The sequence below is a fragment of the Cnephaeus nilssonii genome, assembly GCF_951640355.1.
Source record: "Cnephaeus nilssonii genome assembly, chromosome: 12".
Lineage (NCBI taxonomy): Eukaryota > Metazoa > Chordata > Mammalia > Chiroptera > Vespertilionidae > Cnephaeus > Cnephaeus nilssonii.
In genome coordinates this window covers 1,304,760-1,365,707 of record NC_137083.1, presented here as the reverse complement: position 1 = coordinate 1,365,707, position 60,948 = coordinate 1,304,760, and the positions used below count along the sequence as shown (strand labels likewise).

The following is a 60,948-nucleotide window of genomic DNA, read 5'->3' as shown; positions in this document are numbered from 1 at the left end:
AATTAAAATACATCTAAACAACAGATGTGTAAGGAAGAGGCCAAGGGAGTAAAATTACTATGACTTTCACACTGTCTGTAAAAATGATGGAAGCCTCCACATTAGACTTGATGGGGCACCGTGGGTACTGCAGTGATCTATAGGTGCTATTTCTGTGTCTAGAATTCTAAATTAGCAGTTATTTTCCTTCTTTACGTTGAAAATATCCAACTGTCTCCAGAATTTCGTGGTTCCTTTGGATACCATACCATTACAATTGTTTGTTTGTGAACGGAATCTGTGCTTGTCTGCTGCTGCTGGTGGGGTTTTTATTGCCCTTGTTTCACGGTAGTGCTGCTACTCTGGAACTCTTCACTGCACATGGTTCATCAGCTTCAGAGGACTACCAGCCATTACCCGTTCAGTGTTGCTTCTGCTCCATTCCCTCCCTCCTCACCTTCTGTAGCTTTAAAAGCTCACCACATTCTTTACCCTCTTGTGCTTCCTTATGCATTTTCTGCATATGCTTCTTGTTGGTGCTCTGTCTTCAAGTTCACCATTTTCTCTTAAACTATGTCTAATATGTTATTAAACTCATTCAACTGAATCTTTAATCTTAGTTATTATATTGTTCAGTTCCAAATTCTTATTTGGTTCTTTTCCATTTGATTGGCCTGTTAGGTTTCTAAGACACTGATGAGATTTGCATTTTTATCCTGTACCTCCTTGAGCACAGCATTGCTATCTTGCATGGAGTCTGATTATGCCACTCTTTGGAGACCCTATAACTCTGTCCCTGTTGTTCTTGGTTTCTGCCCTTTGTGTTCAGCTTGTCTCATAGGCCTGGGTGCCTCCTCAGCTTTGATAATATGCTTTATCTTTGAAATTTTGGGTAATCATAATTTAGGGCCAAAGCTGTGGTCATTCTGAGGAGAAGTGGAATCCACTGAATGGAGTGCTGGGGTTCCTGTGTCCATTCAGACTTCAGGCATAGACTCAAGAGTTCATTTGCCTTAACTCCCCTCCAGTCAGTCAAGGGAACCCCTCTTTTACTGTTTGCTTCAGCTGGATGGAACAATGATGCAAGTTGTCCAGCTCACCCTGCTCCTTGGTCTAGGGGACAATTTAAATTCATGATTAGGAGACAAAGTGATGTCAGTGAATATGAAACATGTATGTTATGTGTCCATCCAGCAGGAGTGCTTCAGGTGAACAGAAACAGTGCCCATTAGTTACCTGACACCTGCATTTCCCAAGCGACAGAGCATGGAGGTGACAACAGCAATAAGGTGCACGACGGGAACATTATATTCTGTGAATCGCACTGGGTCTCCTAAGGATAGACATATGCCTCTGCAATGAAACAGAATGTGGGCAGGACCCCAGCAGAAATCAGCCCCATTATTTCATGACCTGTTCATGGGTACAGCATTCTGAGGTGTGAAGGAGGATCAGCCCCCAACAATGTCACGTGATGGGGTCAGAACGGAAAAGGTGCACAGGGTGGACGGTGGACAGCACAGCGTTTCAATCTGTATCTATAGAAAACATCGGTGAGCTCTGACAGGGGGATAGAAATAATTGCATAGAGAATACTGAACTGTACTGTACTTGCTCTGAAAATAGCACGTTTATTGAGAGAGGGGCTTCATGCCCAAAGTTCTCGGTGATGTTTTGAAATATATCCATTTCCTTCTCTTGCAGTAATTGTTACCAAGAAAAGCAAAAGTACCAACAATTCCCCATTGTTCCTCATTAAAAGTCTCCTTTTGGGAGGCACTTCCCAGAGTCCTCTAGAATGTTCCATCAGGGAAGTGTTCCAGAAGGAGCCGGCGTTTCCGTGCGGCCGGGCCTACCGCTGCCGGCACTCGTGGCGGGTGCACATGGCCTGCCGCTCGACCCGCCACGTGCCCTCCTCGTAGGTGCAGTGGCAGACGGTGCACTCGTCCGTCTTCACCTCTCGCCCCGCGGGGATGACGGCGGTTTCTGCAAAGCAGTTGGGACCTGAAACACAGAGACATGTTTGTAGCGTGCACATGCAGAAACACGCGATGGGTTCAACTAGGCGGCCGGCTTCCCCGTCCCCGTCTCACTCGCTCTCCTTTACGAAGGACAGAGAAGTCCTGAGCCAATGGGAAGCCCCCCCATGCTCTTCCTGAAGCGTAACCAATGTGACTTAAAAACTGTCCACGTGATGGACAGCTCTGTTATGTTCACTAACAGGTTACCCTCCTGGGGCCTTATTACCCACAGGCCAAGTCTGCAACCATCTGAGTTAATTAATTCTAAATAACCTTAGAAAAAGCATAATTAACCGTGACTTTCGGAGAACCAGTCTCATTCTTCAGGCACTTTGCGGAGGGCAAGTTTAACAGCGAGCTGCTTGAAACAACCCGTGTCTCCTGCAGCTTCCACAGCACGTGGGGCGGCTCTTCAGACGTCAGAGCTGACCTGTCCCCTGGAGGGCTCTTCCCACGTGTCTCCGGTCCGCCCCCAGAGCTCCGAACCACAGCTCTGACGCTGGCTTTGGGAACAAATTCCCGGTGACGCTGATGCTGGTGCTGCGCTGGGACCCCGGCTGAGACCCGCCGTCCGCGCACGCACGCTTCCGCTGCATCCTCCACGGGTGCCCGTGCGGACCGTGGGGATCCTCGACCCACAGCCACAGGAGCCCTCAACCCACACAGGCGCCACGTCCACCCTTCAGGTGAGGCCGCGGGCAGGGAGACGCGACCATCAGAAGGATTCCCGAGGCGCTGAAACAACCAGTTTGATGCTGTGCCCACACTCCTGGCTCAGAGGCCGGACGGAATGCCTGTCGTTGCTGCGGCTGCCATGAGGCCCCTGACCCTGCGCAGCGCGCCAGTTCTCACCTCCTTCCTCTGCTTGGAGCGTCTGAGCGCGCTCACCACCGAGTGTTTCATCCAAGCGAAAGCACGGGAAGGAGCCTACCCACGGGCTGCGGGACCCTGAGCCCGCCGTGACAGCACATGCTTCCAGCCGCTCTCGCAGAACTCAGCCCAGACTCCGGGGGGTCGCAGGGAGGGGGCGCGGGGAGGGGGGGGGCGAGCAGTGCATGGGGGAGGGGCAGGGAAATGATGGAGGCACCATTGGAAATCGCTACCTATTTCAAAACAACAACACCCGGCCGGCGTGGCTCAGTGGTTGAACATTGACCTATGAACCCGGAGGTCACGGTTGGATTCCTGGTCAGCGCACATGCCTGGGTTGCGGGCTTGATCCCCAGTGTCCCCAGTGTGGGGCCTGCAGGAGGCAGCCGATGAGTGATTCTCTCTCATCATGGATGTTTCTTTCTCTCTCCCTCTCCCTTCCTCTCTGAAATCAATAAAAATATATTTTAAAAAAGGAAAGAAAACAACAACAAACGAAGGTTTAAATACGGCCACTGGTGCCAAAAAAGTGACAACTCACCAGGGGAAAAAGTGAGGCCTAGACAGGAGGCTCCGAACACCCAGTTTGTGGTCCGTGTCCCCCACCAACAGGGAAGCCAGGACGGTCACAGCACAGATCGCCCTCCCTGACTCGGCTTTGACCTTGAAAGGGCCCCCGGGAGGCTGGTGAGCGAGCCGGGAAAGCCCTGTGTTCCAACAAGTCTCTCATTTGATCGTCACGACCACGTGGGGGTGCTGGTCCCACACCCTCCGCTCCAGTTCCTTTGGCGCCACCTCCACGTGTGCAGAGGCTCCGGGTGGAGAGCTGGGCCCCCGCAGCGCCCCGAGGAGTCAAGGTGGGGACACGAGTCCGAACCTCCACGCCCGTCCCAGAACCAACCCGGCAGAGCTGCGGGGCCGCTGGGAGGGCGGACCTGGGTTCGAAGCGGGCGTGGCAGGCCTGGCAGGCCCTGAGACGAGAGGGGGCAAAGCCGCTCCAACCTGCAATTAAGAGACTCAATTTCCAGCTAATTAGGCCCCATTTACTCGCGCCGAGCAAAACCGTTGACAGGTGACGGCTGAAGGCAGAGTCGGGCTGTCAGAAAGCAGGAGGAGGAAGAGGGTCTTAAAATAGGATAAAACGTCAAGGCTCGTGAAACAACAACACAGCTCCTTCCCCGCTCTGGCCGGGCTGCCCCGCGAGCTGGAGGCTTTCCCAGGGGCGCGTTTCCTCGCAGCCCGCGAGCCCGGGCTCTAACCACCGGTTGGCGACCGCTGTTCTAGAACATGATGGCGATTCTAATAGTTTGCATTCAGTGTTCAAAGAAACATTTATACACCCACGAGCCACGTAAGAAAAGAACTTCCGAGGTTGATGCTCCCACTGACCACAGAGCCATCGCCCTGTTCACCAGCCTGCCTGGGGGCGGGCCGCGTGCGGGAAGGAGGCAGGAGCCTGGCACAGGAAGCCGGGCGGCCCCGTGGTTCGGGGGGTCCGCACCGTGAGAGAGAAATAGCCCAGCATCCCTGCATTTAGTCACAGTTTTTGGAAAAGACAGACACATTTCCAGCAAGTAATCCAAGAATGTCTCCGTGTAATTAAGTCCGATTACACAAGGCGGTCGGAGACACCTTTACCCGCCCCCGTTGCTGCACAGAGCTCTGGTGTTTACATCTCCCTCATGAGGATCGCAGCAGCAATTCTCCACCTGGAGGCCTCCCGTCTCCATGGAACATGTTTAATCAAAACATCTGAAAAGAACTGGGTCATTTTTGTTAAGGTTCTCAACTCACTTCAATAGTTGCCACATGTCATCCTCTGAAAAGACAATTTCTCATGTCCCACAAAGCAAATGACTGGGACTTCAAAGGCTGAAAATTCCAGTAATTATTGGCTGTATTCTTTAGCAATAAATTGTGCACACATTCTCATGTATTTCAAATGTTGTTCAAGGGCCGAACAAAGGTAGTATGAACCTGTGACCTAAATTCTCTCTGAGAAGAATAAACTACATAGATAAAGAGTGGTGTGGGTTTTTTCTTAGAGTGCATATATTCATATATCTTTTGCATATCAAACTCCGGGAAGATTTTGCCAGGCCCAAAAATATTTGTATAAATTCTGTGCACATGTAATCATAGTTTTTAAACAGGGTTTGAATAAAAGCTGTAGACAAAAACATTACTTGAAGTATAAAATATTAATGAAAACCATCAACCCACACATTTATCTCTTAATTTATTCTTCAATCTTTTGTTACCAGTTTGGTTTTATAGACGTGAATACAGTTCTTGAGTTATCTGGATAAAATATCCTCCCCAGATTAAGTTGGGTGGCTTGGTGCCACATTGGATTAGTCTGGGAACAGCATCCCAGACTTTGGTTAAACTCAGAATGAAAACAAACGACCTAACAAAGCCCCTTTCTCTGGCTTCTAGTCATTGTCGTCTACAAGTCCCCATTTAATGTTTTTATTGCTATTAGAGAGAAGGAAGAAGAGAGAGAGAGAGAAACGTCCATTGAGTGCCTCCTGCAGGGGCCCCGACCGGGGTGGAACCCACAGCTTTTTGGTTCATGGGCCGAGCTCCCCTTTCCGCCCCAGGGATGGGTAACCGAGGAGCCGTACTTTCCTCTGAAGCACTGCCAATGGCCTTGGATTTCTCACATAAGGAATTTGGTCATCACGCCATTGTAAAGGCTTCAGCTTGGTGTTTCTTCGGATTTAAAGACTAATGGTCATTATAACAAATTAAGCGTGGAAAAGGGAATAAAAACATTCAGACAGTTTGCATCTGTCCTTCGGTGACAATACAGCACTCCATCGCCGGGCTTCTTACATTTTCTGACTGGCTGTCCCTGGTGCAGGAACTCTGCTGACCTTCAGGCTCAGCGACATCGACAGCGACTCTTCCTGGCCCTCGTCCCCACGAGGGACCATCGCACCAGTCCCTGGGGCCCTCGCCAGGCCGAGTCACTGCGGCCTAACGGCCCGACATTACCCTGGTTTATGCCTCTCTCTCCATTTCTAGAACCTAAGGGACTTCACTTTGTTTTCTTTCAAACTAGGCTACCTATTTCAAAAGCAAAGCAAACCATCTGTCCATATACACACATATTCCCAGTCTTTGCATTTGCAATAGGAGGCGTTTCGTGGACCTCAGCTCCATCTGCCTGGTGACCAGAAACCCAGCGTATTTTCTGTTGATGCTTCAGCACACAGTACAGACATTGACACTTAGTAGGACTAGCGAAGCTGTGGGATACTCAGCCTGCTCCCTGATTGTTGCTGGTCACACTGACATAATTGGGTCCCCCTCTCAGCTCTGGATCTGCTTCCGGCATGGGGTTCTTCCTGTGTGATGGACACTTTCTGCCCGGGTTCATTCTCCATATAATTGGGTGATTGTATTCCCACAGAGTCCCTCCTGGAAATGAATTAGCCACTGGGAAGAAAGAATAGAGGACACTGGAACCTCCCAATTAACCGCACCAAGTCAACCTTGACGTCTGCCCCAAGGCCCACAAAACCCGTGAAGAGTCATTCATCACATCGGAATTTCAGCTCACGGAGCAGCCTGCTCACGGAATAACCCTGCTCACGGAATGACCCTGCTCACGGAATAACCCTGCTCACGGAATAACCCTGCTCATGGAATGACCCTGCTCACGGAATAACCCTGCTCACGGAATAACCCTGCTCACGGAATGACCCTGCTCACGGAATGACCCTGCTCACGGAATGACCCTGCTCATGGAATGACCCTGCTCACGGAATGACCCTGCTCACGGAATGACCCTGCTCACGGAATGACCCTGCTCACGGAGCAGCCTGCTCACGGAATAACCCTGCTCACGGAATAACCCTGCTCACGGAGCAGGCTGCTCACGGAATAACCCTGCTCACGGAATGACCCTGCTCACGGAATGACCCTGCTCACGGAATGACCCTGCTCACGGAGCAGCCTGCTCACGGAATAATCCTGCTCACGGAATGACCCTGCTCACGGAATAACCCTGCTCACGGAATGACCCTGCTCACGGAATAACCCTGCTCACGGAGCAGCCTGCTCACGGAATAACCCTGCTCACGGAATGACCCTGCTCACGGAATGACCCTGCTCACGGAATAACCCTGCTCACGGAATGACCCTGCTCACGGAATGACACTGCTCACGGAATAACCCTGCTCACGGAATGACCCTGCTCACGGAATGACCCTGCTCACGGAGCAGCCTGCTCACGGAATAACCCTGCTCACGGAATGACCCTGCTCACGGAATAACCCTGCTCACGGAGCAGCCTGCTCACGGAATAACCCTGCTCACGGAATAACCCTGCTCACGGAATAACCCTGCTCATGGAGCAGCCTGCTCACAGAATAACCCTGCTCACAGAATAACCCTGCTCACGGAGCAGCCTGCTCATGGAATAACCCTGCTCACGGAGCAGCCTGCTCACGGAATAACCCTGCTCACGGAATAACCCTGCTCACGGAATGACCCTGCTCACGGAATAACCCTGCTCACGGAATGACCCTGCTCACGGAATAACCCTGCTCACGGAGCAGCCTGCTCACGGAATAACCCTGCTCACGGAATGACCCTGCTCACGGAATGACCCTGCTCACGGAATAACCCTGCTCACGGAATGACCCTGCTCACGGAATGACCCTGCTCACGGAATAACCCTGCTCACGGAATGACCCTGCTCACGGAATAACCCTGCTCACGGAATGACCCTGCTCACGGAATAACCCTGCTCACGGAGCAGCCTGCTCACGGAATAACCCTGCTCACGGAGCAGCCTGCTCACGGAATAACCCTGCTCACGGAATAACCCTGCTCACGGAATAACCCTGCTCACGGAATAACCCTGCTCACGGAATAACCCTGCTCACGGAATAACCCTGCTCACGGAATAACCCTGCTCATGGAATAACCCTGCTCACGGAGCAGAGGGGACGTTTGGGAGAAGAACAAGCCCATCTCATCCCAAACCCTACCCACCAGCGAAGTCCCAGAGGACCACTGCTGATCCCAGCCAACCAATGACTTCACCCAAGATCCAGCCACAGCTGGCCTCTGGCCATGGGGACCCAGAGGTCACTCCTGTTGTAGTAAAACACAGAAATGTTTAAAAATGCTTGCAGAATGTCTAAAACCAGTAGGAAGGTTTTACAAGGTTTGAGTTAACTTTCCTGGAAACGTAAAATGTGGTATTAAGGCCACGTTCCCCCCTGCCCTGAGCGTGTGCGCCCCGGAGATAAGGGTTTGAACTTCAGTTACTGACTCAGAGTGACCTGCACTCTCCCCAGAGAACCACATGCAGCCCCGCCCTGTTTGAGATTAACACGTGTGCCCTGACGTGACTCACCGATAGCCGCCTGGACGGCTGCGGGCGCGGAACAGGCTTTAAGAATAAATCCCGGCAGCTAACGGCGCTCGCCAGTCCAGGCAGCCACAAAGGCACGTCCTTTTGTCAGTCCGGCAAGCGACACCGCTCCACGCTCCCCTTCCTGCCAGACGACAGAAGAACGGCTAGTACCTCCTGATCCAGACACGACCGAGCTCTCGGGGAGGAACGCCGGCCCCCTGCACCCAGACCGGACCAGCCCAGCTGCCGGGCCCCAGAGGACAGCACACCGGGATCCCATCAAGCCTGTGCCTGCAGCATCGGGAACGTGTGCGAGTAATAAAGTGCTGTGTGATCTGCAACTGCATCTGTGTCACGTGGTGTGATTCCTCCGGCGGTTAACTGAATCCCTTACGTACCCTTAAAAGTGAAGTTAAAGCTTCTGGTCTTTTCGGTCCTAGGCCTGCCCTGGGTCCTGCTGGCGTAGAGCAGCCTCTTCGCTAGCAGCTACTTGATGTCCCACACCTGCACGGTTCAAGTTTATCACAAGGGCCGCCTTAGGTAACACCCCAGATCCTTTCCCGGGATCTACTTGGGTCACTTCCACATTCACCTCTCTGGCCCGGGCCCCACCTCTGACTTCCAGAGCCCAACCACCAACTGGACAACATGGACCTCCATGGGCTTATAGAGCGTAATACACCCAAACCCGAACGCCGGACTCGCCCCACCCCCATCGCGCGGTGCCCGCCCACATTCTTCTCCACAGACACCAAGCCCACTCCCGCAGCGCCCGGCGGAGCTCCTGGACTTACCTGAGCACCTCACGTGCCCCAATGCCGTCCCTCAGCAAATCTCCCGCCCCCCCCCCCCCCCCCAGCATTTCTGCGTCTCTACTCCTGACCCTGGCCACCGGGTGCCCTGGAGTCTGCACATTTCCAGCTCCAGACGTACGGGTCTGTAGTGGCGATTCTGGAAATGTCCTTCCGCGTGAACTGGGAGAGAGGGATCCCCCTGGCTGGGCCAGTCTCTGTCCTGGCACCTTCAATCCCGCGGCTGATGGAGCGCCCAGCGCTGGTCACGTGGCCGAGGGAAGCTTAACGGGCCCTGGGAGCTCATTGTCAAGAAGCTAATACGACTTGAGAAAGTCTCAACAGCGTGAATTTTATCTGGAGGTCAAGGACCCCCCCCTCCCCACACACACACACATGCGTGCACATGCGCACACGCACACGCGCACACACACCCTGCTGTGCTCTGGAAAACGCTGACTGCAAAGGCTCCCTCCCTCCTGGGAGGAGACACACAGGTGCCCTTGCTTCCCCGTGAGCAGGCGCAGACCCTCAAATTCCCCTTTTTCCTCCATGATTAGTTGAATTGTTGTCAGCACTGGCAACTCAGAACCGTGGTCGGCAAACCGTGGCTCGAGAGCCACATGCGGCTCTTTGGCCCCTTGAGTGTGGCTCTTCCAAAAAATACCACGGCCTGGGCGAGTCTATTTTGAAGAAGTGGCGTTAGAAGAAGTTTAAGTTTAAAACATTTGGCTCTCAAAAGAAATTTCAGTTGTTGTACTGTTGATATTTGGCTCTGTGGACTAATGAGTTTGCAGACCACTGGTCTATCCCATCACGCCCCCTCCACCCCACTTCCCACCCCAGCTCCCTCTGCCTCTGCGCCCTCCCGTCAGAGGGAGCCCCTGGCCTAGTGGTCGATGCCCGCAGGCCTCCTGGTCACGGTCTCCCGTTTGCTGCCATCCGCCCCGTGATCACCTTTCTGAGCAAGGCTTTCTTGCCGCCTGGGTGCTGTCATTCGTGCTGGACTATCTTGTGGACAGAAGAGGGTGTCAGGGTTTTTGCCGTCGCAGAAGCACGGCCACCCGTCTGCCCACCCATGTCCAGGAGCCGGAGGTCATGCCCTCGGCGTCCTCGTCATTAGGTTTCTGTTGACACTGAGCCAGATCTGCCCCCATATTCTACCACGAGGGCCACACAGCACAAAGCCCCCCTTTTCCCACGAGAGAGCGAGGTGCTCCACGGCATTTCTCCCTGGCTCTCTGCTGCGGTGAAATGACGGCTACGGAACCACAAGGTTCACCACGTCCCCCTGAAACCCTGCGTCCGGACGGGGTGGAGCGCTCCCCCGGAGGCCAGCCACTGGGAAATAAACATGTAAATCCCAACACTCGGGCCAGCAGCGTGGCTGGTGGTGACCAGAGGTCACAGTGAGGTTCCGGGGAGGGCACAGGCCCGCGTGGTGGGTTGTGGCTTACGGGCTGCATCCCCGGGAGGGGGCCTGCAGGAGGCAGCTGATCCAGGATTCTCTCATCCCTGAGGTTTCTCTCTCTCCCTCTCCCTTCCTCTCTGACATCAATGGAAATATTTTAAAAAAATAATAAAATATCAACATTCCAAAAGCAAAGGGTAACATTTCCACAAAAGAAAATCCTCGCCAAAATACATGGTGACAATTCCAAAGAGCAGTCAGAGTGAAAACCCCCCTCACCCCGAAGACGAACAGCTGTGGGAACAGGGCGGGCAATGCACACAGCCCCGCGGCGTAAGGACCGCACGCAGCAGCGAGGTCTGAGCAGATTGACCAGAAAGAGCAGTGACCTCCCAGAGGTAGCCGGCCGTCTGCGGGGGCGGCCAGGGGCTCTGCCTGCCGTGAGCGTGTCCATCTCAGGAGATGCTCACTCCGCCAGCGGGAGAGGAGCCAGACACGCGGGGAGCGAGCTCGGCGTGTTGCCGTGTGTTTAATGTGTGAGTCCTTAGAGAGCTGAGGACGCGAGGGCCCGGCTGGGCCCGATCCAGAGACGAGCCCTCGTGAGCGAGGAGGTGCATCCCGCTGGCAGCGTGGCGGGCAAGCTGGAGGCAGCCAGAATGCTCGCCAGCGTCGATGGCTGTGGATGTCAAAGCCTGGGCTGCAGAGGGCACAGCCGGGGAGCCCGAATGCACCCCGCCGCCCACCCTGGGGATGCTGGGAAACCTGCCAGCTGCCTGGGCCGCGGCTGAGAGCACCGTGCGTGCCCTCCGGGAGTCAGGAGGGCAGACAGGAAGTGCCAGGGATGAGCCGGCCAGGAGCACGGCAGGAGAGGGACGGAAACCCAGAGACACAGAAGCCCGCGGTCAGGCTGCGAATGGAGGGGCTCTGAGAGCTCAGAAAGCTGGTCACTGGCCACAACACTCAGACCCAACGCGCTCCAGTCCCTCTGTGCTCAGCGCTTAGGCCCTGCCGGAGAGAAACCCCGACCAAACCCCGAAAACGCCTGAAGCCAGTGGGACCTTCACCCCCGAGCCGCAGCAGGGCACAGGCCCACGACGGACACGCCTCGCACCCAGCAGAACGGCCGTGATGGGGTGCAGGGCAGGCCACCCCCAAGTATGCCACGTTGACATGTTGATTATTTTGAATTAAAGTTACTGGAGAAACAGCTGGTGCAAGAAGGACCGTCTGACGCCCTTTCAACTCCTCCCCCAGGAAAGCGAGAAACAAGCCTCCCAGGAGCAGGTGCCCGCCCCTCCCTGTTGTTGGAAACAGAGAGTCCAGGGCTCAGGCATCTGTGTCAACAAACCTCGTGCTTCTTCTTCAATTCGCTAACCCACACAGAAACTCCCTTGTTTAGTTGCATCCTCACCGAAAATAGCTTCTTTGTCTAAAAAGGTAAATGAACCGTCTGCCTGGTCACTTCTCAGGCCCATGCCCCTGGGACACCGCACCTCGGAAGTTAAATGTGTTTGTTTTCCTCCTGGGACGCTGTCTCCTGTCAGTTAGTGCTTAGATCCGCCAGAAGGGCCTAGAAGGGCAGAGAGAAAGTGTCTCCTCCCCCACCGCTGAGTGTATCATGACTGACAGTGCCCAGTGCTGGTGAGGAGAACGTGTCCCCGGGACTCGCACACATGGTTGGAGGGGGTGTGACACGGCACCGACTCTGAAAACTGCCCATTGGCTTTACACACAAACGTGCAACTCAAGACCCAGCCCTGAGAGACGGGGAAGTGTGTGCGCACGAGAAGGTGGGCACAAACCCCTCGTGGCCCTTATTCCTCATGGGCGCACTCGGCCAGCGGGGAGGGATTGGCAGACGGCGGTGTGTCTGCATCAGAACACGACTCGGCCGGAAAAGGGAACGCGAATAGAACAGGCACACACCGTGGGTGCCGCGCAGAACGGTCGTGTGGGACAAAGACGCATTTCACAGATGCTTTTCGGCGAGTTCTTACGTGTTCTCTCCCGTGTCATCTATTTCCTTTGACACAGGAGGAAGGTGGGGCCCAGACGTGGCTGTGATCCCCTTGGGACACAGTAGGCACCGCAGTGGGTGGGACAGAGCCTGCCCCCCCGCCCGGCCCCAGGCCAGCTCGGGGCCCGGGGCCCCTGCCTGGATTCGCGGTGTCTGTCCACACTGGGGATGGTCCCGGGGCTTTCTCTCCGTGGGTGTCAAAGAATGAGCGGTACCTGCTTAGGTGCTGGCCTTGTCGATGAGCTGAGTGGCTGACTCAGCACGGGGTGGAGAGGAACAAGCACCCAGAATGGCTGGCTGAGCCGGTCCTGCCTTCGGGTCAGAGACTCGCCGTCCACGAGGCTGACGGCGCTGCAGGTCACCGGTGCAGGGGGGAAGCTCCTTTCTGAGCCTGGACCCCGCCTCTGAGCACCTCTGAGCAGCGGCCCGAAGCTCAGAGAAGTCGGCCTGTGTGGCGCCCGCATCTGCCCTCTGCCCGCGTGCGCCCACCGCAGCTTAATACTGTTGTATGATGAACTGCGGCTCTTAATTTTGGAAAGATTCGACGTGAGGCCATACAGGAGCCAGCCTTTCCTGGAGAGGAGGATCTTCATATGACTCACACACACACAGGCACACACGTGCACATGCACACACAGACACACACATGCACAGATCATAGACACACATGCATATAGACACACCGTGCAGCTCTGTCCAGCTCACCACATGTGGTTAAACTGTGATCTTACCCTACGCTTTGCAATACACAGGAGGGAAAACACGCGCTCTAATTCTTAGCCGTGCGTCTCACGTATTTCCCGTGAACTTGCTTCCAATCACCTGAGTTCCCAGCATTCGTCTTAAAAACGTTACATCCGTTTTCACTTCCTTCCCAAACCAGCTTTGACGTCAGCGACTCTGGCAGCTTGCGCGGGAGCGGCTGTTCCCTCCGTCGGGAGGAAGGGTGTTTAATGCTGCAGGTCAGCCGAGTGAGGGCAAGGCCAGGTCACCGCGGTGGTCCCCGACCCAGACCTCCCTCTTTCCCGAGCCCCGTCCGCCTGAGCTACTGTCACAGGAGGCGCCGCTCTTGGCGTCCGGCGACCTGTGACTGTCAGACGTGTAACTGTGCTTTGGTGGAAGCTTCCTACGTGGGAGCGGCGTGGACAGCTGCCGTGGATTAGTCACCAATCCCACTCAATTATTGCAGAGCGCTCAATTCTCACAAGAACTGCGTTCACGTTTCAAGCAGAAATTTTACCAAGAATTCCAAACACGGTTTCCCTTTCAAGGTCAGAAGACAACTAGCCACGGCCGATCTGTGGAATATCGTACAACAAATGTAACGGTAGACACGTGATTAGACGCACGGAGGCTCATTTCTGGTTGTGGTCCTGAAACTGTGGAGCTGTTGTTGTTTTGATATCATTGGATCAAACCTTTCAATACGAGTCCTTCTGTGACCTGTAATCCTTCTTTTTTAAAATATGTTTTTATGGATTTCAGGGAGAGGATGGGAGAGGGAGAGAGAGAAACATCGATGGGAGAGAAACATCCATCAGCTGCCTCCTGCACGCCCCCTACTGGGTGGGGATTGGGCCTGCACCCGGGCATGTGCCCTGACAGAATCAAACAGGAGGCCTCTGGGTGCACGGGCGACGCCCAACCACTGAGCCACACCGGCCAGGGCTGTCATCCTTCCTGAATCCAGTTTTTAAAAAGCACAGTCATCCTCCTCCTACGGGTCTGACGCGGCACCCACATCCGGCTCCACTTCGTCCAGGCTCTCCTCCAAGGCCAGGGAGAGCCATCCAGAGTTTGCTATCAGGACAGCAGCCACGTCCTGGCTCCCTGGCCCCGGCTCCCTGCCCGTGTCGGAGGAGCCGTATTCATACAGGCTGCACATTGGAACATTTCTGCTGACTCAACAAGTACAATTATGTCTTGATGACAAAAAATTGAATACAAAGGGAAACGCATGACTTTAAATCCTTGCAAATGGTAACGTATCCACAAACAAGAAAGAATTAATTCCAATAATTTCTAAACACAGCTCTCTGACTCGAGACCCTAAGGGGGATGTACCCAAAGAGCAAGAAGAAGCATAAAGAAGCGCTGAACTGCCCTCACTCAGTGGCTAGAGCGTCGGCCTGCGGACTGAAAGGTCCCAGGTTCGATTCCGGTCAAGGGCATGTACCTTGGTTGCGGGCACATCCCCAGTGGGGGGTCTGCAGGAGGCAGCTGATCGATGTTTCTCTCTCATCGATGTTTCTGACTCTCTATCCCTCTCCCTTCCTCTCTGTAAAAAATCAATAAAAAAAAAAAGAAGCGCTGAACTTCACTCAGCGGGTTCCATGCTGCGGCGTAAACAGAAGGCACCCTGTGTGCACGGGGGAAAGAACAACGAGCACGGAGATGGTGCTGGCTACGTGCCGAGACGGGGCGGGACGGGGCGGGACGGGGCGGGACGGGGAGGGACGGGGCGGGACGGGGCAAGGTCAGGTGGGTGATGCCGCTGCGTGCCTGCCCGGAGTCCGGGCGGAGAGAATGGCTCCCTGCTGCTTGCGCACCCCTTTCCTCGCCTCGGGATGGGGCTTTCTCTGTGTGGCCGGGGCCTGGGCTGGGCTCACGGCAGAAGCCACGCGTGGGCTCAGGAAGGGGAGAGCAGTTCCACGGCCTGAGACCCGGGCGGGCTGACCTGTGGGTCTTCAGCGCCTCAGAAGCAGGGGGCCCAGGCCAACTCGGAGCCTGTGACGGGGACTTGGAGAGCGGCGGCTGGAGACAGGGCTGTTAGGAGTGTCCCCTGCAGTCATGCCAACCAAGATGGCGCGGCCGAGAGGCTGCTCAGACCCCCTTCCCAGGTACCCCCTTCCCAGGCACCCCCTTCCCAGGCACCCCCTTCCCAGGCACCCTCTTCCCAGGCACCCCTTTCCCGGGTACTCCTTTCACAGACTGGAGGCGTGGTCCCGTCTCAGGAGCCAGCCCCCCGCCGCACCCCCCGCAGGGGCACTGCCCCTGGGCCTCAGGGCTCCGGCCCGGCCTCCTGGGAACACAAGCCGGTCAGCAGCCTCAGGGGCGATGCCCAGAGGCGCTCGGTGCTGAGAAGGGGTCCCCCCTGCAGGCGGGGAGCCGCCCAGCGCTGCCCATCGCGGTCACGGGCGCCGGGCTTCTCCTCCCCACAGCGCACGGGCTTGGGTCGCCGGGTCCCCCGGGAGGGAGCTTCTCCCCGGCCTCTTTGCTGCGGAAACACTGACGTTCACGCGTCCACTCCCCCACAGCGAGGAGCCGCGTGCTGGTTTGTCTCGGAAAGAGAACTGCTTTGCAAGAACCGTTACATGGAAGTAAGTGCCTCTCCTCCGCGTGCAAATCCAACTTCTCCCCAAAGGACTTCAGGTCCCAGGCCCCCGAGACACGGGCTGACACCACCGCGTGGGGAGAGCACGCCCGGCCCGGCCGCCTGCTCCGTGGCTGGGCGACGACCTAGGACCCAGGAGGTCACAGTTCCACTCGGTCGGGGCACAGGCCCGGGCTGCGGGCTCCATCCCCAGTGCGGGGCGTGCGGGAGGCAGCCGGTCCATGGTTCTCTCTCATCGTGGATGTTTCTCTCTCTCTCTCCCTCTCCCTTCCTCTCTGACATCAATAAAAAGATATTTAAAAACAACAACAAAACAACACAAGAGAACTCCTTCCCTCCTACTGAGCAGCTGCCGGCGCCCGGGCCTGGCGGTCACGGAGCCGTGCACCGGGGTGTGGACCCCGGGCCCTCACGCCCCCACCTTCACGCCGGGACATGAGCGGAGACCTCGTGGATGGAGGGGCCCTGGAGCCCACCCCGCGGACGTGCACCGCTGTGGACACGCGTGCCACCTACCGTTTTTGCAGATGGGGCAGCACTGGTCAGGCTCGTACACGGGGTCCACGCACTCGGTCTGGGGACACGCGGACACGGAGCACAGCACCTCCCCGCTGGCCTCGCAGCGGCAGCGCTCGCACGGGGACACCTGCAACACAAGCCCAGTCAGGGCGTCCGTCCTTCCCCCACACGCCTGTCTCTGCCCCGCACACGCCTGTCTCTGCCCCGCACATGCCTGTCTCTGCCCCCCACACGCCTGTCTCTGCCCCGCACACGCCTGTCTCTGCCCCGCACACGCCTGTCTCTTCCCCCCACACGCCTGTCTCTGCCCCGCACACGCCTGTCTCTTCCCCCCACACGCCTGTCTCTGCCCCGCACATGCCTGTCTCTGCCCCGCACACGCCTGTCTCTGCCCCGCACACGCCTGTCTCTTCCCCCCACACGCCTGTCTCTGCCCCGCACATGCCTGTCTCTGCCCCGCACACGCCTGTCTCTGCCCCGCACACGCCTGTCTCTTCCCCCCACACGCCTGTCTCTGCCCCGCACACGCCTGTCTCTTCCCCCCACACGCCTGTCTCTGCCCCGCACATGCCTGTCTCTGCCCCGCACATGCCTGTCTCTGCCCCGCACATGCCTGTCTCTTCCCTCCACATGCCTGTCTCTTCCCCCCACACGCCTGTCTCTGCCCTGCACATGCCTGTCTCTTCCCCCCACACGCCTGTCTCTTCCCCCCACACGCCTGTCTCTTCCCCCCACACGCCTGTCTCTGCCCCGCACACGCCTGTCTTTTCCCCCCACACGCCTGTCTCTTCCCCCCCCCCACCCCCTGGCACACACGATGGGAAGGCACCCCGTGTCCCAGGCATGTGAAACTATTCTCCAGCCACCTGGTTTTCAGGGGGACACAGGCCCGGGGTTTGGGAGGGCCCCTGGGGCGCAGACACAGGGTGGGCCCCGGGTCTCTCCCCGCTCAGCTCCCGGTGGAGAGCCACACCGGGGCTTTGGAGGAAAGACTGTGGTTTGGGCAAATATTACAGGAACGCTGCGGCCTATTGAGTTCCTGCCGCCACTCAGCACACGGACCAGCCCCTCTCCCCAGGCCCGCCCAGTGCCACCAACCAGCCCCCGCACCCCCGCGTTCGCCTGAGGAAGACAGTGGGGGGGGGGGGCAGGAGGGAGGGAAACTGAGTCAGAGCTGTCGGGCAGGACCCCCTGTAGCTCTCAGGGCCACCCAAACGCCTGCGGGTGCCGGCCGCTCACTGCCAGGAGGCACAGCCCTTCCTGAGAGGCGGCTCTTGGCTCCGAGGGCGGGGCCCTGCCCCGTCACCCCGAGGGACCCTGCCCTTCCAGACACCGGGCTGCGACTCTCGGGTGTGCTGGGTCCCTCCCACCAGCCCAACGGCTGTTCCCGGAAGGGCTGCGGGCCGCACAGCGAGGTGTGTGTGTGTGTGTGGGGGGGGGGGGCGGTTCCTAGGAGCCGCGGTCTGTCACGGTGCACCCAGGACGGAGGAGAAAGGCGCGTGGGGACCAGCCCCCGGGAGCAGAGCTGCGACAGGGCTGTGGTGGGGACCGCCCGTGGAGACACGGGACCACGGCAAGCTGTTTTGGGGGGGAGGGCCCTGGCTGGCTGGGGTTCTGGGCCCGGGACGCCGCCCGCACCCGTGGGGGAGACACGCTCACAGCACGGGACTCTCCCGCTGCCCCTGCGACGCGGACAATGAGCCCGACCTCCGAGGGGCCTGGTTCTGCGGGAGCAGAGGGTGCAGCCGCCGGAAGGCCTGATCCGGAGGGGAGCCCCCGATGCTGGTCTCAGACGCCCGTAGGCTTAAGGGGTGTAACATGGATCTTAAACTTACTCCCAAACAGCCCCTAAGGCTCGGCCGCGGTGTCCCGTGGAGCCCGAGGGGCGAGGGCCGACATCCGGCCTCGGTACACACTGGAGACTCCTGACCCCTCTAAGCGGCGCCCCGGGAACCTCGGAGCGAACCGCTGAGGACAGATGCCCCGCCCACGGGCTCCACCCTGAGGGTCGCCGGCGGCTGCCTCTGAGGTTTGGTTACACGTCCAACCCCACGCGAGGCGAGTCCGTGACCCAGCTGAGAAAGGAGTTTCCAGAGGCACAAGCCGGCACCGCCGGCCGCCGGCGTCATGTCACCGCTTGGCCACCAGAGGGCGGACGTGCCCTTTGCAGCGCGGAGCCTGTCTCCCCGGAGGAGCCGGCGGCACCCAGCACCCAGCAGGTGCGGGAAGTCCCAGGCTCCCCTTCCAGTCAAACCGGGCTTCTCTGGCCTGGACGTGTGGCCTGGACGTGTGGCCCGGGGGCCGGGGAGGCACGCAGGGGCTGGGTCAGCTCGGCTCCCTCACGGAGCGAAAGGCCACCGCAGGCTGGGCCCTGCCAGGAGTCCCCCCGGCAAGTCGGGGCGGCAGCCGAACCCGGGTCTGCGCAGCCCTCCGGCCACTGGTACCGTCTCACCGCCTGCCCCGGCCCCACCGCCCGCTTCCCCAGCCCCTCCCGCGCCCGGAGCCTGGAGGGATATGCAGGTCACGCTTCCTTTTCAGCAGCCGCCTCAGAAGGCATCTCCCCGGCTCAGGCTCCTGACCTCAAACTGTCTCCTCACACCAGCCCCAGGCATCTCCACGCTCCATCTCCAAACCAGAGCGGTCCGCAGGGACAGGAGACACCACCCCACCCCCAGCCTGCCTCCCCACCCCACGGCCTGCCTCCCCACCCCACGGCCTGCCTCCCCACCCCGCAGCCTGCCTCCCACCCCGCAGCCTGCCTCCCACCCCGCGGCCTGCCTCCCACCCCACGGCCCGCTCCCCACCCCGCAGCCCGCCTCCCACCCCGCGGCCTGTGTCTTCGGCTCCCAGTGCTATGCATCCCCCTCCCTCACCCGGGCCAGCATGGGTGCCAGGACCCTGCGCCCCTCCATGCCCTCCTCCACGGAGAGAGCGACTCCCAAGCAGCCGCCTCCTGGGCCGCACCGGCTGCAGCCAAGCCAACAGAGCCGCTGGCGCTGGGGAAGAGACTTTGTGGTTTTCTGTCACTCATCCTGTGGAGAACGGATCTGCACACAAAGGGACCCGTTAAGAACTGTCCCAGGAGCTGTGGCTCCCAGGCCCAGGAGGACAAGGCCCAGCACCCAGAGGCACCCGCAGCAGCCAGGCCCATGGCTCTCTCCGCGAGACCCCTGACAACTCCCATCCTCCCGGGGCTCATCTCAGGCAGGGCTCCCGTAGGAGGGTGCGGAGGGGAGGGGAGCGAGGAGGGGGGAGGCAAGCGTGCTGGTGGCGACAGCTGTGAAGGGCGTGAGGCGGGCTCCCCTGGGGGGGGGGGGGCTCCAGGCCTGGTCAGCTCCTGGGGACGCAGGCGCCGAGGGAGCAGTCAGACCACAGGCAGCCACGCGGCCTGCTGCTGCCGGACCCCTGGTTGGCCAGCTCCCAGGGCCTGGCCTTTGCCGGTGGGGCCTCAGGGAGATCATCAGAGACGATGAGAGGCAGGTGCGGTCATGAGGGTGGGCCCTCCGCTCATGGGAAGAGGAAGCGGCTGCAGATCGCTCTGCTCTCTCTCCACTGCAGGGAGACCCAGAGAAAAGGGAGGGGGTCTCTCAGAACCCCACCGTGTAGGCACCTGGATCCCCACAGCGGCGAAGGTGAGCGTCCGTGGTTTGGGCCTCTCCTGGCGTCTGTGAGGGCAGCTTGGGCCCGTATTTCGGCCATAGAATCAGGTGTGTGCCCCCGCCCCCACCCTGGCCTGAGGCACACGGAGCAGGACAGAGGGGAGGAGTTTGGGGGGCTGCCCTGGGGCCACAGGCAGTACTCAGCGGCTCAGCTCCACCCTGGACACTGGCCCCAAACAGCCAGGGGCGTCTCCTCCCCCTGGGAAACCGGGCCGTGCTGAGATTTTGGTGGAGTTACTTTAATCTCATTCATAGATCCCTAAATAATTCCTCAACAGAGGGGCGTGATGTGAACAGGGCATACTTATCTGGAGAAGACTGGGGGACGGGAGGGGGGCGGGGGGAGACAAACTCCTCAAGTTAAAAAAATGGGAAGATCTAAACCCATTTGTTTCAGAATTAGAATAAATGGTCGTTAGAGATCAGCAATACTTGGCAGAAAGAAAAGAGGCTTGGTTTTCACCAAAATGGTAAATAATCAAAATTAAACGTCTTCCAAAGAGTGGGCTTTTAAACGATGGGTGTAAGGGTGGTCTGTGAGGCTTGGATCTCTCGGGGGATCACAAAGTCAAGTTCTTTCTACACATGAGATGGGACAGTGAACTCGGTGCAGTAATAGGTAGTGGTGGGGACTGCGGCAAACCAGGAAAAACAAGGCATTGAACCTGATATGCACACCTCTTCCTAAAACACAGACACCCAGAGACACACACACTCATACACTCACACACACACTCACACAGACACACTCTCACACACACACAGACACACACACACGCACACACTCACACATGCACTCTCTCACACACACAGACACACACACTCACACACGCACTCACACACACATGCACACACGCGCGCACACACACGTGTGCACACACTCACGCACACTCACACGCACACACACGCTCACACACACACACTCACACACACGCACACACTCACACATGCACTCACACACGCTCACACGCACTCACACACACAAACAGACACACACACTCACACACGCACTCACACACACACATGCACACACACGCACACACACGTGTGCACACACTCACACGCTCACACACACACTCACACACACGCACGCACACACACACACTCACACACTCACACACACACACACACACGCACTCACACACACAGTCACACACGCGCACACACACACATGCACACTCACACACACTCTCACACACACGCACTCACACGCACACACACACACACACACTCTCACACACACACACTCACACACACACACTCACACACACACACTCACACACTCACACACACTCACGCACACACACACGCACACACACACGCACACACACACGCACACACACGCACCAGGAGAAACAGCGCTCCTCCTCTGGGCATTCTCCATCTGAGATGGCGGCACCAGCCGAGCCCTTCAGCGGCCGCGGGGAAGATAACCATTTCCTTTGCCCAAGGCTGGCCGGGCTCCGGGCCGGGGCTGAGATGGCCCAGCGATGAAGCGGCTTCCTGGGCGCCGTCTGAGGCCGGAGCCACCGGGTGTCTCCCTTCAGGGCGCATCGGCTGCCAATTGCCCGGCAGATGCTGGGCCAGGGCCTGTGCCGGCGGGCGCGGGCATCGCTGGCTCACACCGTCAGTCACCCCGCACTGCTAGTTGGCGCTGAGCCCCTTCCCAAGAGGAGCCCTTTCCTTGGCTTCCTGGGGGCATGGGGAGCGGGGAAGGGGGGGGGGGCGCTCTGCTCCAGCGAGAGGTGGGGGTGACCTGCGCTGAGAGGCTCGCATCAGAGCACAGCTCACCCCTGGGCCCTGGGCCGCAGCAGCCCCCTCCGCGCAGGCCCGGGGAGGCAGTGCCTGTCAGAACCGCTTCCCTTCCAGCCTCCCGCCTGACGTGCCTGCGTGTGGGACGGCCTGGCTGCCTCCCAGCGGGGCCAGCGCCGGTGCTCAGGGCCGCCTGTCCGCTGCCAGGCCCCGTGTCCCCAGGACACAGCTGTCCCCAGGGCAGGGCTGGGAGCAGGAGGGTGGGGCCACGGCCTGGACCCTCCACGGACATGAAGGAATGTGAGCTGAGACACTAACCGTGCGTGTGTTTGGTCCAAGCCCCTCGGACACAAATGCCGAGTGCTGAGTGCCTTGGCCAAAGGAGCACGAGGTTTGAGAGTGAAATACCCACGCGCGGCGCTGTCCAGCCGGCGAAGGAGCGCAGCACGCCAACCTCCGAGGGGAGGAAGGTGCCCGCAGGCTCCCTGCTGAGCTGGCCAGGCCCGAGGGCCGAGAAGCCGCGAGAGGAGCCCTCCTGGCGGGCAGCTCTGCATCTTCTTACAGGACTCGTGGGAGCCGTCGCTCCTGGCCGACCAGAACGGGGGAGGGGGGGGCATCGGTGACCCGCGGCCCCGGACAACAGGGGGGGCCTTTGAGAACGTCCCCCGGTTTCTGATTTTTGCCTAAAGCTGAGCTGCCCCCGTGATAACTTTTTCCCCAAAACATTTAGAAGTTGTATTTAATGGGATTGCCTGTGCGTTTAAAGGTAAATTTCTCACCCAGCCAGTGTGGGTCAGTGGTTGAATGTCGACCTATGAACCAGGAGGTCAGGGTTCGATTCCCGGTCAGGACACAGGCCCGGGTTACAGGCTCCATCCCCAGTGTGGGGCGTGCAGGAGGCAGCCGATCCATGATTCTCATCATGGATGTTTTTCTCTCTCTCTCTCCCTCTCCCTTCCTCTCTGAAATCAATAAAAAAATATTTTTAAAAATGCTTTAAAGATCATTTTCTCAACTCAAAATTCAGTGCAAGAGCCCTAGCCGGTTTGGCTCAGTGGATAGAGCGTCGGCCTGCGGACTGAAGGTCCCAGGTTCGATTCCGGTCAAGGGCATGTACCTTGGTTGCGGGCACAACCCCAGTGGGAGGTGTGCAGGAGGCACCTGATCGATGTTTCTCTCTCATCAATGTTTCTGACTCTCTATCCCTCTCCCTTCCTCGCTGTGAAAATTCAATAAAATATATTTTTAAAAAAATTCAGTGCAAGACACACCAACCCTTGCAAAGCTCAGAAACACTGGGTCCACCTCCAGGTAGGCGTCACCACCATGGAGACCCCAGATTTAGTCGAGTCGGTGTCCACGCCAGCCCTTCTCACGTGGATGCGGGCTGCTCTGCTCCCTGCAGGGTTTCACCAGCACATCCGGCTTCTACCACCAGATGCCAGGAACCCCCCCTCCCAGCCCCCGGAGACCAACAGATGGGGCTGCACAGACTGCCCCCCGCCCGCCGCCGGCCGCCGTGGCCCCGTGGCGAAGCAGCTCGGCGGCCCATCGACCCACAGCGTCCGTCCGTCCGTCCCATTCCTCCCTGGCTGGGACTCTGCTCCTGGGGCCCGCTCCTCCCAATCTCAGCCCTCAGGCTGCACTTTCGAGCTCCGTCAGTAAGGACTTTGGGGGGTAGGCTCCCGACTTTTGAGAAAATGGCGTTGTTCAGACGCGTTCCTGAAAGACAGGTTTGCTGGGTGTTTACCTCGGAGTGGCACTGATGTTCTCTATGTTCTTTAAGGATGTTCGTCCACTGTTTGGGATTTCTCCTGTTGACAAGATGTCAGCTGACCGCCTGCTCACTGTGATTTTGCAGGTAAAGTCTTTTCTCTCTGGTTGTTCTCAGAATCTTTCCTGCAGCCTCACGGTGATGCGGGAGGTGTGGGTGAAATTTATGTACCTTCCTTTAGATTCACTGGGATTCCTGAATCGGAAAATAGTGGTCTTCCACCCGAGCTGGTGTGGCTCAGTGGATAGAGCGTCGGCCCGCGGACTGAAGGGTCCCAGGTTCGATGCCAGTCGAGGGCATGTACCTCGGTTGCAGGCTCGATCCCCGGCCCTGGTCACGGCACGTGCAGGAGGCAACCAATCGCTATGTTTCTTGTTTAACCGGTGTTTCTCTGTCTCTCCCCCTTCCTTCCACTCTCTCTAAAAATCAATTTTTAAAAATATCCTCGGGTGAGGATTAACAAAACAAACAAACAAAAAATAGAAATAAAATAGTGGTCTTTCAACCAGAACGTCTGGGAAGGCCTCTCTCGGTTTCTCCCAGGCTCTCGGCGTTCTCCCATGTCCAGATTCCAAGCTGACGTGCATTCGGCCTTTTCGCTCTGCCCTCCTATGCTCCGTGTGTCTGTGTTTCATTCTGGTCACTTCTTCCGTCTCTGCTGCTCACTACAACATTTACCACCTTTTCCTAACGCACTGTCAGACCCTCCGGCGAACATTAATCCAATCGTTACGTCATTTATACAAGTTCTGCTTCTTTCCAAAGTGGACTCCGGTTTGGGATGCACGCGTGTAGTCCACCGTGCGTTTTGTGCCGGCGCCGGTTTCTCTGGGTTTTAATGCTCCGGCTCCCGCCCGCCGCTGGGTCTCACTGCTCCTCCCGGCGGACCCCTGCCCTGGAGCCCGGTCTTCTTGTCATTTATCTTGGCACCGCGTCCCCGGAACGCTGTGTGCGGCTCTTTCCGGCCTGGGTGGAGCGTGCTCTGCTGCGGGGGCGGTGGCGGTGGCCTGTCAGACACCAGCCTGGGGCCCTTTAAACAAAAGTATCTGCCTGGGTTTTTGGGACCTCGGAGAGGCAGGCACCTGGCTCTGCAGGAGGCTCAGCCCGCCCAAGGCACTCTGGCCCCGCCCCCGCTCCGGCCCCGCCCAGGAGTGCCTCTGCCCCCTCCTGGCGTCGGCCCCGCCCCCCGCGCCGGCCCCGCCCCCCGCGTCGGCCCCGCCCCTTTCCTTGGCTCAGGTGAGCCCTGCAGATCTGCTCTGACCCTGGGGATGGGGCCCTGACCTGTGACCTGCGCCCCGCTGTGAGGACCCAGGCGGCCCAGGCGCCAGTGGAGGCCCACGGGCAGCTCCTGCAAGAGGCTGACTTGCTCCCTGGATCCTGACTCCACCTCCGGGGTGATTCCTCTCACCGTGGCCTTGGAGCTGTGCTTCTCAGGAGGATAATTGTACAGGATTTCCGGGACTGCGTGAGTGAGCTTTGCACACGGTGGCTTTGCCGGCTCTCCGTCTTCCATGTCCCAGGCCAGCAGTGGCCACATCCTGTCTACAGCAGCGTCATTTCAGCCGTGAGAGCAACTGTGCAGAGGGAGCTGACAGCCAGTGCGCCCTCCCCGGCCTGTCCAAGGGCTGGGCCTCCGACAGGAGCCACGGGCCAGGGCAGACGCCTGACATCATCCTGCCTGCAGCTTGGAGAGGCACGCAGTGTCCTGGCTGCACCCCAGTGCCCGACAGAAATAGAATGCCAAGTGCGGTCCGCTGGCAGCCGGTCGGCTTGGAGCAGAGGAGCAGCGAGCAGGGTTCCAGCAGCCTGGTCAGCCCCGGCCAGAAGGGCGGCCACGGGCCCCGTCGGCCTTCCTCCAGCCGCAGCCTCTGTTGGAGACAGACTCCTGCCCACTCCCCAGAAGCTGCCAGGATGCCTGTCACTGACAAGGAACCACAGCAACGACAGAGCCTCCACGCGTGGCTTCACCTGTTCCCGCAGAGCCCCTGTGGTGCCCCCTGCACACCCCCGACACCCAGGTCACTGCCCGGTTACGGGGGCCCCAGGGCTGGTCACTGCATCTCCAGTCTCCGGACCAGTGCCTGGCAAATAAATATTCAAAAACTATTTTGAATAAATAAATGCAAGAGTGATGATTTTTAATTGGAATTGGTGACATTTGGAGATATTCTCTGAGAGGTAAATATTACAGGAAAACACAGCCCCCTGCAGCCACTCCCTGTGACGCATCCTCCGCGGGCAGGCAGTCTAGAGCCCAGACGCGCGGGGGGCAGTCGCCTCCCGTAAGCACGGGAACCCGACGGCAGGCGTGTCCCCCCTGCGTGGTCAGAGCTGGAGATCGAATTGCTCTCGTGTCTCTCAGCTCCTCCTCATCCTGGGAGGGTGAGCAGGACACTCTCGTTTAACCATGGAAAACACGGAGCTCTGACAAGTGCCCAGGGCCCAGGGCTGACCCAGCGCCAGGCTCCGCCCACCCTGTCCTTCGTGGCTCGTGCCCTGTTCGTGAAGCTCTAGATCCTGACAGCTGGGCCCCCGCGCCCGAGCCTCCCCGGAGCCAGCTGGCTGTAGGGCTCTGAATGAGGCATCGGCTCCCTAACGTGAAACTTCTCTACTTGTGCGGAGAGGGACGGTTCAAAGCCACGTGGCTGAAGGGCCACAGGAAGCCACGCCCAGGGGAGATGTGGTCAGCAAACGCCCTTCGAAAGGGGCGGCGTGGCGCAGCTCGGGCAGACGGCTGCCAGCGGGCACCATCCCACCTGCACCGCTGGGCAGTCTGGTGTGAACGGGAACCCCTCGTTTGTTAAATATCTGCCCTCGTCACACAAACGTCTGTGTGCCAGGAGCCAAGAGAGCACAGTCCTGAGCTGGAGGTGCCCCTCGGGCCACCAGTCTGCCCCCCCCCCCTCCCCCGTGGGCCTGCTCCTCGCCAAGGTCTTGGCCGCCTCTGGCGACCTAGTGTTCCGTCCACTGCCCACCGAGCCCTTCCCCTCGCCGCAGGCCGCTCCCGAAACCCAGTGCTCTGTCCTCATTCCAAGTCAAGATTTCATTCTGTGAGCGGCACAGATATTTATTGCATCCTGGGTGGCTTGAGTCAAATATGACACAAACCCCCATAAATAAACACTTCACCAAACAAAACCAATCCAGCATCTGCTAGACACAACTGCAGTCACGTGCCCCCTGCCTGCATGTGCCTTCCCTCTCCATGGACCAGAAATTCCCTTGGCCACACCCAGAATGCACCTGGTCACGTGTGGTCGTGTGGTCATGGAGCTAAGGAGGGGGCGTTGGAAGGGCAGGATTTCAGGGCCCAGCAGGCGGGACTCGCCGCCGGCTCCACCACTGACTAGCTGGTGGACATTGATCCAGTTACTTCATGGACCCAAGCCTTCGTTTTCTCTCCTTTAAAATAAAGAAAATACCAACTCATCAGTCTGTCGTGTAAGTCACCCCCTAAATGTGTCAGGCATACAGGTGCTGAGTAAATACCGGCTCCTTCCTCCCGTCGTGACAGATGGAACTTCCGCGGTGTGTATCCCACCGCACGGGCCAATCCGAGGTCGCGCGGTGCAGACCACGTGCAGACCTCGCGTTGTGTTTCCCCACCGAGTGAGGGACACAGGCGTATGGACGCCCCGTGTTCGTTCACTTGTTCTTGTGGAAGCGGCTTCAGACAGGAGGCAGAAGCGGAGAGTCTGGAGTTTACAAAATCTTACTCGGAACCCAAGCAAGCTCAGAGGCGGCAGAGGCACAGACATCAGACCGACGTAACGAGAAGAGCCCTTCACACAGCGTGATTCACGTGATGTGGCAAAGGTCAATGACCACAGCATGGTTCTGTGTTAATAACATCGGCCATAGAGGATCCGCTCCATTCATTTGAAAATACGAAGAATGGCATCTTCCTCTTAGCAGGCACTTGGTCACAATTGCAAGAGCCATCTATTTAGACGGAGCTTTGGACTCCAAATTTCACGTAAGGTATCTTTGCATGGATAAACCTCGAGATGCGATGTGGCAGCAGGGTTAGTGGCCGTCCGACGCTGACGCCAGAGCGGAGGGGTGTGGCTCAGTGGTCCCCGGCCATGTCCCCGGCTGCCACTCTCGCCGTTATCTCCCCGTCGCCAGCCCTCAGGCCGTGAAAGAGCCTTTCGAGCAGCACTTATTAATAATTCATTTGCTCCTTTTCTCCAAAGATGCATACACTCGCCGGTCAGAGCTCCTGATCAGCTAGGATAGATACCCAGTGTGGACACACTGCACGGGTACCGTCCCGCCCACCGCAAAGCGACGGGAGCCGCCTCCTGCGCGGCTTTATCTCCGGAGCTAAGTTCCACCAGGTCCTGTAGGACACCGCAGACCCGTTTCTATTGTCACCTCCCGCAGGGGCCGGGATGCCCAGGAGGGGAACGATCCTTTGGTTGCTCGAAATGGAGTTGTGTCTTATCAATGAATTTCCAGTTTGATGCGCTGCGGCCTGCTTGTAGTCATCGGGGTGAATTACAAACCGCTCGTAGAGCCTGTCAGAGTTACAAGGATGCAAACACCGTGACCTGGTCATGTATCCCTGAAGTGCTGCTCGGGATGGCTTGGACAGAATCGGGGGGCTCTGCACACGGCTCCACGCAGGTGGTTTACTCTCCCCCCCCCCCCCCCCCGTGCCTCCTTCAGAACACTTCCAGCCAGGCTCACGGTTCACGGTTCACCCGCCCCGAGTGCGTTCCTCTCATCCACTCGGCCCGTGCCTAGGCGGTCCACGGGGTCCCTGACACCGCCTACAGGCCGAGTGGGCCCACCCTCCCCAATCCAGAGGCTGCAGTTCTACCACCCCCACCTCGGGGCGGGGCTGTGTGGAGGCACGGGCCTTTAAGGGAAGGGAGTTAAAATGAGGTCATAGGGATTGGCCCCAGCCCAGCATGGCCGGTGTCCTTATAAGCAGGAGATGAGGACCCGGCGTGCGCAGGGGACCGCCGAGCACACGGAGGGAAGGCCGCCTGCTCGCCCAGGAGAGGCCTCGGAGGGACCAGCCCGCCCGCAGCTGAGCTCAGCCTCCTGCTGCAGGGCTGTGCACCGGGCCTTTCCCGAGTCCCAGCCTCTGGCTGGTGCTGTGTTAGGGCAGCCCTCGCCAAGGAACACGCACTGGGAGGCGCGTGGGAATACCACTCACCCCTAAACAACGCAGCCCAACAGGCAGCCCCGTTCAGAGCTGGGCGCCTGCAGGTGGGGGTGAAGCACGGACCTGGTCTCCTGTGAGGCAGCAGGGAACCCCCGGCAGCGGGGCTCTGACTCAGACAAACAAGGGAAGCCGCGCACATCCATCCTGGACGATGAGGATGCCCTCGCTGCCAGCAGTGGCTGAGCGGGACTTGGTGGGAGCAGGAGTGAGGTCAGCCAGGCTGTGAGGGGCGGAGTCCCAATGGGTGAGGGACGTGGAGGGGTGGGGAGGGCAGGTCTGAAGTACAGGGAATCCTGGGCAGAGAGGGCAGCAAGCGGGCATGTGACCCTGGAGGGAGAAGCCCTGAAGGCAGGGCCATCGCACTTCCGGGCACAGGGCAGGACCGGGCTCTCGCTCCTCCCTGCAGACACAGCCCAGCCCCCACCACAGTCTCCCCGGGGCGGGGGGGGGGGGGGAGCAGAGAACAGTGCCCAGCGCCTGTGTGCCTCCGGGGAACAGGCCCAGGGCAGCCTCCCTTCCGCCTCCTCCCCGCTACGCGAAGGAACCGGTGCTCACAGCCTGACCAGATTGTACCCCAACCGGCGGTTCGGGCGGGACGTGCGCTCCTCTCCATTTCCCATACACCCTGGGCCGTGCAGCCCGCAGGCCACAGGTTCTGGCTCTGCGCCCAGGGTCCCCAGCGCAGGCGAGTGAGCAGTGGTTGTGCCTGGCACTTGGCGCCATGACCAGTCTCCTTTGTTGCAGCCCAGGGACCCCGTGGGCTCCTGGCTCACCCTGACTCTTCCACAGTCATCCTTCCGACACCCCTCTCTCGGCGTGAAGGGAAACCGAAACACAGACACCAGCTGACGGACACAGCCCCACGGAGCTAGGGAAACGCGTGGAGATGTCCGATGCTAACAGAGCGGCACAGGCCGGGTCTCCCCCGCAACGCAGTCAGCACGCAGTGTGCGTCTGCAGGGCCAGGCACAGAGCTAAGGGCACGGCGAGCAGCTTCCCGGCATTCCTGCTGGGTCAGCCTCGCGGCTGCGAGTGATTGGACGGAGGTTAGAATGAAGAGTCAGTCCTGGTCGGTGTGGCTCAGTGGTTGAGCACTGACCTATGAACTAGGAAGTCACGGTTTGATTCCCAGTCAGGGCACATGCCTGAGTTGAGGGCTTGATCCCCATTGGGGAGGTGCAGGAGGCAGCCAATCAATGATTCTCATCATTGATATTTCTCTCTCTCTCTCTCTCTCTCTCTCTCTCTCTCTCTCCCTCCCTCCTCCTTCCTCTCTGAAATAAAAAAAAAAAAAGAATGAAGAGGAGAGATGCAGTTCACTCTCTAAAAATACGTTCACTGGCCCCTTCATTTCCCCCAAGATTGTGCTCTTTCCAGACTCCCCATTGCTGCTCCGTCTCCCACCTGCCGAGTTTGACACACATTCTACTCAGTGACCCATTTGGAACAGGAGTCAAACAGGAGCCCTCCCCGACCCAGAGGCAGGCCGGCCGGCGGCATCCCCCTTGGCCGTGAGTTACCGCGCAGGAGTGTGACATCTCCTGCTCCCTGGGGTTTCGGTGGACAGCCATCCGCTCTGGGATGCGCTGGGCATTTCAGATCAAACTGCTAATCATCCCTCCGCCGACCTCATGGGACACTTTGAAGAAATGACTGTGGAACTCCATACAGGGCAATCAATAATCAGTGTTAATAATGCAAAACTAACCACGTGGCTTTGATCTTGTAACGCTTTGCTTTTCTTATGAACTGAGATCTCAAGAGAATTGTTTTGTTGGGTCCCTCCCTGTCTGCAGCCCTGTCCCAGGCCAACGGGGAAGGCCCCGCTCTGGGCCTCGCCCGCGCCCATGGCCACCTCTGCCTCTGCGCTTAACGCTGCACCCACCAGCCCAGTGTCTGCGGGCGCCCCCGGACTCGGGGAGCACTGTGAGGGCAGAGCTCCTGCATGCTCATGGGTGTGGCCCGGGCCGGTCCACGGGAGTTTCTCACCAAAGTTTACTGTTTCTCCAAGGGCTGAACCAAGGACTGTGAGGACAGAGAGGTTGGGCATCGGCTCCCAGGAGGTGTAGGGGAAGCCTGGCCCCTTATCTTGCAGGTAAGAATAAAGACGGGGGGTGGGGGGTGGGGGGTGGGGGGGGGGGGAGGGCTGGTTGCTGCAAAGCCAGAATGGAACCTCGTGGTTCCTGACTGAATCCCAGCATTTTTCTATACTTCCTACTTTACTATAGACCTATACCTCCCGCTTCCTGTTTGCACCGCTTTGGGGGTTCAATCCTAAAACTCCTCACAAGCAGGCCCACCCTGGGCGCACCCCAAGTCTGCATTTCTTGGTGGCTGTGGCCTGGGGGACCAGCTGGATCCTCCCCGCCTGCCCTTCCCGCTCAGCTCTGGGGGCTCTAGGTGCCAGGATGCCTTCCGCCGCCCAGGAAATCCCTGGTCTTCCAAGTGCATGGGCCAAGGCCAGGCAGGCCCTGGCTGGCGCCTCGCTGGGGTTGGAATGGCTGAACTGCCGGCAGGTGTCTCCCCCGCCCCTGGCAGGGAGTCAGGGCTTCCCGAGTTCTCTCGGGGCCAGGCATGCATGTCGGGCAGCATCTCCCTCCTGACCAGCGCCCCAGCGTGCTGGACCTTTGGGTCCCGGGACGGCGGGGTAAAGGCGTGCGCAGGGGAGTAGACCCGCTGCGCTGGACACAGGAGCCTGCTTCCGAAGAGCCTGACGTCAGCGCGTCATTTAACAATTCTGTCTCAGCTTCCTCTTCCCCACACGGGAGATGGTAGCCAGCGATCCGCGTGGCAGCATGGCCTGCGGTTCAGCTCAGTGGACGGGCCTTAGAACACCAGCCTGGAGCCTGCGCTCACAGGCACCCCGAGGGGCGGGTGCTCAGACTCTCACGTTCTCGCCTAAAAGAGAAGGTTTTTACCCCGAACTGGCTTCTGGGTGTTTGCTGACCACTGTATCTGGGCATCAAGGAGCAGGCGCTTTCTTTGAATTTTTAGAATATTTTCAGGATGGTCCAACCCGTAATCTAGGGGAATGGCTTGTTTATGGGAATCCTCGCCCTGACCGGGCTATTAGCTTAAGAACATACCCCAATGGCCCCGCACTGGCATGGGGATCACCGTGTTTGAAAGCTGCTGGAGCGGGTCAAAGGCCAGGCGTTTAAAGGGGCAGCCGGAGCGCCAAGTTCCCCTGGAGGTTCAGCGAGGGGAGGCCGGGCCTCGCCTTCAGAGCCGGCCTCCCGCCCAGGACGCCCCGTCCCAGGGAAGGCGACGGGGTTAATGCCCAGTGCAGGCCGCTTTGGAGGAGGTGGGTTTGGGGCATGGCGCAGCGATGCCCGCCTCTGGGGAGCGGAGGGCGCCTCTCCTCCCCAGCGGGGCGCCCCGCGCTCCGGCCGGCTCCCCCCTTGGGGCGGGGCCATGCCGCCAGCCGGCTCGCCTCTTACCGCGAACTCCTCCAGGGTCTGGTAGGTGCGGCCCCGGAACTCGCAGTAGTTCTTCCGCTCCTTGCACTGCGGGCAGCACTGGCTCGTGTCCACGTGGACGCAGCGCGGGTGCAGCCGCGGGCACTCGGGCTGCGCGCACAGCGGGCCCTCCTCGGTGCACAGGCAGGGGCAGGCCGACGGGCCGGGCGCGAACTGCTCCCCGATGGCGTACACGAAGCCGCTCTCGTCCACGCAGCCCTTGCCGCGGTAGTCCGGGTACGCGTACTCGTCGGGCGGCTCCGTCGCGGGCGCGGGGTCCGGGCCGGCTGCGTCCGGGGCGGCGGCGGAGGGCGGCTCCTCCGGCGGGGTGTCCCCGCGGGGCCGAGCCTGCAGGTCCCCGGCCTTGGCCCCCGCGCCCTGGGCGGCCCAGGCCTGCTTCTGCCGGCTCCACGCCTCCCGGCCGCCGAGCGCGCGGCCGCCCCGGCTCTTCCAGTCGCGGCCGCCGCCGCCCTCGTCCCTCGCCGGGCGCCCCAGCTCGCTCACCCGCCCCGGGCCGTCACGCGGGGCGTGCTCGCGCTTCTCCGGGCCCGGCCGCTCGGGCGCCTGGGCCAGCTTCTCCGGCGGGATGGCCGGGCTGCACAGGGCCACCATCAGGCAGCAGGTGACCAGGAGGGAGCTGGACAGCGCGCCGCCGGCCATCGCCGCGGAGCGGGGCATCCCCTACCGCGTCCCGGCGGGCGGGCGGGCGGGGAGCGTGGCCGAGGGGCGAGGCGCATCCACAGCCCGGGGGCGCGCCGCCAGCCGGGAGCCGCCGTCCCCGTGGTCCCTGCGGAGAGAGCAGCTCGCTGAGCCCGCGCCCCGGCCCCGCTGCCCCGCGCCGCCCGCCCGGAGCCCGCAGCTCCCGCAGCGCCAGGGGCGCGAGCAGGACCGCGCGGGCGGGGGCGCATGCCCCGCTCGGAGCCCGGCCGCGCTTCGGAGACCTCACGACTCGCAGAGACGTACATGGAAGCGAAGTTCCGCGGAGTCGTGATGAGCAGGGAGGCGGCCTCGGGCGGCGGGAAGCCGTGAGCCGGGCCCACGGCACCCCCCCCCTTCCCCAAGTCCTGGATGGACCCACATAATCCAGGCGCCCGGGGCGCCCCTGCCCAGGTCCTGGCCACATTCTCATGGGTTCCCAGCGGAGAATTCCCTGGCGGAATTGGGGACGCAGACCGCGCTGGAAGCTAAGCAGGACCCCCCGCCCCCGTCCCTACCCCCAGGACCTAAGGGGCCTTTCCAACAACTTTTAAAATGCGCCCTGGGGGGGGGTGTGTGCGGGGGCAGATCCCCCTTCCCGCCCTCCTCCCAGGCCCCCAGCCCGGCAGCGTGGGGGATTCCGAAGCTTCCCCCCCACACACGCTGGCCACAGCACCCAGCAGGCTGCTCAGCGACTCGGGGCGCAGGGAGAGAACCCCGCGTGGGCAGCGGTGCTCTGTCTTGTAACCGCTTTGCGCCCAGGAGGGGGTCATGGCGGAGGAGTCCTGGTGCCAGGGGTCGCGCTAAAGCGCGCGGTAGGAGAGCTGGGGGTGGAGGGCGCAGCCTTTCTAGATCCCAAAGTTTCTGCCGCCCGAAGGGCCCAAGAGAACCCTAGACACCGCAGGGTGCTGGCACCCTAGCCACCCTCCCCTTCCAAGCCCACCCCCATTCCGCGCGCTCCGGGGATCCCACCCCTCGCCGGCTCTCCGGGGCTCCGGTCAAGGGTGCCATCTGCTCACTCCGCCCGGCCTGGCGCACCTCAGCTGGCGCGAGTCGCCTGTATTTCCAAACTCGGGGAGGAGGGCGTTCCTCCCGAGCTGCAGGGAGGCCTTAGGTGCCCAGGGGTGGACAGCCAGCATGCGCCCCCATCCCCATCCGCGCCCCCATCCCCATCCCCGTCCCCAGGGCGGGCGCCCAGTCTACCTACATGATCGCGGGGCGCCGGCCAGTTGGGCTCCCGACTCGCGGAGGGCGCAGCCCCGAGGCGCCGGCACCCACCCTCCGGGCGGCGGGGAACCTGCGCAGGGCGCACGGAGGAGCCGGCAGCCCCACCTGCGCGCCCCGCCCGGCGCGTGCACTCGGCTAGGGCGTCTCCGGGGGCTGGTCCATGGTGCCGCCCGCGGCCGGCAATGGCTGGCCTGACCAGCATCAGAGCCCGGGCCGCCCTCCGCGGCTCATCCCGGTCGCCCGGCCCTGGAGGGACCTAGCTCCGCCCCTCGGCCGGCGCGGGGAGCTCTCCACCCCGCAGCTGGGATGCCGGCCGCCGCGGCGCGTCAGAGGCGGTGAGAAGCCGGGAGCAGCGCAGTGGCGGGCCAGTGGCTCTGAGCCGGCCTCCCGGAGACCGCGCGCCCGCCCCGCCAGCCGCCGCTGCTGCCTCCCGCCCCGCGCGCTCCCGCTCCCTCCGCCGCTGGGTCCGCGCTGGCTGCCGGGTTTGGGGACCTCCAGCCACTCGCTCCCCTTCCTGGAGGCGCACCGACCTGTCACTCACTTGGCTGCCGGCCAGCAGCCCGGCCATTCTCCTTCCTTCCCTGGCGCTCACTCACTTTCCACTGGACCTTCCATCGGATTTTCTCTTTTATTCCTTCCTTTCATTCCTTCCTTCCCGGTTGGCCCCCTGGGCTGGCCATCTGTGGACAGCTCGGGTGCCTCCTTAGAGAACCCTGAGCGGCCTGCCTTCCCTGTGGCATCTGGAGGCCCAGTTGGCTTAATGGGCAGCTGGGAGTTCCGCCTTTACATTCAGGAACTGTGCGAGGAGGAAACTCATCAAACCCACCCAGGTGCCTCCCCGGTCTCTGCGCACCCCCACTCCCCCAGCCTCCCCGTCTCCTGCGCCAACAGAAACGGGGTGATGAACTTGGCTGGAATGGGGCCCTGGGGCAGAGGCCTGTGTGGCTCAGATGTGTTTGGATCCTTGGATCTTGGTCAAGAAATGTGCTACCTTTTGGGGTAAAGGGGGGGGGGGGGAATAGGCAGCTGTTCGCATTCACCCCTAAAATGGAACTTTGGGGGGATATCTGTGTCCAGGGCACTGGTTCCCACTCCTGTGTCTTGGAGTCACTGAGAATGCTCAGATGCATAAACGCGGACTCTCTCCCCGCAATTCCTGCCCCCCCCCCCCCCCCTATAATGGAGAAACCAGACTTGGGTGCTAGAAGGACAGGGAGGCCCCTGGAGGTTTGGTGGGGAGCCTGCTTCTCCTGACACCGAATAAAAGGGGGGGAGGGGCAGAGCATGGGCCAGATGTGGGTGGAGGGCTTCCGAGAGCATCCCTCTGCTGTGCCCTCCTCACTCCCCTTCTGCCTCCCCAAGGCTAGAGACAGGCCTGGTTGCTGCTCTCCTCGCCACAGCCCCCCCCCCTCCCCGCCTTCCTGCTCAGCCGACCCCACGTGACCCACTCCATGGTGCTCAGGCCCCAGTGGCCACGCAGGCCTGGACCAGCAGGCACTGCGGCCCGGAGGTCAGGCTCTGGGACTTAACAGTGTTCAGGCGCTTAGACCGGTCAACCTGCAACAGGGGCTGGATGTATGTTCACCCGGAGCGGGCACACGCATACACGCCTGAAGGAGGAGGGTCCTAGACCTGGAAGGAGGAGGAGGGGCAGGTTCTCTAGGGAAGGAAGACCAGATGCCTTGGTGGGAGGCGCGCAGAGGGAAACAGGTTTGCTGCTGGAGGGAGAGGGAGGTCCCCCCCGGGAATGAGTGTGGCAGAGGCGGTGTTTGTGACCTTGGCCAGGCCGCGTTTAACTCGCGCTCTGAACCTGAACCCACGGAGGGAAGAGCTGTAAAACCTGCGTCTTTGGGGTTGGAGGGAGTAGAAGCCGCGTCCACCTGACATCGAGGCTCAGCAGGGTGTGTGTTCGTGCAGAAGGCCGACCACGGACTCGGAGCAGAGAAGCCGCCGCTGCTCAGGGATCCGGTTCCGCCTGTGTCAGGCCCCAGGGGCAGGGGCAGCTCCATTCCCGCCCAAGTGCCCCCAACAAACTTCCCGGGGAGCCTTCAACAGCCCCCCCCCCCCCCGCCCCCTCCATGTACACTCCTGAGCATGTGTAGGGTAGCATTGCATACGCGGGATTCTCTCTCTCCCCTTCCCTGCCCAGCCCTCACTGTAAGTCACTCTGCGCGCACAGCGTCTGGCTCCTGCGCTGTCCCTGGCATGCAGCTAGGCCATGACAAAGGTTTATCAGATGAATCAAAGGAGAATCACGAACAACAGGACACCAAGTGTTTTTCCGATCTTGCCTTTGTCTCCATCCCCTGTCCCTCCCCCACCTGGCTCAGTCTCACAGAATAATCCTGCAAAATCCTGCAGCTCTCCCTCCCTCTGCCCTTTGCCCCATCTCCCAGACACTTCCTCTTCTCCCCCTCCCCCAAGACTATGCAAATTAGGTTTTGTGTCCAGCTAAAGAGAGAAACTCCATTCTTTCATCACAGGGCATAAGGCAGCCTGGAGCTGCTGGTTGTTCTGGTCCATGAATAATTCTTGTTCTATTGCTCTGCCATGGCTCCTGCATCTGAGTCACCCCCTCTTCTGCAAGAAAGAAGTCCTCTGAGGGTTGAGGGATTGCACCCCCGGTCCCCATCACTGGTCAGAGAGCAGGTGACTCAGGTGCCCACCAGACCGTGACTGTGGGCCAAGGCTTCCCCATCACACTCGTGGAGGTGGTCTTAGGTCCCCAGTAAGCCTCTATTTTATTCTTCACAGCAAGTTATTCGCTGTGGTCCATTTTGGGGTGGTTCTCATTCTTCCTTCCAGGAAATTAACTTGCCAGCCCACATTTGCCCCATGTAGAGATTTAAGGAGTGAGCCTGGAGGCGCTGCTGCCACGCCTGGGACCACTCAGCACCTCACCGCCCCCTTGGCTTCAGGTCGAAACCCAGTCACTAATGCGTATTCGTGGAGTATGGTTTTTCAAAGATACTAAAGCCGCCTTCTAGGCTGCATTCCGGTCATATTCCTTCCCTGTGCCCCAAAGATACTGTTTCTATTCACTCATCAGAAGTTTCCTTCTTTATATTCACCCAGTCGGCCCCCCCTACCCACAGGGTCTGCATCCGCATGGAGCCCGCCAACCCGGAGGGAAAATATTGGGGGAACCATTGGCATTGCTGCTGCGACTAGTTAGGCCTGGGTGTTTGCGTCGCTGCGGGACGTGCAGACTCTTTCTTGCCATTGTTTCCTAAGCAATGTGATGGGACAGCTACTCACACAGCGTCCACGGTGCACTAGGGATTGTAAGGAGTCGGGACATATTTAAAGTTCATGGGGGATGCGTGTAGGTTAATGCACATACGACACCCTTTTATAGGAGGCCCTTGAGTATCCAGGGATTTTGGTGGCTGCGGGGAGGTGGGTCCTGGAACCAAGCCCCCACGGATGCGGAGGGAGCCCGGCCTAATTGTAAGGGAGACTGCACGCAGGTACAGGGCACCGCGCGCTCTGGCTGTGCTTAAATGTTTGCCGCCCAATCTCCTTCTCTTCCTTCTGGCTGCGCATGCTCCCTGGACCTTCCCCCAGGGAACCGGTCCCGCCGTGCTCAGCACCTGCTCTCGGGCAGAGCTGGCGGGGCAGGGGCAGGTCCTGCCGGCCTGGCCGTCGTGTGGCCACAGTGGATGGTTCAGGGACTCGCCCGCGGTCTCATTTACACCGTGAGGGCCAGACCCCCGGCTTCTGCTCGAGCCATCTGAGAGCAACCATGCTTTTCTTGGGACGTGGGCCTCATGAAATATTAAGGCTGGGCCTGCCAGGGCCTCCCGAGTGGGAGCTCTACCTGCGGCGGCGACAGCACAGCAGAAACTGGAAGCACGACAAGACAATCCAGCCCGAGACACCAGGCAACCTCCTCAGCGTGAAGGGGGCGAAGGGGTCTGCCGGCGCCCAAGCAGAGCGGGCTCTCCGGCCGAGTTGGTGGGAACCGGCGTTCTCTATCACTTGCAAATCCAAAAGCCCAGGCAAGTAGCCGGGCTCACGGATGGAGCTCAGCCACAGCAGCGTTCGGCAGTGGCCCCAAGTCCACGGCAGCCCCGCGGTCCCACCAGGATGCTAGGCTGCGTGGCTTCTGTCCCAAAGTCACTGCTCGCAAAGGTGCCCCGCCCCCCCCTCGGATTGAAGCCGCTGCTCTCTCTACACAAGGATTCCCCTCACGCTCCCGCCAGTCTGCTCTGCGCTCAGAGGCACAACTGTCTGGGAATCGTGCACTGAGCCGCTGCCAGCTCGGCGTCCAGTCAAGACGCTGGGCCTCTTCCAGCGTCAGCGCCATCCGAAACGCTCAGCACTCCCAGCCCCGCCTGGACGGTCCCTTCAAAGGAGGAAGCGCCTCCCAGGCCCGCGGTGTTCGCTCCCGCCTTTGCCTGGGGAAGGTACTTAGACCGGAGCGAACATTCCCCCCGGAATGCTCAGGCTTCTCGCCGCCAGGCCTCTATGAAAGACACTTACGGATCAGACACCAGATAATCCCCAAACCAAGGGACTGAGCTGAGCCGGCCAGTTCAGGGGCCGGGCATGGGCGGCCGCGTCTACAGGGCTGTGCGCTCCGCATCCTGTCCCGTGGCCCCTGGATTCTCAGCATTGCTCTCTGCCCAGAGCCTGGGATGCGTGCCCAGCGTGGCTCCGATACGGCCCTGCTGCTCTCACCCCAGCCACAGCACTGTCTGCCGACACGCACGGCTGCTGCTTGCTGAGGTGAAAGCAGAGACTCCGGAGCCCATGTCTCCATGTTGAAGTCTCTTGAAAAACTGCAATTTTGTCATGAATTCCAACTTATCAAAGGTTTTATTCATTAGTGCGTGCGTGCGTGCGTGCGTGCATGTGTGTGTGTGTGTGTGTGTGTGGCTTTCTAAGACATCTGTACTTACTCTGATGCTGAGAATAGTTTTTCCACGTTTCTTCTTGAGCGTGATAGGGTTAGCTTTTGTGCTTAGCTCTAGGAGCTAGTTCAAGGTCATTTGATGGTTTACCCAAAGTTAGAAGTCAAGGTTTATTTCATTCCAGATGGATACCTAACTTTCTCAGCATCGTTGTTGAAATGACTTTCCTTCCAGATTTTTCCCCTTTTTTTAAATTCTTTTTTAAAAAAAAAATATGTTTTTTTTTTTTTTAAAGAGAGGAAGGGAGAGGGAGATAGAAACATTGATGAGAGAGAAACGTCTTGATTGGCTGCCTCCTGCAGACCCCCCACTGGGGATCTAGCATGAAACCCTGGCATGTGCCCTGACCAGGAATCGAACCAGCAACCTCTTGATTCCTGGGTCAGTGCTCAACCACTGAGCCACACCAGTCGAGCCCTTGCAGAATTTTTCAATGTTCTATCAATGATTGAGTGTATCTGTTGGGATCCCTGTTCTGTTCCATGGTGTATACATACATCCTTATGGCAGTAAGTCCTCACCCTCCAGCAAAAGTCACGGTTGAGGGAATTACTGGGTGGACAGACTGTCTTTGCTTTTGCATGCTCTGCAGACTCGGAGTGACACGCCAGCCGTAGGTTTCTCAGTGGCTGCATAGGTTCCCCTTACCCAGCACACTGTGTCCCTCGGCTGCCTCCTGCCTCCACCACGCCCGCCGCCCATCAGCGATGACAGAGCGTGCCCACGCCCTCCACCACCAGGGCGGGCTTGTCCTTCTGGAGTTCAGCTCTCTCAGATGGCTTTGCAGCCACAGCTCCTCAATGAAGTTTTAAAAAATTTGCTTTTGACATTTTGTTGGTACGATGGCAGGGATTTTTTTCACATCCTTATAAATGTTAAGTGGACATGGAACCAGCCTAGGTGATTTTTAAAATTATTAGAAAAATGAAGTTTAAAGACTTAAATCAATGAAACAAGTCTAACAACCTCAAAGCTTATGCCCTAGAATATTTAGCTTAGTTCCTGGTCAGGGCACAGGCCCAGGTTGCAGGCAGATGCCTGGTGGGGGGGCCTGCAGGAAGCAGCCAGTCGATGAAGTTTCTCTCTCATTTATGTTCCCATCGCTCCCTCTCCCTTCCTCGCTCTCTAAAAGATTCAATAAAAACATTAAGGCTTTTCTTACCCTGGACTCTTTGCACTTGAGACTAGTAGGTAAATGCATAAAATACTGCAGGAGACATACTTATACTAAAAATATTACATGTTGTTTGTCAGAAATTCAAATTTAACTGAGAATCCCACATTTTTGTTTGCAAAACCCGACAGGCCTATCTCCACGGCATAATATCGCATAATACCGACTACTTACGTTAAGACGTTCTACAAGAACACGTTATAATGACCGTTTTCCCTTTTTACGAAATCAAAAGGTCAAAAGTGAGGTGTTAACATTCTGCTCTTCTATGTAAGCAGGGCTTTGCAGAGGAAGATTTTGAACACGTAGTGAAATCATTTTAAATCCTGGGTTCTGAGGAAAGGATCCAAGCGAATGTTTTATGCAACTGAAATTTCTTTTATTGTATTGCAATTTCCTTGAGGGAAGAGACACACTCTTTTTACTGATATTAAAAATATATATTAAGGGCACTTCATAAGTGTTCATCTAACGGGACACTTGGAAAATTATGACATTGCATAAGAAAATAATCAGCAATAATTTGATCACCCAAGGGAAGCTCGCATTTTCATGCATTCCTTTCCCTCCTTGTGTAGCTATAAGATGTGTGTGCGTGCGTGTGTGTGTGTGTGTGTGTGTGTGTGTTTGGGGGTAGTATTTGCAGGCTATGTCTTAAGCTCCAGCAGCCAGCCTTAGCCACGGTGTGGAGGTACCTGCAGCGCCGGCTCCTGGTGACCGCCTGCGAGGGGGCTGTGAAAGGCTGAGGTTGTACACGCTACAGTCACACGTGCTCTTCGTCTGACAACTGCTCTCTCGCCTCCTCACGTCTCCGAAAGGCGCTGGGTTCCAGTCTCCCAGGGAGACGCTCCCTGCGGCCCTGCGGGTTCCCAGCTGGTCCAGTAGCGGCAGCAATCACGTGCCTGGTGGCAGCTTTGGGTCCAGCGAACAGTTGGCTTTTCCATCTGCCCCCTCCCCCCCGCCCCCCCGGGCTCGCCCATGCACGTGGCCTTGCCCCCCATTTGCAGGCTCGGTTCCGTTTCTGCCCGCATTGGGTCACTCAGGGGCAGCGGTGCGGTGGGAGACGGCCCGTGAAGGCCGCCAGGTGGGTGACAGTGGGTGACAGTGGCTCCGCACCCGGCACCGGGCCGTGGGGAGGGTGGCCCTCTGAGCCGGTTGGCAGTGTTCACAAAGCGGAGTCAGGAACGCGCTCTTCCACCAGGTGGGGCGAGGTTGTGTGCGGCAGTGCTCGCAGCTTCCCGCGCAGGAAAAGCATCCGCAAGGGTTTCCCTTTCTTTTCTTTTTATTTATTTTTATTGATTTCAGAAAGGAAGGGAGGGGGACAGAGAGACACATCAATGGTGAGAGAGAATCACTGATCAGTTGCCTCCCCCATCCGCACACTGGGGATGGAGCCCACAACCTGGGCACACGCCCCAACTGGGAATCCAACCCTGACCTCCTGGTTCATAAGTCTGCCCGCAGTGCGCTCTGGGAGCTCCCAAGCTCCAGGCCATCTCCTGCAGTGCATTCTGGGAGCTCCCAGGCTCCAAACCCTCTCCCCTGCAGTGCATTCTGGGAGCTCTCAGGCTCCAGGCCATCTCCCTTGCAGTGCATTCTGGGAGCTCCCTTGCAGTGCATTCTGGGGGCTCCCCTGCAGTGCATTCTGGGAGCTCTCAGGCTCCAGGCCATCTCCCTTGCAGTGTATTCTGGGGGCTCCCTTGCAGTGCATTCTGGGAGCTCCCTTCAGTGGGCTCAGTATGGCTGTTCTTGACTTATCCGGAACTTTTCTAGCCGATTTGGACCTGAGATGCGTCACTTTGTAGCACCCAATTAAGCGCCACCTTTCACAGCACGGCCTCCCGCTCGCCCCGTGGAGATCACCCATCTCCCCGGTCCTGGTCCCTGCGCCGCATCCCCCTGCGCCGCCGCCGCGTTCGGCTGTGGAATGAATGTTCCTGTGAGGAGCTGTCTCCGTCCCCGTTCATAAACCCCGTGCGAGCAGAGCCTCACCTGCTCATGCCGCTTCCTCCAGGTCCTGGAAGGCTGCGTGCACACAGGAGACCGCCTGCAAATGGGTTTTAGTAAATGGATTCATTTATTAGAACATAAACTACTCACCCACCAGCCTCCCAAGATCTTTTGCCATTTCATGCCCTTAAAAGCCCATTATTATTGATAAATCTTCTCCCCTAGCCTCTAGCTAAAGAATTTTAAATAAATTATGGCACACTGAGAAGTTATTTAAAATGATAATGCTCTTTTATTTATTTCAAGGAAAGCCTTGCATTCTAAGAGAAAATGTAGATTAGTGAAGGCATGGGGTTCTGTGTGTGTGTGTGTGTGTGTGTGTGTGTGTGTGTAAGCCTGGGAGAACATAGCCCGATACAGGAATGATGGTTCTTTCTAGAACAAGGGAAGCCGTGTGACGTTTCTCATGTTTGTTTACTGGTGCTTCCTGCTCTTCTGCCATGACTAGATTCCTTGCGGCTGTTTGTTTCTAAGAGAGAAGAGGACATGCCCCAGCTAAAGTAAACACCGGGTAGGCATGCCCTCACGGGACCTCCTGTCCCCGGTGGAAGGGGCTGCGCCAGAGGCGCTGGGAGGAGGGGCGGCCTGTGCCCCTCCAGGAGGGCACCTGGGTTTGCAAAGCTCCCACCTCAGCAGGTTCCGGCCTGAGGACTTGTCTCTGCAGAGAGGGCTGGAGTCCCGCAGGCCCGCCAGCCCAGCCCCCGCAGCAGGAGAGCTGGCCTTGGAAAGCTCCGAGCGCTTTTCAATGGGAACCAAGCCGGCCCGGGCGCGGCGCTGCCTTCTCCCGCTGAAAAGGCCGGGACGCTGAAAGGTCGCCTCTCCGAAGGCCATCTCTGCCCCCCAGCCTGTGGCCATCTCGTCCCGCCCCGATGTCGCCGGGGAGCAGGGGGCAGGTACAGAGGGGACCGCCTTAGCCTCAGCCATCCGCTCTGCAGCTCACAAGCCAGAGAGCTCGGCCACGGCGGGCCCTGCGCCTGTGTGACCAGGGCTGTGCCCGTCGGCAGCCACGGAGCAGAGCTTGGCTTTAGGGAGAGGCCGCCGCCGGGCCGCCGGGCTCTGCTTCCCCAAACGGAAGGGGAGGCGTGGGACCCTCATTAGCGGACGCTGGGTCTGTGCTCGGGGCCTTGACCTTCCTGGGGAAGAAGGCGGCGGAAGACCCTAGCGCCTTCACATAGGAACACGCCTCCCGGCTGGCTGTGCGTTACATGTGAAGATAAATGCTCACCTCGTCTTTTCAGTTTCTTTAATTATTATTTTTTAACATATATATATACTAGGGGCATGGTGCACAAAATTTGTGCACGGGGGGTGGGGTTTCCTCAGCCCAGCCTGCACCCTCTCCAATCGGGGACCCCTTAGGGGATGTCCAACTGCCGGTTTAGGCCCGATCTCTGTGGGATCGGGCCTAAACTGGCAGTCAGACATCCCTCTCGCAATCTGGGTCCGCTGACTCGTAACCCCTCACCTGCCTGCCTGCCTGATCGCCCCTAACTGCCTTCCCTTGCCAGCCTGATCTCACCCCCAACAGCCCTCCCCTGATGGCCTGATCTTACCCCTAACTGCCCTCCCCTGCTGGCCTGATCTCGCCCCCAACTGCCTCTGCCTCGGCCCCCACCACCATGGCTTTGTTCAGAAGGAAGTTGGACGTCTGGAAGATGGCTGGTTGACCCGGTCTAATTAGCATATTACCCTTTTATTAGAATATATATATTGATTTCAGAGAAAAAGGGAGAGGGAGAGCGATAAAGACATCCATGATGAGAGAGAATCACTGATCAGCTGCCTCCTGCACACCCCACACTGGGGATCTGGCCTGCAATCCGGTCATGTGCCCTGACGGGGAATCCAACCGTGACCTCCTGGTTCATAGGTCGTTGCTCAACCACTGAGGCACACGGGCCTGGGCTAATTATTCTTATTTAGCCTAGAGATGTGGATCATTAATGTAGCAATACCACTCTTTGTTCTTTTGTTTTGCACTCAAAAATATGTATCGAGTGCCTTCCACGTGCAGGTATAACGGTGGGCGGTACATGGGATACTGACTTTTCCAATGTTGAGCCAACTTGCATTCTAAAACACTTGGCCATGACTGAGGGTGGCTTTGGCGTATTGCTGGATTCTGCGTGTGAGCATGCATGAAGGTGGCATGCATCTGTGTTCACAAGCGAGCTCTGTGGCTTCCTTCCTTTGGCTGCTTTGTCCGGGGTAAGGCCCCTTTGCTGGCCTGGATGCGTTGCTGTGGTTTCGGTGTTTGTGCCATGGTTGGTTGTTGGGATGGGAAGGAGGAAGCAGCCGCTCCTAGCTCTCTGCGCCGGAAGGTTAGTCACTGTCACATTAACTTGATTGACAGGCACATGGCAATGCAGATGAGTCATTTTTTTCTTGACCTGCGAGTTGTTTGATACGATTTAAAGTTTTTTCAAATGTATAGAGTTCATCTCTCTTTATCTGTTGACATGTCCCTATAGTAAAATATGGAGTGATCCAAGTATTTATGAGGATTTTAATGAGATTTTATAGGTAATTTCCAGTGAAAAGGCAGCAGTCAGAATCATTCAAACAGAAGCATTTCAATTTTATACAAACATTTGGCAAAAATACCGGGTGTGATACATGGAAAGAGGATTCCGTGGTTCTCTGAGTGGCGCTGTGTAGTTGAGTTGCACTTTTCTATCTTTCCTAATTTTGAAGAATGGCTCCTGTTTGTTCGTTGTCAGGACTGGAGAGTAAAATTTCATTTAAAAGCGCTCAGGCTCTCGGAGCTCCGGGAAAGCGTGGGCACCGCAGTGCTCGGCTCGTCGCCGGCACTATCCCCAGGGCTCCCGCGAGCGGCCGGGGCGGGCCTGGTGCCTGGGTCCTGTCCGCGCTCCTGCCTGCGGGCAGCTGGCCTGGCCCTGCACCGCTGCGGCCCCCACGCCCCACGCACCCCTGCGCCGGCTCCCGTGGCCTCAGCAGTGGACGAACCGCTCCAGGTTCTCTTGACACCCATACAGACTGACACCTTCGGGAGCCCAGTCTATCCCGAGACAACCCGCTTGTGTGGCCCTGGCTGGGGCGCCCAGCCGCTGTCCCCGGCCTCACCTTTGTCCGGGCGCCCAGCCAGGGAAGACAGGCTGGTGGCATATTTGGCACTCCCTGCTCATTGACTGTGGGAAAGAAAATGGACTTTCCCATTCACAAGAAATGCTGATAGGCAATAACTACTCCTCAGTTAAACACAGAAATAAAACCAGCGGAGCCACAACCCCAAAGGCACACTCATGTGACCTGGGAGGGTCACCCACTTCCACGATTCAAGCGTGTTGAAGCGCTTTCCATGCGTTATCCTTTTCATCTAGGAGCGTCTGAGGGCGCTAATGAGGGTGAGGGTGAGGATGCACTGTGGATTTCCTGGCTGCTGGTGACGGGGCTCACCGTGTCTGCTGACCCAGGTCCGTGTCTTAGGTGCACGGAGGGGCTCGGGCCGCAGCCCCTGAGGCCTCATCTGGGCACCTTCCTGCTGAACTGCCCCTCCCCCCTCTTTCCCAGGCTCTGGGTTTTTGGTGTGAGGAGCTCCGTCCTTCACCACTGGGGAGCCGGCTTCTTCACTGGAGGCCCGGGGCTTGTCCTGTGTTCACAGCAGCTCCTGATCCATCTCTGCAGACCCTCCTGGGCCCGTTATGGTCATGAGCCCCTCGTGTTCAGCTGGTCCTACGTCAGACTTCCAAGCGCCCCTTCCATTTGAATATTGGGGTTATCGACCCATCGATGAGTAGCTGATGAGGTGGCCACTGCCCTCGGGTCTGACTTGGGAAGGTTGCGCCCCCCCTCGCCTCCCCGTGTCCCCTCTACCTCCCCTCCCCCCCCCTCCCCCCCCGGGAAGAGCTGCTGTTGCTCTGGCCTCCGTTTTCTCGTTTTTCCTCGTGTGGCTACGTTTGCAAGGGTTTCTCCCCTTAGGAGAAGCTAAGCACACAGTGGAATCGGAACGTTGCTTACGTCCTTAATATTTGATAAGAGACCGCAATCTCATTATTATTCACACGTAAAGAAACAGAGCCTAGCACATGTTGTGAGCTTTGTCAATGTTATCAGAAAAATTCAGGGGGGAGTGGAACATGTTTAGAGGAACCCAGTGTCACCCCAGCAGGCTGCCTGTCCCCAGGCCTCCCCGAGTCAGACCAGCACTGAGCCCCGGGCCTCCCAGGTGGCTGCTCCTTCCCCAGCGCCATGCGGGGTGACCCTGCTTTCCGGGCACAGACTTTAAGCCCCAGCCCCCGCCGCCCCCACGCCCCCCTCGAGAAGGAGGGCAGGAGCCTTGCTGGTTCTGTTCGGGTCGGCGGGCTCCCTCGCTGCGCTGAGCCATCCATCACCTTCCTGGGATTTGTTATTTTTGCCAGAAGCGACGCCGCGCCGCATCCATCACTGGACGCCAGCCTCCAGGAAGCCGGGCCCGGGCACCATGTGCGGAGCCAGGCTAGAGCGCGGGATGGAGGGTCGCGCCGCCGCGCGGTCACGGGGCACCGGGTCCCCGGCGTTTGCTGCTCCCACAGCGGTGTGACGGAAATTCCTCCTCCTCCAGCACCGAGGCTCCGTCCTGTTTGGGTCACAGGGGTCTCTCCCGCATTCCGGCTTCTCCTGCTACATGTGCAGGCACCGCCCGCCTCCACGGCTCCCCAAGGTCCCTCTCGTGTGCCATCCAAGCGCCTCCTGGGCCGTCACGTCTGTGCCATGTGCCGCCCATCCAGGGCCCTCCTCGGACATCCAGGCCGGGCGTCGGGGGTGGGCTGCTCGGCCTCAGAGGGAAAAGACGGAGATCGTGGCCCTTGGCAAAGACCTGGGAATTCCCTTCCCCGAGGGACCGGCCTCGGGTCCCCTTTCGCCTCTGCCTTTGCTGGTTCCAGCTTTTGGAACGGATGCTGCGTGGGGTTGTTGATGTAAGGAAGGTGCTGTGGCCCCCGGCAGGGAGGTGGCCACCATGTCCTCCCCAGTCCTTCACAACCCTATTGCCTGTGCCCATGGGTTATGCCGATATGCATATAAGTTCTTTGGTTAATCTCTTCTCCCCACCCCCTTTCCCTTCGAAATATGTCAGTCTGTTGCGTGCGTCAATGTCTCTGTTCTATTTTGCTGGTCAGTTTATTTTGGTCATTAGATTCCACATGGGAGTGAGATCACGTGATACTTGTCTTTCTCTGGCTGGCTTGTTTCCCACTACGAATTGGAATTGGTTGGTATCGATTCACCAAACCACAAGGCTGCTGAAGTGTGTCGCCGAAATGTTTGTAAATGGCAGTGGTGTCTACGAATAACCAGGCTGACCCCTGAGGCTCACCTGGGCTGCGTCTGCGTGAGAAGGTGACAGACAGACCTCGTTCTTTCCTGACCGTTCCTCAGCCCACACCTGTGACCTCGCGGGAAACTCCCTTTGGCCAGTTAGCAATGTTAAAATTAATTTTTTTAAAAAAAATATTTTATTGATTTCTTACAGAGAGGAAGGGAGAGGGATAGAGAGCCAGAAACATCGATGAGAGAGAAACATCGACCAGCTGCCTCCTGCACACTCCCCACTGGGGATGCGCCCACAACCAAGGTACATGCCCTTGACCGGAATCAAACCCGGGACCCTTCAGTCTGCAGGCCGACGCTCTATCCACTGAGCCAAACCGGTTTCGGCCAATGTTAAAATTAAATACAAAATCGAGATTGGACCTGAGAATCTCCTGAGCCGACAAAACCCTGGAAGCCACGTCAGAAAACTACGTCTAGCCTGTTTCATCAACGGAAGCAAAGCCCAGCGGGGTTGTTTCTCGTAAACGCCTCTGACGGCCACGGAGAATCGGAAGTCATTGTCCTCAGAATGGCGTGAGAGAAGCCCTCTGTTCTCCACCCCCACCACCTGGACCCGCGTGATCATCGGTCGTTGGGAAGGTTAACAGCCTCCCCGCTTCCGCTCTATGGGCCATCCTGTAGCTCCCCGGAGCCCCCTCCTCGTGGGAGGGCTCCCTGTCTGCAAACTGTGTTTCTGGTGTGTGCACTGAGGCTGCTGCTTCAGTGATCGTGGGTTTTACTTGGTTTCCTCCCTGGACTTTTGAGTGAGAAGGAAAGGATCCTGGCCCTGGCTTTCCGAAGGTTCTGAGCCAGGTACTGGCCTCAGCCAACCCGGTGCTGCCCTGATCCACCCCCTGAGGAGTGGCCCGACCATTCGTGGTCACGGGCAACCCTTCCCAGTGGACAGCCCCCCAAGTAGCACCAGGCTGTTCACTCCGAATAGAAGGAGAGATGGCGGGAGGCGTAGACATCACTGATTCATGGGAAAGGACGTAGGGTCCGGCCACTTAGCCACGGGTTTGGAATTGAGTGAAGGGCTTTTTCCAACACGAACAACCGATTCTCCAGACACCAACCGGGGTCCAACCATTTAATTCAATTCCGATACTACCTGCCTGGAGTCGGCCTCGGATTCCACGGCGCTCGGCGTTCACTCCAGGGGACGGCCCACTTCACACGGCAGCTGGATCCTCACCGTGAGAGTGGGAGTTACCTATCTGGACACTAGGGAATTCTGTAAGTGCCCCTTAGACGTCCAGGTTCAATGGTAACAGTCACCATGTGACTAGAAGGAAATACGTGGGGCCGTTTACGGTTTTACTAGGTACACAATGCCAGTCAGTTAAGGAGCTAATGGAGGCAAGATTGTCAAGAAATAGATGTGGGCGAGGGAAACAGGGATATTAACTGCGGCCCCTTGACCAGTTACCGAAAAGCAGGCTGAGTGGCTGCAGACGTTCTCGCGGATACAATGATTTCCTCCCCCCGCTTGCATCTGAGCAGAGTCGGCCGCACTTAGGGTGTTCGCAGACCAAGACTCACACCCTACATTCATTTAGAAAGTCACAGAGGAAGAAGACGCGAGAAGAAATGGGCTCAGGAAACAAGTTACAGCAAAAGAAGGGTCCTTGGAGGAGAGAGAGGGAGAGAGAGGGAGGGAGAGAGAGAGCCACATCCAGAGGGCTTTATCTGAGGTCTCAGGGGAGGATCTCAGGAGAATATTCACCAGCTTTCCCTGTGTGTCTTCTCAGGGTCACGGTCTCTTCTGATTGGTCGGCGCCAGGGCAGGGGTCGTTGGTCATGGAAATCCCTCCTGGTGTCAGTCCGCCATGGCCATCACTCAGCCTGGTCTGGCTGCGTCACTGGAGCCCAGATGTCCTCCCCAGGGGGTGATGCTGAAGGGCGCGGCGTGCACACCACGCACCCATGACCCTCTGCACCTGGCCAGGCACCCGGGACCCTCTGCACCTGGCCCACGTCCTGACTGCTGCCGCAAGGGGCAGTGCCATGCAGCCCAGGGAGGGAGGCAGGGCGGTGAGATCACAGAGAGATGGGGCTGGCAGGGTGCGAAGCTGGGAGAACTGGCTCTTCCTTGCTGAGGCCCCGGAGTCGGGCGCTGTGGTGCCTGAGGGACCGGAAGGAGTGTGTGCCCCGGGCTCTCCTTTCTCTGCGCTGCCGTGCGAAGGCCTGGCGTCTTCTCCTAAGGCCTGGCGTCCTCTCCTAAAGCCTGGCGTCCTCTCCTCGCATCACTGTTGCTGCTGGGTCATCCTGGAAACATCGCCGGTTTCTCCGTTCCGTAACCCGGCTGCCCAGACGTTCTGAACGAGTGTTTCTGCCGATGCCAACGCCGTTTTATTAAAGAAATAACTCACCCTTTTGTCACCGAGCCATGAATCGCCGGAACAAGTCCAGCCCGGCTGCCCTCGCCAGAAGCAGCACATTCGGACCCCAGAGCACCCATCTCCCTCCCCGTGGTCCTTTGGCTCTCGGAGGAGGTTTATATCCAGAAGATTACGGGATTACAAACGCTCAATGAAGGGAACACATCCAGGTCTTTGCATCTAATTTATCGTGAAAATAATTGCCAACATTTGCATAAGATAAAAATACATTTTAGGTAGCGTGTTAACCACACGGATCTCTGGTTATCCCCATTTAAAAAACCACCATGAAACAGGTCTGTTGGTGTGCTCATTTCACTTGGAGAGTTTACATAATTTGTTCAAGGTTCCAGAGACAGTGAACATTGGAGCCCAGACTCACCGGAGGCAGTCTGCCCTTGGAGATTAGCCCCCTGGCTTCCTCGCTCAATGGGAAACAATTCTGGCTCCATTAGCGTATTTATTTATATTGAATGTAGCTAAAAGTGCTATTATAATGTTAATGGTTTGGCCAACTCTTCTTTTTTATTTTTTTGTTGTTTTGTTTTGCTGTAGTTTTTTTTTTATGTTGAAGGGTAATTTTTTTCGTTTTTCTTTTATAATTATTGTTGAAAGTATTACATATCAACTCTTCTTTTTAACCCCTGACACACCAGATGTGGATTTCAGGCCCTCTCCTCTGGGTCCCTGTCACCCTGGGAAACACCACACTGTCGCACCCGTTCTGGGGCTCTTGAGAGAAATGGTGTATATTTCTGATACTGGAATCCAACCCATGTCCTTATGCCCGACGTGCAGCAAGACCAATCACTGAAGCACCGAGGGTGCAACAAGGGAAGGGTTTATTCTGAAAGGCAGCCAAACAATGAGGAAAAAAGCCAATACCTGGATCCCCAATCCAGGGTACAGGGCAGGTTATAAGGGCTTAGGGGGAACAGGCATGTGGGGTCACTTACAGGGCACGTTTTCATTAGGGCGCCTTCGACCTTGACCATTGATGGTGAAGGAGTATCCGCCCCAGGTCTTCCCGGACAGCGGACCCTTTGACTCTGGTTTTCCTGCTCAAGTTCCTGTTGTGTCACTGTCCTTAGGGTCCCTGTGTCTGTGTGTCAGGGCGAGACTTTGGTTCTGGGGGCAGCGGGAGGACGAAGTTCTCTCCTCTGCATGTCCTTCAGCTGCATGACTTGCAAGGTGGGTCTGTTGTCTCCGGGAAGTAACTCAGTGTCTTATTTAACAGGGCCATTTTGAGCTTGTTCTGTGGTCCCAGTATCAACATTTAGAATAAGGAATGGTGCCTAATGCAAGGACAGAAAAAAAAGGTCTTTCTTTTTCTTTGCTGTGGCCTTCCACAACTTATGAGAAGCTTCTGGTGACTAAACCCCAAGATTGCAAGCTCCCCTCATTCAAACAGCCCCTCCATTCAAACTACAAGACAAGATAAGCTACTCTCAAGGCTACATTCTTGCAACCACCTCCTCCCTGCTGTTTTCACATCATTTGCATCAAGGAGTCTCTAGTTAGTAGAAAATTCCCTTCCCCCCCTATTCTTCAAACAAGCCCCTTTTGAACTCTTCATGACTTTTGCTCTAAGAATGTTGTACAGGCTTGGGAAAAATACTGATAAGACACCTCCCTAGGACTCTGCGGGACTGTCTCCTAAATATATGTTTAAATATATGTCTATTGATTTCCGAGAAGAAGGGAGAGGGAGAGAGATAGAAACATCAATGATGAGAGAGAATCACTGATCGGCTGCCTTCTGCATGCCCCCCAAACCCTAACCCTAACCCTAACCCTAACCCTAACCCTAACCCTAACCCTAACCCCAACCTTCCTCCCTTCCTTATCACTTAGCAACAGCCAGGACTTGAGAGGTGAAGGATCCATGTGTTCCTTGCCCTTGTATTGATTAGCAATGCACCGGCCCTTTTCCTTCGTGGAAAGTACAAGAAACTTCCTCGGTGCATCTCTTCCTTCAGTTGTGACTTCTTTCACATCCCATGTCACGGGCCAAACCCTAACATCTAACACCTGAAATCACCTAACAATTATCCACTGAAAAGGTGGGTGAACGACTATGGATATTCCTGGACTGGAGTGAGGACATCTGAGGGGAGGGCAGGCCTACTGCACCCCCCCTCCTCTGAAGCTGGACTTCCGTCCACCTTACCCTCGCTCTGCTCTTAATTACCGCGACAGTCCCCTTCTTAAAACTCTCCCTTCTCCGAAGAGCTGCCTATTTTCGGTTTTTATGAACATGGCTAAAGGGAGACTCTTTTCTTGCTTCAGATTCCTCCTTCTTTTTTCCTATACTTGACAACTCTTTCAGAAATGGGAACACCACAGGGAGGATTTAGGGGACATGGAAGGATTTCCAGCCAATAGCCGTGCCGTACTTCTCCAGGAATTTTAAATTCTGTCTCCAGGGAAGCCCTGGGATTTGGAGAGTTGAATTGAGACTCTGGATTTTCGATAAATCTTTTTGTTCCCTCCCCTGCTAAAGGGCAAAGCTTTTATTTTTCACGTTTCTCCCGACTCCAGCCAAGCGACATTTTCTTGCCTTCAGGAGAGGCGGCAGCCAGGGGAAGGTCCCGTGTCATTTAGGAGCGTAATATTTCATTTCTGTCTTCGGAGGTGTGTTACAGCTCTTGCTTTTCTCATTCCCTTCCTGCCAACCCACGGGGAGCAGCAGACTCCGCAGACACTGTGCCTTATTTGTCTTCCTCCCCGACTCGTAGGATAATGTGATTAGTCGCTAATGAAAAAGGCCGAACGAAATCAAATTCACATCGTGATCACGCACACTCATTCCTCACGTACCAGGTTCATAGGCCAGAGCTGTGAGGGGAAGCCGATACAGCTTCCCCTGAAATAACATAGAAAAGCGTGGCAGCTCTGGTGAAATCCCCGCTCCGACATTCTCTGGATGTGGAACCTTGGAAAGTTCTCTTTCTCTCCGAATTGCATTTCCCTTTTCTATAAAACGCCGCGGGCTCTGTGGAGTTGTGCCATTACTTTAACAGCCGGTGCAAAGCACCTCTAATGGTGTCTGATGAATAACAGGGGGTCAGCGCATGTTCATGTCCTTCCCAGTGTTTTAGATTAGAGTATGGATATCCAAAGGCAAGCACTTCATCTTTTCCCCAAATCTTAACCAGCCAAGGGCTCTGTCTCTGCTTGACACCTCCAGTGGCCACTCACTACCCTTCGTGACTCTATTCTAAGCCCTCAAAGCAGGAAGGTCTTTCTTAGAATGGGATGGAGAGAGAGCGTCATGGGCAGGGGTGGTGTGCGATTTTGGGTTTTGTTTGACTGTAGCCTTTTTCCCGCCAGCGGCCATACCCGCTCTCCCCTGCCACCGCCCCAGGTAAAGAAGGCCCTTGTGGCCCTGACTGGTGTGGCTCAGTGGATAGCGCGTCAGCCTGCGGATTGAAGGGTCCCGGGTTCGATTCCAGTCAGGGCACATGCCCGGGTTGCAGGCTCGATCCTCACCAGGGGGCGTGCAGGAGGCAGCCGATCAGTGATTCTCGCTCATCATTGATGTTTCTCTCTCTCTCCCTCTCCCTTCCTCTCGGAAATCAATAAACATATTAAAACATAAAAAAAGAAGGCCCGTGTGGGCGAGCTCCCTATGCTCTGCCTCCTGGCTCTCACCACTGGTGGTCTTCACCCTTTGCGTGTGGGCGGGGTCTGTGGCTTGCTTTTCTCCAATAGAATATGGCGAAGGTAATGCCGCTTTCGTGTTCCATTTGGGAAGATTGCAAGTGAGTCTTTCTGGAAGATTCTATGCTGTTCTGAGAACACGGCGCCCAAACTGATAGCCTGTCTACAAGCCTTCAGCAGAGCAGAGCATCTCCGGGGCCTCCTCCGACCCTGGGATGCTTCGATAGTCAGAGGCCCCGGTTCAGAAGCTCGGACAGAGGTCCCCCCGTCGCCTGCCCCGGGCTCTGGCTTGCGCCTCCGTTCCCTCTTCATGGCCACCCCTGGCTCAGCATTGGCACTGCCGTGTATTGGTGCTCCTGAGACTGGCACTTACTGCCTCACCCGACGACGATGGCTGCCTCCTGACTGTGGCTCAGCTCGTCTTGGGCGGACTCTCTGGAGATGAGGCCTCCTGCGTGTCTTCCTCATGCCGCTCCGGGCCTGTCTCCTGGGCAGCCCCGTGGGCTCAGCCTGGCGTTGCCCTCCTCAGCCCTTTCTGGGTCCCTGTCTTGCAGGGGCAGCCGTAAGAAATGTTGTGGTTGTTCAAGTAGGTGTGAGAAAAACAAATGGAACCTAGTGCCCCCCCTTTCCCCAAAGTAGCGGATGGAGTTTCATCCTCGTTCATTTCCATTATCTTGGCTCTGCACTGCCTAGTAAGGTCATTTGGGATGCACCATCCAACAAATTTACTGATTACCCTGGCTTCTGGCCACTTCAAAAAATGATGAATGCACTGCCCCAATAGTATCCTGTCCATGGTACAATTTTCTGACAACTTTGGACAGAAGATAAAGTTTTATTCCCAATATAGTTTAAAAAAACAACCAGATAGTCTCTTCACATTGGGTAAAAGCAAGTACAACTAGATTTGTTTTAACATTTAATGGGCGATCTTGGGAGAAATTAAAGACTCTTATGCTTTTCAACCAAAGCAGTTCTCTACTTCTTTGAAAGGAGTAAGGAGTTTATTTGATCCAAGACCAAGGGCCAGCCCAGGAAATAAATCTCAAAGGATCGAGAAAGTGCTCTGAAGATGAGCAGTTTTGTGATTCATTTTCTACACGAGAATAAAAGGAGTAAGGAAGGTTACATGGAATCCGTAGGTGGTAGAGTAAGGAGGTGGGGAAAGTGCAGGGGAGACGTCTCTGGAGTCGGATAACGAGTAAAATGGAGAGATTTGTACTTTTTTTACACCGGCGGGTGCGGGAGCGCTAACAGTGAACACAGGTCACAGAGGTGCGCGGGGAAATGAGAGCATCGTGGGATGGCGATGCTGTCTCCCCCTCACACAGGAGTGCTTGTCTCTGGACGGGGAGTTTCCACCATCATTGGCCTCAGCTCGTCACCCCTCCCTTGTCACCCTTTGCTCTTCGCTTTGGCATTCACACCACGAAGGCGGCACCCCCTTCCTCGCCCCTCAGCGTTGAGCTGTGCCTTGTGCCTAGTAACACAGCTGGTACCAGCTGGCTGGACACAGGCAGGGCTTTCCGTGTGCTTGCTACTGTCCGAGAAGAACATGCTCCGTGGCCTGCTAATCCTTCGTGGGGGGCGGGGGGAAGAGGTGTGGAGGCGAGTCACCCCACGGATCCATTAATATGTGAGCAAGAAGTCAGTGCTGAGAACGAGACTCTGGGGTTGTTTGTTACGCAGCAAGAGCTGACAGTCACACGTCCCTGACAGCGCCTCCCAGAGGCTGGGCCCTCCTGACCCTTTGGCTTCACTCCCCACCACTGGTCCCTGGTCGTCTCCCCTGAGTGGCCTCCAGAGGGTGGCAGGTTCTTGAGCAAGCGTGTGGGTGCTGGTGTGTTCCTATTGGCCGGGATGCCTGCAGGACCTTTCGTCAGCCTTTCGTCCGCCTAACCCTCCAAGAGAAGATGCTCACCGCAGGGATTCGGAGCCAGACCGCCTTCTCCGTGGACACGGACCTGGCCGCTGATGCGTGGGTGCACACCCTTGCTCTCTGCGTCCTCACCTGGGAAATGTGCGCAGCCCTATCTCCGAGAGCTTCCTGACCATCACATAAATCACATGCCACATAGTTCAACCTGCTCGGGAGGATTTGCTGATGTTAAGTATTCTTTTCATGTAAGATTTACATAAAAGTCACTTTATCTTGAGAATTTGTGATTCCCGCCTCCTGGCTTCTGGCTCCGTGATTCCAGAATAAAACTCACTGTGCCGCCCTGTGACTGGGGAGACCTTAACTCAGCGCCGGTTGGGACGGAGCAGGGGCCGCGTCTGCCTAGTACTGAGCTGACCTCTCCCCCTGCGCAGTGGCCTCTTGCTGCCCCACCTAAAACCCGGCTTCCCAGGGCCAAGCCCACGATCAGCGTCCACGTCAGCCCGGCTCCCACCCTCTGGCTGCGCCTCTGTTCTCGTCTTACAACCAGGAGCGTGTCCTTCCTGCAGTTTCAATCCAGAGGGCCGGGACGGACATGATTACTCATACGGAGGAGGAGACAGACTCAGCTCGTGTCCTCTGGGAGCCAGTAAGCCTAGGAGCTATTCATTTAGCCTGAAGACGAGGAGTTTAAAAAGCGTTCCCGTTTTAATGACGCGTTCCGTGTAACGCGATTGTGTGACGTTTGGGGACTCGCAGGAGAGCCCTCTCGTGGCTAATTTAACACCTGTTACACACGGCGAGGACGTTCTCCCCGTCAGCTGGCGGTGCGTTAATGATATTGCTTTTCTAACGAAGAGGAAATAAGATGAATGCTTCCCCGCATTAAAGAAAACCAAATTAGCCGAAACTGGTTTGGCTCAGTGTATTGAGCGTCGGTCTGCGGACTGAAAGGTCCCAGGTTCGATTCCGGTCAAGGGCATGTACATTGGTTGCGGGCACATCCCCCATAGGGGGTGTGCAGGAGGCAGCTGGTCGATGTTTCTCTCTCATCGATGTTTCTAGCTCTCTATCCCTCTCCCTTCCTCTCTGTAAAAATCAATAAAATATATTTAAAAACAAAAAACAAAACAAAAATAAAGAAAACCAAATTACACGCCGGCTCCGGGAGTCCTGCTCTGCTCACACGTCTTCAGGGACACGGACAGAAGGGGATGAGCCCGCATTCACTGTGTGTCCCTCAGACGGCTCCGGCCGCCCGCCCTTCTCGGTAGAAGCTGTGAGGAAATGGCACCCGGTCTCCACAGCTTGTTGAGCGCTTCGAAGCGAATAATTAAGGAGAAAGGATTGAACGTCTAAAGAAGAAAACGTCATGTACACAGGAGACGAGCGTTGCCGCTTCGAAGTCCAAGAAACGGGCCTCTTGCTCCCTGCGGGCCTTAGAGCGCATTCTCCCGGCGGCCCGGGCGGCTCGGCCTCGGGATGGGAACGACAGACCGCGCTCACGGCGGTCCGGCTCAGGGGCAGCCCCCGGGCTCAGTGCCGGTCGGCGGGGAACGTGACAACGCGCGCCTCTGTCACGGGAGGGACAGGTGTTGCTGGGGTTGCTGCCTCATCCCGCATCCACCGGCCCCCTGACCGTGTCACTCTGAGCAGCCGCCTGCCCTCGGACGCCTCAGCTGGGTCAGCCGAGGGAGGAGCGATTGTTGGACTAACTTTGTGGAGCTCAGTAGGAAGATAGTTCAGGGGATTGGATTATCAGTTGACTCAATAGCATCCCTTTGTGGGGCAGGAGCGCAGGCTTATTGAGATACATAATTTACATGCCACCAAGTGCACTTGCTTCGAGTGTAGAATGCTCCCCTGTCACTCACTCAGCAATCATCCCGCAGTCAGAGCACTCTTATAAACCCCCTAATGCTTGGACCCATTACCCATCACTCCCCACTTCTGCCCACTGTCTCCCAGTCCCCTGGCCCACAGCCCGAGGCCACCACAAATCTGCTCTCTGCCTCTTAGACTTGCCTATTATAAACTTTTCCATTTATAATCGAACCCAGGACCCTTCAGTCCGAAATTCGTGCACAGAGGTGGGGGTCGGGGCATCCCCTCAGCCCAGCCTACATCCTCTCCAATCCAGGACACCTTGAAGAATGTCCAACTGCTGATTTAAGCCCAATCCCGGGGATCGGGCCTAAACCAGCAGTTGAACATCCCTCTCACAATCCTGGACTGCTGGCTCCTTACCACTCACCTGCCTGCCTGCCTGGTTGCCCCTAACTGCTCCCCTGCCAGCCTGGTCGCCCTTAACTGCCCCCCCCCTGCCAGCCTGGTCACCCCTAACTGCCCCCCCTGCCAGCCTGGTCACCCCTCACTGCCCCCCTGCCAGCCTGGTTGCCCCTCATTGCCTCTGCGTGCCAGCCTGGTCGCCCCTCACTGCCCCCCCTGCTCCCCCCCCCCATCCTGTCCCGTCCACACTCCGTGTGGTGGTGGTGGAGCCACACGCTGCCCCACATCCTCCTTCCGCTTCTTCCCGGTCAACTCCTCCCTGTTCCCAGGACGGGCAGGAACGCCTCCGGCTGAGCATCACCTGCTAGTACCTGTGGCTCCTGCAGCCGCACCCCCTGCCAATCAGCCAAGGAGCGTGTGACCCCACGCAGTTCAGGCCCCTGACCCCAGGAGCTCCCGAGGACTGGCCATGGCCTTGGGGACGGTGGCAACTTTGTTTTCCCAGGGCCAGCTGTTTATTTATTTATTTTCAAATGTTTTCATTGATTTGAGAGAGAGAGGAAGGGAGAGGAGAGAAACAGAAACATCGAAGAGAGAGAAACATCGATCAGCTGCCTCCTGCACGCCCCCTACTGGGGATCGAGTCTGCAACCCCAGCATGTGCCCTTGACCAGGAATTGACCTGTGACCTCTTGGTTCATGGGTCAACACTCAATCACTGAGCCACGCTAGCCGGGCCCCAGGGCCAACTGTTTAGGTTGCCGCTTGCCTTCCCCAAGGGCAGATGGTCCCCGCCTCTGCCAGCCCCTCCCCTCCCTGGCTCCATCTGAGACCCTGGAGGCAACACGGCCAATTTCCCCCCACGAGTCTTCTCGCTCTTCCTCTCTCCCTTCACGTAGACGTGTGCACTTGCGGACACAGCCCCCACGTAGCATGTACTTCTCTAATTGGGCTCGTGGTGGCCTCGCTTCTGGAGGCGTGGTCACCAATCACAATAATTAATACTCACCTGCGCTTGCCAACACCTGCCTGCAGAGCAATTGAAATGCATTAACTCGGCCGGTTAATTGGAAAATAAGTATAAACCGTTGCCCCTGCCGCAGCGTGCGGGGCAGGAAGGGGGCGCTGGGCAGTGGGTCTGCCGCTCAATGAACGCACCGTGGGCAGAGCCGAGCCAGAGCCGGGTGCCCGCTGGCTGTCAGCCCGGCTGGGGGCCGCTGGCTCAGTCCCCGGCACACGCAGTGCGGGGTAATTAGCTATGCAAATCAGGTAATTACGGACATAAATGCCCACCCTGTCTGCTGGCCGGGGACAGCCAGGTCTGGAAGGACTAATGAACCATCTCCACGGGCTGGCGCCACCTCAGCAGGAGGAGAGACAGGGTCCAGGGTGTCTGCCCACCGCTGGGCTCTGCAGTGACTACCCTTTTCTAAAACTGATCTCGGAGGGGAAGGGAGAGAAACATCCACAAGGAGAGAGAATCATGGATCGGCTGCCTCCTGCTCGCCCCACACTGGGGATGCAGCCCACAGCCTGGGCATGTGCCCCAACTGGGAATCGAACCCAGGACCCTTCAGTCCACAACCCGACGCTCTATCCCCGGAGCCACACCCGCCAGGGCAGTGCACACCTCTCTCATTCACTGTTGTCTGCAGTGGACTCTCTGGTCCTTCACGTAGGGCAGTGGTCGGCAAACCGCGGCTCGTGAGCCACATGCGGCTCTCTGGCCCCTTGAGTGTTCTAACCCCACTTCTTCAAAATAGACTCGCCCAGGCCGAAAACCGACTTCTGCGCATGGGCCACGAAGTTTTAATCGCACTGTACGTGCGCGCCCGCACGTGGTATTTTGTGGAAGAGCCACACTCAAGGGGCCAAAGAGCCACATGTGGCTCGCAAGCCGCAGTTTGCCAACCACTGACGTAGGGAATACGCTGTCTCTTGGAGAAAAATACGTTCGTCACTCACTGAGCAGGTCGCTGAAGCAGAGCGTTTGTCAGGCTCTCCCATGGCATTTGGGGGTCACGGTGACCCCGGCCCCGCCTTCTTCCCGGAGGCCTGTGTCCCACGTGATTTCATGTGTGTGGAACGCGTTCGTTTTCCCAGAAAGCACCGGGCGTGTGGTGATGTCACTTACAAACGGAGGCGGGAGAGGGTAGGAGACCTGCCAGGGACAAAGGGCGGAGTGAGGGTGAGACTCGGCTCCGTGTTATCTGAAATTTTGGGCACTTTTATTTTTCAAATATATTTTTATTGACTTCAGAGAAGAAGGGAGAGAGAGAGAGAGAATCATGGATCGGCTGCCTCCTACACGCCCCCCACTGGGGATCCAGCTGCAACCCGGGCCTGTGCCCTGCCTGGAACAGAACCCTGACCTCTTGGTTCATAGGTCAGCGCTCAACCACTGAGCCACACGGCCGGGCTGACATCTCAGGTATTGCAGAGAGCGCGCGTCATGATCACAGAAATGGTAACTTCTCACCCAGTGACAACAGAAGCACCCGGGGTTCATTCCCAGGAGCAAGCACAGCCACCTTCAGCCTGTTGTAGGGCCACTGCCTCTTGGCCAGCCTTCCGACCAGGACGGGCCTGACCTGGGGATACGTCGGGTCCTGAGCAGACTCAGACTCACGGCTAACTTCTTGGGCGTGCGGGCGTGTCCCTGCGTCTACCCGGCCTTGACCAATGAGCACGTCTTCACCTCGCACCATAGAATGAGGGGGAGGAAGGGGGCGGAGGGAGCAGCGAAGGGGGGCTGTGCGGGAGGGATGTGCTGACCCGCAGGGAGGAGGGGGGCTTGGGAGCCTCCAGCGTCTCCCAGCATCTGCCTTGGGAGCGGATGCCACGTCTGCGGTCCTGGGAAGGGATGTGTGAGTGTGTGTGTGGGTGGGTGGGGGCGGGCAGCGTGGAGATGGGGGCTTCTCTGCATTCCCTACAGCGCACTCCTGCTCGTCTCTGTGAGACGGAGTGAACCTGATGGGCGTCCTGGGGATAACGCGAGGAACGAGGAACATCCGGCCCAGGCGCCATCGCAGTTAGACAAAACAACGGCCACCGGAAAAAATGCCAGGAGGCTGGCGTTCTCTCCCAGGAACCTCAGAGCACCGCCTCGCCGGCGGAGAGCAGACGCCTCCTGGCTCTTTCCCTGCAGGCTGATGCCCTGTTATGAAGAAGATAGATAGGACGCAGCCCGCCCGGCGTGCAGCCTCCGCGATGCTCAAAGCGGCCGATCCGTTTAAAGGGAGAGCTGCACGCGGTGAGCCCATCGACAAGGAGGCCCGCGCACCGGGGAGAGAGAGAGAACCGGGGTGCAGGGCGAGCTCTGGGCTGG

At 57.9% G+C, this 60,948-nt stretch overlaps 1 protein-coding gene across 1 annotated transcript; it reads right to left on the bottom strand.

Annotated features, from left to right (window-relative positions):
* Positions 1 to 1,829: 1,829 nt before the first annotated feature.
* On the bottom strand, positions 1,830 to 32,813 carry VWC2 (von Willebrand factor C domain containing 2; the record flags this gene model as incomplete). The annotated part of the gene is made up of 3 exons (XM_079786460.1): positions 1,830 to 1,983; positions 16,314 to 16,443; positions 32,118 to 32,813. The coding sequence occupies 3 exons, from the start codon at positions 32,811 to 32,813 to the stop codon at positions 1,832 to 1,834; spliced, it is 978 nt and encodes a 325-aa protein (XP_079642586.1). The 3' UTR covers positions 1,830 to 1,831.
* Between the last annotated feature and the right edge of the window lie 28,135 nt (positions 32,814 to 60,948).